Here is a 71,861-nt window from a genome sequence, read left to right on the forward strand (position 1 = left end):
TCCCCTGTCCTTTAGCACCCGGCTTTCAACAGCCAAGCTGGCAAAGCCAGCGACCGTACAGTCGAAGGAGAGATTGGCCCTGGAGACAATAACTCCTCCCTGTGAGGAATTCTCCATGGCGTGTCCGCAGCTAGCCTGACCAGGTCGGCGTACCAAACTCGGCAAGGCCAGTCCGGAGCCACGAGAAAGACCAGAATACCTTCCGCCTCAATCCTGCAAAGAATTCTTGGCAGCAATTTGAGAGGAGGAAAAGCAGACCACAGCTAATACTGACCCTGGCCCATCCATGAGCACTCTCACACGACCATGCCGGCATCAGCCGCGCGCAGGTGAGCACACTAAACGCCTCGGCATTGTTCAAGTTGAACTTAGCGAAAGATCTTGCCCATGGTGCCACCATCGCACCCGCCAGAGGGTCCCAGGAGTGGGCCACAAACCTCAGCACTATCCTGTAATGCGACGCCAACAGGTCCACGTCTGGAGTGCCCCCAACGAAGGCATAACGGGTGAAACGCCTCCGGATGAAGGGACCATGCCCCTGCATCCAAGGCCTGTCGACTGCCTTGAGGCAATCTGTTATATTCTCCGTGTTGTGAGAGACACAGGACTCTGGTCTGGAACAACGGTTGTTTATTCAGGACTCACTGTACAGCATTACAGGACAGCTCTGCATATCAATACATCTCTACATGTGTCTAAAGATGGCCACTCTGCCCCTTGACCCTTGTCATCACTCCTGGGTGGAGCCAGCCTTAAAGTGACAGTACATGTGAAACCCTTCAGGTATAACACCTTCCATCCATACCTAAAAAAAAAAACAAAAAACAAAAAAAAAAAAACAACAAAACGAGAACAGGCATAAAACAGTAACTCATAATTGTCCAATACAGTCCTCCAACTCAGGAGATTTACATGGTTTCTTCCACGTCCGGATGTGAGAACAACTTCCAGGGAAGCTCCTGGGAGAAAATGGCAGCGGATCACTTTCGGCGGGCCCGTCGAAAGTCTCGTAACCGGTCTTGCATTTGAAACCGGTCAGGAGGGCGACAGTGTCGTTGAGGACGGGCACCCAGCGACTCGGGGCTGGAGGAAGCAGGGCTGGCCGGAATGGACACCGGCGGGGCCAAGAGGGGATTCCCTAGCTCAGAGGGTGAGCAGACCTCTGGACCAGGGCTGGAGGGCTCTGTTGGAGCTGAGTTCAAAAGTTCAGAGTCTCCCCAAGCATCAGTCTCAATGCCTCCTGATCCGGTAGGAGCAGATCCTTGAGACACTGGAGGTGCAGCCGATGTCAGGGATTCGGGCAGCTGAGAACGAGAACGCAATTGGTCCGCATGCCGTCTGCAAATGGAACCATCTTCCAGGCAGACCCTATACATTTTGGGTCCCAAAGTCTCTGCGACGATAGCAGGAAGCCAACGAGTGTTGGAAGCGCCATAAGATCGGGCCCATACCTTTTGCTGGGCTGTAAACCGGGGAATCTCGTCGTGTTCGACCCTCTTGTCTTGGGACTGCCGTACATGTTCCTGGACCGTTTGAGGGCGGAGCATATCCAAAACAGTCCATGGCTGCCGACCCAAAAGAAGTTCAGCTGGAGTTTTCCCAGTGGTTGCATGTGGTGTGGTTCTGTAAGCAGAAAGGAAGGAGTCCAGCTGCTGGGGTGACAGGGACTGTTGTTTACTTGTAGCCACAGTAGCTTTGAAATAGCGTTTGAAGGTCTGTACAAACCTTTCTGCTTGACCATTTGTAGCCGGGTGGTAAGGTGCGGTCAACTTGTGTTTGATGTTGTGGGCAGTCAGGAAACCCTGAAACTCCTGGCTTGTGAATTGTGCACCGTTGTCTGTGACAATTTCTCTGGGGTATCCAAACGTAGCAGCGAGATGTAACAGTATGGAAATCGTCGCCTTAGTCGTTGGCTGAGTAACAGGAACGACCTCAGGCCACTTTGAATGGGCATCAATAATGATCAAAAAGGTGTGTCCTCTGATCGGGCCTGCAAAGTCCAAGTGTAGGCGAAACCAGGGAACCGTGGGCCAAGTCCAGGGCTGGACGCACCCTCGAGGAGGGTCTCTCGCAGTTTGTGCACATCCAGCACACGCATTCACATATGTCGTGATATCGGAGTCGAGGTTTGGCCACCACACATAGCCTCGGGCCTTTTGTTTCATACGTGTGCCCCCGGGATGACCAGTATGTAGCAATTCCAGAATGTGTCTCCGGAGGGTCTGTGGAACGATCACTCGGTCTCCCCATAAAACACAGTTGCCAGACACAGTTAATTCCAGACGCCTACGGAAGTAAGGCTCGTAATCCTGTGTGACAGTTGCAGGCCAACCGTACCGTACCCAGGAGAGTATTGTCTTAAGGAAGGTATCCTTGGCTGTATGGGCTGCTACTTCCCCGGAAGACAGAAAGGACAGGCTAGTGTAACGACAACTCTTGACAGGTGGAGAAGAGTCTGTTAATGTCCTTGTCAGACGGGACATGGCGTCTGCATTAGCGTTGGCATCATGGCTGCGATACTGGATTTTGTAGCTATATGCTCCCAAGAATAGGGCATAGCGTTGAAGACGGGCTGCAGTCGTCTGGGAGATGCCTTTGTCAGGGCTAAAGATCTGAAGGAGTGGTTTATGATCAGTCAGTATGGTGAATTCCCTACCATACAGGTAAAGATGAAACTTCTTAATTGCCCATATGAGCGCCAGAGCCTCTTTGTCAATGTGAGAGTAATTGCTTTCTGCTTTTGTCAAGGACCTGGAGGCGAATGCCACAGGTTTCTCTGACCCATCTGGTAAAACGTGAGATAGTACAGCCCCTAGACCATAGGGTGAGGCATCACAAGCCAAGGTGAGAGGCCTTTGGAGGTCATAGTGCACGAGCATGCGTGACGCCAACAGCTTTCGCTTAGAAACTTCAAAAGCACGTTGGCATGCAGCCGACCAGTTCCATCTGGAGTGTTTCTCCAAAAGCTTGTTTAATGGAAACAAAGTGTGTGCTAGATCCGGCAGGAATTTGTGGTAATAGTTCAGCAAGCCCAGGTATGATCGCAGCTGCTGGACGTTGGTCGGGGCTGGAGCTTTTACTAAAGCATCAACTTTGGCTTCCGTGGTGTGTATACCCTCTGCATCCACAAGGTGGCCACAAAACTCCAATTTAGGTACCATGAATTGGCATTTCGCTAAGTTCACTTTTAGACCCTGCTCTTGGAGTCTGGCCAACACAAGCTCCACGTTACGCTTGTGTTCCTGGTCCGTCAGGCCCGTGATGAGCATGTCATCTAACAGGCACTGTGTGAAAGGAATGTCCGCCAAAATCTCATCCATTTTGCGTTGCCAAATGGCTGGGGCGGAGGCTACCCCAAACACCATCCGATTGTATTCATACAGTCCCTTGTGAGTGTTGGTTAGAAACTTGCGGGAATCGCTGTTTCAGGGACTTCACCCATCCCTCTTCATCCCCTGATGGGATGGTCACGGTGTTGCAGGGGTTAATGGCGATGTCTGGCATGCCAAAGTGAGCAATCCAGTCTCTCCCAAAAAGAGGGGGTCCCCCATGTTCTAGGATATATAATGGCATTCTCTTTGTCTGACCCTTGTAGGATACCTGTACTTTCACGTACCCCAGTGGGTGGAGTATCTGCTTTGAGTATGTCTGCAGTTTGATTGGTGTTGGACGGACAGTTGTTCGGATCAGAAGTTTTCTCCATTGTTTCTGGGTGATAACTGAAACTGCTGCTCCTGTGTCTACATCCATCTTGAGTTTCTTTCCTTCCACGGTTACCTCTACAGTCATTGCTGAGGGTGCTGAATGCATATGATGTATGTCCAATCTGTGGAGCACTTCCTCATCCTCTGATTCAGATGACGATGTATATCTTCCCACCATATATGCCTTTGTCCTGGTGTTCAGAGGTTGTTTATTTCGCACCTTCTTACTACGGCAGACTCGTTTCAGATGGCCTGCCTTACCACAATTATGACAGAGCTGATCCTTAAACCGGCAGACTTTGTGATCATGGTCTGTATTCCCACAACGGTAGCAAGCTGACTCCCGGCTTGATGAGAGTCTATATTTACCGTTAGCTGCAGTTTGCTTGACTGCTGTTCTGAAAACTTCCTCTTTAACCTCTCCCCTTCTGCTCTGGGGGTTCAAAGCTTCTGTATCTTTCACAGCCATTTCCATCACTGAAGCTATCTCAATTGCCTTTGTAAGGGTAAGGTCTTTCTCTGTTAACAGTCTCTTTTGGCTAGACTCACTATTCAGTCCCATGACAAACTTATCCCTCAGTGCAGTTGGTAAGTACTCCCCAAAAGAACAGGTTGAGGCTAGTCTGCGAAGGGCGAGCACATAAGCCTTAATATCTTCACCTGGCTGCTGCTGCCGCTGATAGAACCTGAATCTTTCTGCAATCTCTAGTGGTTTAGGCTGGAAGTGAGTCCCTAACAGTGTCAGGAGCTCTGCCAAAGTCTTAGTTGCTGGTTTTTCAGGGAAAAGGAGATCCCTAAGAGTGTCATATGTCCTAGCACCAACCACTGTCAGAAAAACTGCTACTTGCCTGTCGCCTGGGATGGCATTTGCACAGAAATATTGTTCTAATCTTTCAATCCAAGAAATCCACGTTGTCTGTTCGCCATCAAATTCACTTAATGTCCCGATCAATGACATTTTCCTGCTGGGCTCTGTGGGTGTTTGTATTCCTGACAATCCAGAGTTTTTTTTTCTTCCTTTCCTTTCTCACACGGATAGTAACCTTGAAAATCCCATCCTCGTCGCCACTGTTATATTCTCCGTGTTGTGAGAGACACAGGACTCTGGTCTGGAACAACGGTTGTTTATTCAGGACTCACTGTACAGCATTACAGGACAGCTCTGCATATCAATACATCTCTACATGTGTCTAAAGATGGCCACTCTGCCCCTTGACCCTTGTCATCACTCCTGGGTGGAGCCAGCCTTAAAGTGACAGTACATGTGAAACCCTTCAGGTATAACACAATCTGCCTGCAAAAGATTCCACACCTGGAAAGGGAACAGTGGAAAGAGCTGGAACAAGGCACTCTGCCCAATGAATGGCAACTTCCAAGGCCGCAAGGACACCCTTGGTGAATGACAGAAGCCACGGGCGTGGCGTAGTCCATTGAACGTGCACCAGAAAGCTGCAGGTGCCCGATCCAATGAACTAAGCAAGCCGGATCACTCCCAGCCCCAGGACATTGATCGGTAACCTGGATCCCCCAGGAACCTGCCGAGGACTCCTCCCCACCTGGACAGGCTTGCATCTGCGGTGAAAACTGTCCAGTAAAAAGGGGAAGGAAGGATTCCAGATCAAGACTCCCTGGTCAGCTGGCTCAGCCAGATCCAAAATTCCAGAGTTTGGATTCTAGCCCCATTTGAGAAGGATTACCTTCTGGTGGATCCCCGAGAGGGATTGAGCAAAAGAGACCGTCTCGAAAGACGGCACCATCAGTCCCAGAACTCGCATGCAGGTCCGAAAGGGTTGACCATGCGCGGGACAGTAACAGTTGAACCGCAGTCTGAAGTTCCAAGAACTATTTCCCCGGAGGGAGCAAACACCCTGACTGAGGACCAGTCCAAAGTCAGGCCCAGATAGTCCAGTCTCATGGAAGAAACCAGGGATGACTTCTAAAGGTTCAGAACCCACCTGAACTCCTCCAGAGTTCTCATTGTGACTTCCTAGTTCATTTGTCAGCACCGTAGGGGACTCCACATGGAGAAGCAGATCGGCCAGGAACCCCGGACCGATACGCACGGCTGCCACAAAAGCGCCAGGACCAGAGCCAACACCTCTGAGAAGACCCAAGTAGCAGAAGCAAGACCAAAGGGCAACGCCACAAACCAATAGAGATCCTTCCCCACGGCAAAAAAACTGAGAACTTGTTGGTGTCCTGAACACAACGGGATGTGAAGGTAGGCATCTTGATGTCTATGGAGGCTAGGAATCCCCGAGGTAGGGAAGCCACCATCGTGCTAACTGATACCCCCTTGAATTTTTGATCCGCACGAAACCAAAAGGGCTAGAAGGTCCATCTTGAGGAACCAGAGCCTGAACTGCCCCAGAGCGCTGCAAGCGAACCGGGGACAGCCGTACAATAGAAGAGAACTCACCGGAAAAAAAACGGATCGAAACCCGATCTTGCAACTGGACCGCATGACCTCCTGAACCCAGCTGCCTGGGATCCGGGCCAGCCGTAGGTCCGAGAACCAGCAAGAACTACACCCCACCCCATAGATGGGTGAGGACGCACCTTCAGGCCAAGTAGGCCTTGTCCACAGGCCTGGAAAAAAAAAAAAAAAAAAAAACTTATTTGCCAGACCAGGGTTGTTTGGAACCACCAGAGGAAGTCTGGAAGGACTTCGCCACATCAACTGTCCCTAAGGGACGAAGAAACTGTTGTGAGCAGAAAATGAGGGACACCGTCTGTGACGAAGGCCCCTACCCTTGTTAGTCTGTGGAAGAAAGCACTCTTCCCCCTGTGAGAACCTTGTATAATGTCATCCAGGGCAGTGCCAAACAGGTGATCCCCCAGATCAACACCATCAACCAAGCGCCGCACCCCCCCCTGCCCCCCATGCGGCCTGCACACTAGGCCCCAGCCTCAGGTAGGCCCAAACAGTCCCCCATGTGGGAGGGTCACAAAAGAACAGAGGGAAACCCAGGAGGGAGAGGGGCCGCGTCCACCCTAAAATCCGCCAGGGGGGGTGTATATTTACTCACCATACCGGGAACACAGGCGGGCGCCATCTCCTGACAGGGCCCCACACCACCGGAGTAGGGGGGGTGTCGGCCAAAGAGAAAGCTGCAACATAAGCCTACATCCTGTCGTGTGCGTCCTGGCGAGACATTTAACATGTGGGGCCAGTCCCCGCCCAGTAGGACTATGTCGCGGCCGACCCAGCGCAGAGCTAAGGCCTGCACGCGCTCGGTGGCCAGACTGGGGTGACCACTGGACATAGAGATTCCAGCCTGTCACCCAGCCCGGAAGATCTCACAGGAAAAACGTTTGAGAAAAAAAAAGGTTAGCTAAAAAAAAAAAAAAAAAAAAAAAAAAAAATCTACATAAAAATTACTTCTATGCCAGGCCCAAAGATCCCAGCAAGGAACTAGGTCCTTACTCCTGACTAGGCAGATTAAAACGGACATCCTATGCAGGAAGAGAGAGGGTGTACCCTCCGGGACTGCCCATAGGTGTAGCCAGAACTTTTTTCTGCCTAGTGTCCTAATCCTGTAGGGGGCAGTATTACCCTACTGAGATGAATCCGAACTGCGTCTGTCAATGAACGATAAAGAAAAATCCCATTTTCTCATTCATTTATTGACAGGCACAGTTTCTGGTATTAACCATTGGGACATCCCAAAGCAGTGTTCAATGAGGGGTGGGAAACAGCAAAAAAATACCCAAAGCTTAAAACTTTAGCAAACCCGGCAAATGGGACTGAACCAAACTGAAGCACACCTTAAAAGAAAAAAAAAAAAAAAATACACCCTCAAACAGGATCAAGTCCTCTAAAAAGCAGCCTGCAAATCCTTGCGGCCAAGGGAAGCATCCGCAGATGCCAACACATCCAATTTATATAACCTTGTAAAAGTGTGCCCTGGCGATCAGGTGGCCGCCTTGCAAACCTGTGTCACTGACACCTGACAGAAGGCCCAGGAGGCACCAAGCGCCCTAGTCGAGTGCACCTTGACAGGGAAAGGAGGAACCTGTCCCCTGATGGAATAGGCCTGAATCACCGTCTGAGCCATCTAAAAATGGTCGCAGAGGAAGCAGACAACCCTTTAGGAGGTTTACATCGGTATAACTTTGCGCTTATGGTATTGTCCAAAAATATATATATAAAGAAAGTGACACTGCTTTTAGATAGCTGCTTGCTGCAAATTAAAGTGCTAGTGCCTTTAAATCATAGTAAACCAAATATTGCAAGAGATAGCTAGATTAGATAGATAGATATCACTGTGTAACCTTGTGCAAAATGTGCAAACTTGTGCAAAATCTCGCAATATCACACAATAAATATATATTCAAACTTCATAAGTGTAAAATCATAAGTCCATAAAGTGTCCATCAGGTGCAAAATAAGGTGCTTCTGTAGACAACCACTAGGGGATCATCCCCATTTATGTACACAGTGAAGCACAGAAGCACCTTATTTTGCACCTGATGGACACTTTATGGACTTATGATTTTACACTTATGAAGTTTGAATATATATTTATTGTGTGATATTGCGAGATTTTGCACCATATATAGTTTGCACAAGGTTACACAGTGATATCTATGTTTTATCTATATATATATACAGTGCTTTGCGAAAGTATTCGGCCCCCTTAAACTTTGCAACCTTTTTGCCACATTTCAGGCTTCAAAACATAAGGATATAAAACTGTAATTTTTTGTGAAGAATCAACAACAAGTGGGACACAATCATGAAGTGGAACGAAATTTATTGGATATTTCAAACGTTGTTAACAAATAAAAAACAAAAATTGGGCATGCAAAATTATTCAGCCCCTTTACTTTCAGTGCAGCAAACTCTCTCCAGAAGTTCAGTGAGGATCTCTGAATGATCCAATGTTGACCTAAATGACTAATGATGATAAATAGAATCCACCTGTGTGTAATCAAGTCTCCGTATAAATGCACCTGCACTGTGATAGTCTCAGAGGTCCGTTTAAAGCGCAGAGAGCATCATGAAGAACAAGGAACACACCAGGCAGGTCCGAGATACTGTTGTGGAGAAGTTTAAAGCCGGATTTGGATACAAAAAGATTTCCCAAGCTTTAAACATCCCAAGGAGCACTGTGCAAGCGATAATATTGAAATGGAAGGAGTATCAGACCACTGCAAATCTACGAAGACCTGGCCGTCCCTCTAAACTTTCAGCTCATACAAGGAGAAGACTGATCAGAGATGCAGCCAAGAGGCCCATGATCACTCTGGATGAACTGCAGAGATCTACAGCTGAGGTGGGAGAGACTGTCCATAGGACAACAATCAGTCGTATACTGCACAAATCTGGCCTTTATGGAAGAGTGGCAAGAAGAAAGCCATTTCTTAAAGATATCCATAAAAAGTGTCGTTTAAAGTTTTCCACAAGCCACCTGGGAGACACACCAAACATGTGGAAGAAGGGGCTCTGGTCAGATGAAACCGAAATCAAACTTTTTGGCAACAATGCAAAACATTATGTTTGGCGTAAAAGCAACACAGCTCATCACCCTGAACACACCATCCCCACTGTCCATCATGGTGGTGGCAGCATCATGGTTTGGGCCTGCTTTTCTTCAGCAGGGACAGGGAAGATGGTTAAAATTGATGGGAAGATGGATGGAGCCAAATACAGGACCATTCTGGAAGAAAACCTGATGGAGTCTGCAAAAGACCTGAGACTGGGATGGAGATTTGTCTTCCCACAAGACAATGATCCAAAACATAAAGCAAAATCTACAATGGAATGGTTCACAAATAAACATATCCAAGTGTTAGAATGGCCAAGTCAAAGTCCAGACCTGAATCCAATCGAGAATCTGTGGAAAGAACTGAAAACTGCTGTTCACAAACGCTCTCCATCCAACCTCACTGAGCTCGAGCTGTTTTGCAAGGAGGAATGGGCAAACATTTCAGTCTCTCAATGTGCAAAACTGATAGAGACATACCCCAAGCGACTTACAGCTGTAATCACAGCAAAAGGTGGCGCTACAAAGTATTAACTTAAGGGGGCTGAATAATTTTGCACGCCCAATTTTTCAGTTTTTTATTTGTTAAAAAAAGTTTGAAATATGCAATAAATTTCGTTCCACTTCATGATTTTGTCCCACTTGTTGATTCTTCACAAAAAATTACAGTTTTATATCTTTATGTTTGAAGCCTGAAATGTGGCAAAAGGTCGCAAAGTTCAAGGGGGCCGAATACTTTCGCAAGGCACTGTGTATATATATATATATATATATGTCTATTTATTCAATTTATTAGCAGCGCTGCAATATTTGGTTTACTATAACCCTTTAGGAGGGCATCCGTGAGCACAAATAGACAAAGTCTGACTTCCTGAAAGACTATCTGCCAGGTTCACCCTAATTGCTCAGACCACAGCCAAGGCATGCAAGGCAATTTCCGTAGGATGTTTAGGACTGGGACACAGGGAAAACACCACAATGTCTATATTCAAATGAAAATAAGAGACCACCTTAGGAAGGAATGACAGGACGTCATCTGGGTGCAACTATCGGGTTTATGAGTGAAGATGGGCACGGTCATTGTTTTTAGCAATATGTCCGGGATCTCCTTTCTACTGGTAAATGTGGTTTACATTCAGCTGGACATACATACCAGAATCATCTTCATTACCACTGATGCTCGTTACCCCTGCAGGGGTTTGTTGATTTGGTGAGTGCGGTCCTGGGAGAGAGGGGGAGCGCGTGTGTTTTCACAATCACAAATCACCATTGAAGATTGAATACCATTTGCGATTTTGATCATTTATTTTTATATGGACATTTATCGTACTTATTTTTGCACCTTGTCACTTTGAGGTTTGATACTTGTATATATATCTCTCGCTGTTTAAAACACTGTCAGCATTGCTTTCTGATTCATTACTTTTTACACCATTTGTTGCACTTCACTTCTTTAATTTTGGATTGGCGAGATATATTTTCCACTAATCCCCCATTGGCTTTCACTCTCTTGGATTCAGACAGCACCAATTACCTCCTTTTTTCCTGCCACATCGGACAGACCACTTCTCCACCCAGAGTGGGGGTGCTGTCGGCCAAGGGGGTACGCTGTGACTCAAGCCAAACCAGGTCATTCCAGTGAGGAGTTTCATTCGCGGGCCAGCCCCCGTCCAGTGGAGCTATGTTGTGGCAAAGCCTAGTGCGGAGCTGCGACCTGCACACGCTTGCCTGGCCAGACTTGGAGACCATAAGGATCTAGACTATCCAGTCTGATGCCCAGTGCGGCTGTTGATCATAATTCTCTCAGGAACATAAGGAAAAAAAAATTAGACAAAAAGTTCCCTTTTTACATAAAAAAACATGCTAGGACCGAAAGGGTGCAGCATAACCCAATGGTAAAGAAGAATATGGAGCTGCGTCTGTCAATGAACGATAGAAAAAGGGGGGGGGGGGGTTGTTCTGACCTTACATTTTAGCACTTCAAGAAATTAGATAGGCAGTCAAAGTGAAAGCTGCGTAAACTACAGTATATACACACCATAACTTTTGCGCAAATTATATATATATATATATATATATATATATATATATATATATATATATATATATATATATATATATATATATATATATATATATATATATATATATATATATATACACACAGTGGGTACGGAAAGTATTCAGACCCCCTTAAATTTTTCACTCTTTGTTATATTGCAGCCATTTGCTAAAATCATTTAGGTTCATTCTTCTTCCTCATGAATGTACACAGCACCCCATACTGACAGAAAAACACAGAATTGTTGACATTGTTGCAGATTTATTAATAAAGAAAAATTGAAATATCACATGGTCCTAAGTATTTAGACCCTTTGCTCAGTATTTAGTAGAAGCCCCCTTTTGATCTAATACAGCCAGGAGTCTTTTTGGGAAAGATGCAACAAGTCTTTCACACCTGGATTTGGGGATCCTCTGCCATTCCTCCTTGCAGGTCCTCTCCAGTTCTGTCAGGTTGGATGGTAAACGTTGGTGGACAGCCATTTTAAGGGTCTCTCCAGAGATGCTCAATTGGGTTTAAGTCAGGGCTCTGGCTGGGCCATTCAAGAACAGTCACGGAGTTGTTGTGAAGCCACTCCTTCGTTATTTTAGCTGTGTGCTTAGGGTCATTGTCTTGTTGGAAGGTAAACCTTCGGCCCAGTCTGAGATCCAGAGCACTCTGGAGAAGGTTTTTGTCCAGGATATCCCTGTACTTGGCCGCATTCATCTTTCCCTCGATTGCAACCAGTCGTCCTGTCCCTGCAGCTGAAAAACACCCCCACAGCATGATGCTGCCACCACCATGCTTCACTGTTGGGACTGTATTGGACAGGTGATGAGCAGTGCCTGGTTTTCTCCACACATACCGCTTAGAATTAAGGCCAAAAAGTTCTATTTTGGTCTCATCAGACCAGAGAATCTTATTTCTCACCATCTTGGAGTCCTTCAGGTGTTTTTTTAGCAAACTCCATGCGGGCTTTCATGTGTCTTACACTGAGGAGAGGCTTCCGTCGGGCCACTCTGCCATAAAGCCCCGACTGGTGGAGGGCTGCAGTGATGGTTGACTTTCTACAACTTTCTCCCATCTCCTGACTGCATCTCTGGAGCTCAGCCACAGTGATCTTTGGGTTCTTCTTTACCTCTCTCACCAGGGCTCTTCTCCCCCGATAGCTCAGTTTGGCCGGACGGCCAGCTCTAGGAAGGGTTCTGGTCGTCCCAAACGTCTTCCATTTGAGGATTATGGAGGCCGCTGTGCTCTTAGGAACCTTAAGTGCAGCAGAAATCTTTTTGTAACCTTGGCCAGATCTGTGCCTTGCCACAATTCTGTCTCTGAGCTCTTCAGGCAGTTCCTTTGACCTCATGATTCTCATTTGCTCTGACATGCATTGTGATCTGGAAGGTCTTATATAGACAGGTGTGTGGCTTTCCTAATCAAGTCCAATCAGTATAATCAAACACAGCTGGACTCAAATGAAGGTGTAGAACCATCTCAAGGATGATCAGAAGAAATGGAAAGCACCTGAGTTAAATATATGAGTGTCCCAGCAAAGGGTCTGAATACTTAGGACCATGTGATATTTCAGTTTTTCTTTTTTAATAAATCTGCAACAATGTCAACAATTCTGTGTTTTTCTGTCAGTATGGGGTGCTATGTGTACATTCATGAGGAAGAAGAATGAACTTAAATGATTTTAGCAAATGGCTGCAATATAACAAAGAGTGAAAAATTTAAGGGGGTCTGAATACTTTCCGTACCCACTGTATATTATATATATATATATATATTTTTTTTTTTTATCAGACATGTAGCTTAAAGAAATTTTGGCCTAAATGTATGAAAAAAAAAAATTGGGTTTTCTGGATATTTTTTATAAGAAAGTAGAAAATGTAAGTATGTCTTCAAAAATGTTTGGCCTTTCCCCCTTTTTAAGCAAAAAATAAATAAATTGCAGGAAGGCAAAGGAAAGCTCTATTTGTGGGCAAAAAAAAAAAGACTCAATTTTGTTTGGATGCAGCATTGCATTACCAATTAGCTTTTGAAGTCACGCAGTGCCAAATTGCAAAAAAATGGCCTAGTCATTTAGGGGGTAAAACCTTCTGGTTCAGAAGTTGTTAAACAAAAGGGCAAAACTTTTCTCATTTTTGTTTTGGACAGAGTGGAGATGGATTTGAACACCTGTTCAAGGAGATTCACACTATTTGTCCTATTTACCATTATCAAAGTAAAAGAAAAGCTCAAATTTTGGGTTGTCCCCAGAACAGTAAGAGGGGAAACCTTCCAACGGGGACACTAGTTCTGGTGACGTGGGGGGGCACAAAGGGATTCCCTTAATTTGCAGGGGTTTCCTCTTACTTCCTATTTTAGGTATGGGACAGGACTAAAGTAAATCTCTCCAATGGGACACAGATGGCAAAAAACACCCAACAGGGGTTATATAACCCTCCCTAACTATCCAAAAATGGGGGGGGGCCTATAGTTCTACTTTAAACCTGTAAATGGACCTACTGTTTTACTAGAAATAGAGGGCATCAATGGCTTGCATTATTTGAGAAAAGATGATACAGTAACCATCAATTAGAATCCAATTTTCGATGATCTGGCTTTGAATAAACTGAAATCTGATTGTGATTAGCTGCTGCTCTTGGAACTACTGTAGTGAATAAATCCTCTTGTTTTGTCTCCCGGTACAATGAGGTTGATTTACTAAAGTAATTTTTTTTAAAAACATAGCCCAATAAAACTGTATTCACTTCTGTAGCAAATCATCCCCAATTTGTGGATAGTTCAATACAGGAAGATCAACATATCAAGCAAGTGGTGGTGACTTCACAAATTTGGTTCATTATTCAGCACTGAAATGTCATGAAGCATAAGACAGAGGTCCACTAAGGATTCCTTATATAAAATTCTGCATCAAACACTCAGATTAGAAACACACAGATCCATAGCTCCACTCAAGACTAGCCTCTCCTGCACATGGACAACCTAGGTGCCAGCCATCACAGTCTCTCTGCATTTCTCATTGGCTATTTTGCAGTTCCCTATCCTTGTGAGCAAGCCAGGAGTAGTGAAATGTTTCAAGGAAGGCTGGTTTTGGGTTGGAGACATCACTGTGTGAATTCAATGCGCCGGTATTAAAAATACTGCAAGAAAAGCTAATTGGAGCGAGGCTGATTTCCTCTCCCCCTATAAAAACTCAGAATGTAAAAGCATTGGTTCACAGCTGATTAAAATATAATTTAATGTTTTTAAAAATTGGTAACGTGGCTTACAGAACAATCACCTTTGTTCATGTCATTGGAGTAGAAAAATTAAAACAAATAAAACCATGAAGCTTCCATACCAGAGTCACCCAGGCAGCTCCTGGCAGTGGAGATCCTGTGTCATTGCACAGGGTATATGGAACTGCCTGGATGACATCACATAGTGATCAGTTCATAGGACTATGAAAACGTTCAGCATTTCCAGGTGTACATATAGTCGCTCAGTTCCAGCTGGCGTAATGAGGTCTTTCCAAGGATTGATGACTGACTGAACTGTTCTAAGGTAAGAGGGTGCAGTCCACAGTTTACAAGCTCAGAACTGTCTTTCTCCTAGGGGTGGAATAAAAAAAGAAAAAAAAAAAAAAAAAAATTATATACCATACATAAAAAAAAAAAAAAAACTCGGTGTCCTGAAGTGATCTCGGTGGCAGCTTTCACATATAAATAGTATACCCAAAACTCATATCAACATATATAAATGAATGTGCAGAGCCGATGCAATCAGTGAAATAAACTTAAAAGTCCATATAGCATTATCTGCAATAGTTCAATGAATACAAGTGTATATTGGAAAACCAAATCCAAAAATAGTCTACCAAAGTCCAGTGCAAAAAAAAAAAAAAGAAAAAAAAAAAAAAAGTGCATACAAGCAGAAAGCCTCCCCACATGAAGAAACAAATTTTAAGGAAGAGTATTCAGAGGTGAGCCAGCATCTCCCCATCAGATCAACACTCACCAGAGAGAAGATGGATGCCCTTACAGCAGCAAGCACAAGTGTCTTTAAGAAAAATGTGCACTGCATGAATCTCCCTCTCACTTCTGCCCGGTTTCTCCCCACAGGCCGCTGTGCTGTCTGGTGTCTCCCCTCAGCTATAGCAGATCCCTTCTGTCTGTAGCGGGGGGGGGATAGCAGATAGTAAGGAGCTTAGAGGAGACACCAGACAGCGCAGCCCGTGGGGAGAAACCGGGGGAAAAAGGGAGAGGAAGATTCAGTGCTGAGGTGACACTGACAGCATTTCTCTGGCTCCTGGTGAGCTTCATTCACTCCAGCTTACATCCATCGAGGAGATTGTATGAAGGGAATATCGGGTGAGAATAGCTTACCCGCAGCAGATATTTAAGAATTTTTTTTTTTTTTTTTTTTTTACACTGGACTTTCATAGTTAATTTTTGGATTGTTTTTCCAATACACACTTGTATTCATTGAACTATTGCATATTACGCTATATTGGCGCTGCACATTCCTTTATGCACATAAACCTGATAGAACAAAAATTCTATATATATATATATATATATATATATATATATATATATATATATATATATATATATATATATATATATATATATAAAAAACACAGTATCTCACAGAGTACACCCCTCACATTTTTGTAAATATATTATATCTTTTCATGTGACAACACTGCACAAATGACACTTTGCTACAATGTAAAGTAGTGAGTGTACAGCTTGTATAAGTGTAAATTTGCTGTCTCCTCAAAATAACACAGCCATTAATGTCTAAACCACTGGCAACAAAAGTGAGTACACCTCTAAGTGGAAAAGTCCAATTTGGGCCCAAAATGTGAATATTTAGTGTGGCCACCATTTTCCAGCACTGCCTTAACCCTCTTGGGCATGGAGTTCGTCAGAGCTTCACAGTTTGCCACTGGAGTCCTCTTTCACTCCTCCATGACGATATCAGAGTTGGTGGATGTTCGCAACCTTACGCTCCCTCCCCCTTCCATTTGAGGATGCCCCACAGATGCTCAAAGGTGTTTAGGTCTGGAGACATGCTTGGCCAGTCCATCACCTTTACCCTCAGCTTTAGCAAGGCAGTGGTTGTCTTGGAGTTGTGTTTGGGGTCATTATGTTGGAATACTGACCTGCAGCTCAGTCTCTGAAGGGAGGGGGATCATGTTCTGCTTCAGTATGTCACAGTACATGTTGGCATTCATGTTTCCCTCAACAAACTGTAGCTCCCCAGTGCAGGCAGCATTTATGCAGCCTCAGACCATGACACTCCCACCACCATGCTTGACTGTAGACAAGACACTTGTCTTTGTACTCCTTACCTGGTTGCCGCCCCACACGCTTGACACCATCTATAACCAAATAAGGTAACATTGGTCTCTTCAGACCACAGGACATGGTTCCAGTAATCCATGTCCTTCGTCTGCTCGTCTTCAGCAGTTTGCAGGCTTTCTTGTGCATCATCTTTAGAAGAGGCTTCCTTTTGGGACGACAGCCATGCAGACCAATTTGATGCAGTGTGCAGCGTATGGTCTGAGCACTGACAGGCTGACCTCCACCCCTTCAACCTCTGCAGCAATGCTGGCAGCACTCATAAGTCTATTTCCCAAGTCATCCTCCAGGACGGTCACATGAGAGATAGGCTCCTCCTCCTACAGGAAACACAAGCACAGATATGTTTAAAATGGCCGTCCACCGGCTGTCCCTCAGCTCTTGTGTTTCCTGTCCTACAGGCATGAGCTGAAGATGACATTCATCCCCCGTTTGTTATTTTTCTTCCCTGTCCAAGGCAGGCGTCCCTGGGCACCCCCTTCCTACACCTGGATACTGCTGGTGAGGCCACCAGCTCCAGGTTTTTTTGGGGTAAGGAAGGTGGGATTTCCTGGGGTGAGACCTGTACTTCAGGACTCCCCCTCAGCTTGATCCCCGGTTACCCTATCTTGCACCAGGGGGTGTTTTTGATGGCAGCAGGGGGAGGGCTTGTACCTCATCAAGCAATAATTTCCACTTACCTCTGCTGAGGCCAGACTAGGTAAGTGAAGAGCCTAAGAGGAGCGGTTTCTACTTTTCAGCCAGCCGGAGGTCCTGGTGAGGCTGCCCGCCACCCCTCCAGTTAAGGCTCGCACACCGGGCCCCAGAGGACTGGGGACTTCCGTGTGCAGCACTCCAACCAGCCTCGCCATTGGAGCGGCGGAAGCGACGCTCTCAAAATGGCGCCGTGACCGGAATTAGGGCGGCGGCCATCTTGAGTTGGGGAAGGTGCGGGAGATAGCAGCTAGCGTTGCTCCCTGTCTATCCCCACCAATACACGGAACCAGTTGGGCCATGGCGCCTCCCGCCCACCCTCAGTGGGCTTCCGATCTTGGCGGCACAGGCCTGGAACAGACAGCAGCTCCGGTTCGCCACCCCTGCGACCACCACCGGCTGTCCCCTGGGCTGACTTCCCATCATGGGACAGAAAAGCGCTGGTTCCCTTGCTCAACAATGGCGTGCTACCTCCCCTCTAGATGGTCCCTGTGGCGGAGGACCTAGCCACCTACCAGAGGCTGTTGGAGCAGGCCAGCCTGGTACGGTAAGTTGGAGATGAGGGGGGGGGGGGGTTTCCTAAGAGGGAAAAATGGGGAGGCACTGACCCTTGCTTTCCTGCCATTTTTTTTACACATCAATAATGGCGTTATTTTTAGATGGGCATGGCTAGCGGTGTGAGTAAAGCCAGGTTCCTCGGGCTCTTGGGACAGCTACACTATTGAGCCACACTGGAAGTGTAGAGCAGCATCCTGATGCAGGGAGATTGCATAGGTCCGTTTGTCTTTTCCCCCATCCTCATGTATTTACACCCCTACCTGAGTGATCAAGCACCAGCTAGGTCACAAGGTAGGTAGAAAAGTAGATCTTTCTTTCGCTGGGAATACCAGGTGCGGTAGGCTTAAGCACCATATCCGCTAGCAGCTATATTTCCCTTTTCTCCTGACCACAGGGGAGACACTGGGAGGGCATGTACTAGCGGGAGCTGGACCATCGTTTAAGGGCACCTGTCCTCGGGACAGGCTCACCCTTAGGATCTTTTCCACCCAGAGCAGTTTCTTCAGTGGAAAGCCCCACGTTGGGCATGTGGCAGTGCGAAATTTAGAAACACTATTCACCTATGACCACATCTGCTCACGAGCTGAGCAGGATCAGGCAGGGTTAGTACCTGGATGGGAATCCACCCGGGAACACCAGTTGCTGTAGGTAGAAGTGGGGGCACATGTATGTAATATACATGTGCGTGTATGTTTACATGTACATACTGTCGACTTCCAACCCCACCCCCCCACCCCTCTTCCGGGGTGGACCTGAGGGGCATAGTGGGTGTAGTGGTTTGCTATGCACCTCGCAACCATGAGTTCAAACCTAGACAAAGATAAGCTAATTAAATAGCGGTACATAAGGTGACTTTGCAAGAGCTTCACAGGGTCATCATGTTATCATGTACTAGATGCAAGAAGTCTCCCCGGGGCCTTCGGGCTCCAGACTCGACATGGGCTAGTGGTGCAAAATCTCCTTTGAGAGAAACCTGCTTGGTCCAGTACTCAACCACAGTGCTGGCAAGAACAATGGTCAAGGCCAGGGGCTTTAGTCCAAAAAAAAAAAAAAAAAAAAAATAGAGAAGCCGAAAGGGCTTTGGAGGCACCAGGGGAGAAACTCACTTGAAAAGGAGATAAGATTAACAAACTACCATGAGGTTTCTCTATTTTAACAGGGGATATCGTAGTTTATGCCACATCACCCTGAACGCTCCTTATCTCATCGGATCTCGGGGGTAGACCTCCTCTTCCCCAATCCTGGAACTTTCAGGAACATATCCCAGCGGAGGCCAGTTCTCCAGAAGGGCAGGGCAGACTGACATTTTCTCCAGCTATGGACAGAATTGAACTTATGGCAAATTCGCCATCCAACCTCTGTCTCACCCCTTCTCGAACCTCCTTGTCTAAGGAAAGCCATGCAGGTAGCAGTCGTGACTTTACTGGTTGGTAGGGGGATCAAAGAGCGCCTTCTTTCTCAGCGTATTGGGGGCTTTTACTCCCTGGTTCCTCCAAGAGCAAAAACCCTTGGGCAAACTCTGCCCAAGCAGGAACCTAAAAAGCCTCAATTACTGGATTCAGTACAGAAAATGTAGACGTAGTACATCTTGCCAGTGAGACGCCTGTTTCCTGAGACAGCTTTACTGCCTACCCTAGGCCTGAAGTAGGCCTATTTTCCTGCTCTGGTTCGTCCCAGCCATTTGGCAGACCCCAGATTTACTATACGCGCAGAAAGGCAGAGCTGCCGATTCCTATATCAGCCTCTCCCCTTTTGGGATTTATGCAGCCCCACACAGTTTTCACCAAAATTGTGGTAGAAATGAGCCAGGAGCTTAGAATGAAAGGGGGATTTTCTTAATGGAATGATGACCTCATCTGTAGTCGGACGGACCCCTTAAATATTGCTTACCTTCTTAGACGGGAAAAGCAACATACGAAATGTCGACAGTACCCCATAACAGTGGGGGGGGGGGGGGGTTGAGGCTACACCATCGACACAGCGGCCCTAAAGATACTTTAGCCAGGGTACGGGCTACAAGATGGCACATTTGTGATCCCACCTGATCGCATGTCGGCCTCAGTTTCAACAGTCCAAGGGGCCCAACTCCACAGGCAAACCCGTCAGAGGGAAAAAATATCCGCTCCAGAGGTAGCCCGCAATCCACCTGATCAGCAGAAGCTACCACTGATACACTTCAGTAAGAGAACTCGCAGCGACAGGGGAAACCCATCTTGCTCTGCATATCCAAGTAATATCAGAGGTAACAGACATAGCTGGCAGGCTAAGCGCTCTTCCATAAAGTCTCCCTTGACTACACTAGCTGTCAAAGCATAGGTTCGAACCCCTGCGCTGGCTCTTACCAGTGAAAGGGCCACAGCTCGCAGAATAAGTTTCCAAAGGCTAGTGAAACCATAAGGAAACTTACTGGAAAAAGTGATGCTTAAACCCCACACTGACACCCTGGGACCTCAGTCAAGTCACTTTATGACGAAGTCACGATGAGGGTGTACACCAACCATCAAGGGGTGGTCCACGATCATAATATCTCAGGAGTAGCCCACGACTTATGGTCAGGGGCAGAGATGCGCCAGGTCCATGTCAGCAGTCCACAAAAAGGAAGGCCATTGGACTGGCGGACCTTCTAAATCGCTGACCCGGCGGAATGGAATCTGAACCTCGGAGTCTTCAAGGCACTCCCTCGGAGTGGGGGTCTTCTCGAAGTTTGAGAAACTGAAAAACGACTGATTGAGAACGGCGGACTCAAAAAGGGGGCAGATTACTTCTTCTACAGATAAGAGGATTCTCTAGGGATAGAACCCCTCAGGCTCCGGGGGCAATTCAGCTTCGCCCCATAGGCGTGCGCATAGGGTGTGCCGGGTGTGCCTGGGCACACCCTAATCACCTAGGGCACATTAGCATTATCGCTCCGTTTGCCAGTGAGGAGATGGGAAAGATCTCCCTCGGACCTGCTCTGCCATAAGAGAAGTGCCACACACTTCTATTTCACTTTGCCAGCAGGGAGAGTAAGGTACCGGGGCCATATACATGTAGGCAAACACATGCATGTGTATTTAAACTTTGGGGTGCACACCCTAATGCAATAGGCTGCGCACACCCATGCTTCGCCCACACATTTCCACCAACCCAGGCATGTCTACACACCTGGGGAAAAAATAGCAGAAGACGACCCCTGGTTCCTTCCGGAACAGCCTTCTAGTTCATTCTGAACCGGGGCAACCTTCTGAATTCTATCAGGATCCCATCACTCCCACATCTGCACTTTGAAACTAGCAGCATGGATCCGAAAAAGCGGGTACCATCAAGCTAGAGTCTCTCTGCAGGATAGCTTTTACCCTACTGTAAAGTAGGAAGCTCACCAGGAAAATTTACAACAAATTATGCAAAAGTAAATACTTAATAATGCAGCCCAAAAATAGAAATCCGGGAAGCCTAGGCATTTTAGATTTCCTCCTGGATGGCGCAGAAGCAGGGGCTCGTTGGGTGTACCCTCAAGCTCCAGGTTGTCGCTTTATCAGTATTTACCGACAGGCTGGCATATGATAATCAGTAGTTAAACAGTTTCTTCAAACCTATCAAAGTCCGGTCCCGATATATCGGTACGCAAAACAGACCATTTGCTGGCTACAAAGGTCGCATTGACTCTCACCGGTCTGTTAGTAGTGCTCCCGTCCGAAAAATCCCTCAAACCAGGAGGTAGGATTTGCTGCCATACTAGGAGTCTGGAAGGACGCCCCGCATTATCTGGAGGCTACTAAACCATTCGGTAGTGCATCCAACATGTTTGTTTTTTACCACTCACATAGGCAAAGCAGCCTTGTAGAACTCTGTAGCCACGTGGATCCAATTGGCCATAGGAGCGGCCTTATCGGCCCTATGTCACACCTTTCATTCATAGGTCAAGGCACTTCTTACTGCTTGGACAGTAAAGACTGGGGTTTCCATCTGTCAAATCGGCAGAACAGCCTCCTGGTCCAGGGACTCTACGGTTGTAGGTTACCACAGGGTTGTTCTGGTCTCCAACCAAGGTCTAAAGATTCGGTTGAAAGGTCCTGCAAGCGGTAGTCCCACCCTAGGTATACATCGTTGGGGTCTCATGTGACCGTCCTGGAGGATGACTTGGGAAAGTCTGAGTTATTACCTGATAACTTCCTTTCAAGGAATCCTCCAGGACGATGGACCCCCACCCTATTGGATAACTGTATTATAGATTATTGGAGGCTAAAAGCCTACGCTGTCCAGTTCATCTTTATATAACTGAGGGGCAGCCGGTGGGCAGCCATTTTAAACATATCTGTGCTTGTGTTTTCTGTAGGAGGAGGAGCCTATCTCTCATGTGACCGTCCTGGAGGATTCCTGGAAAGGAAGTTATCAGGTAATAACTCAGACTTTCTCAAAGACAACCTCTGAATAGGACGCTGAGCACGTGCCCTCAACTTCTTTGGTCGACCATGGCGAGGCCTGTTCCGAGTGGAACCTGTCCTGTTAAACCGCTGTATGGGTCTTGGCCACCGTGCTGCAGCTCAGTTTTGGGTCTTGGCAATCATCTTATAGCCTAGGCCAGTAATGGCGAACCTTACACCAAATTTAACACACCTGCTCCCCGTTCACACCTGAGACCTTGTAACACTGAGTCACAGGACACCGGGGAAGAAAAAAAATGGCTAATTGGGCCCAATTTGAACATTTTCACTCAGGGGTGTACTCACTTTTGTTGCCAGCGGTTTAGACGTTAATGGCTGTGTTGAGTTATTTTGAGGGGACAGCAAATTTACACTGTCATGGAAGCTGTACACTCACTACTTAACATTGTAGCAAATTTCTTCAGTGTTACACAAAAAGATACAAAATATTTACAAAAATGTGAGGGGTGTACTCACTTTTGTGAGATACGAATATAAAATTATATATTATATATATATATATATATATATATATATATATATATATATATATATATATATATATATATATATATATATATATATATATATATATATATATATATATACACACACATACACACACACACACACACACACACACACACACACACACACACACACACACACACACACACACACACACACATACACACATACACACATACACACATACACACATACACACATACACACATACACACATACACACATACACACATACACACATACACACATACACACATACACACATACACACCTTGAGCAAATCCTGTGCAATGTGGACAGTAAACTCCGGTACTGGGGAAGAGATTCATAAGTACCCGGCTGTCTTTAGCATCAATTGTATAAATTACTGACAAATGCCTAATCTGCATACTTGTTCCTGGTCAATGCTGGAGGCATTGGATCGGAACAACCAAACAATTAGCATTTTAAAAATGAAAGATCAGCTATGACACTTCCCATATTACAATACACGTATTCTTCACCAAACAAACCTACTGCGAATTGTACCGTAGAAAAGGCACCTCCGGGTGTTGTACGATTATCTACAGATCCCCTAAAAATGAAGTGTTTTGATATACAACCAGTTTTTATACTTAACCTTTTCTTACTGGCCTCCTGAGCCTTACTAGTGTTTAATGAGGTTGCCCATTACAGTGATGAGGCAGAGGCTGGTCACTGTGCATCGCGCCATGTGGTTTTCAGAGCTCCTGGGATGCACTACCAAAAATTAAGACCAATGTGCAGTGTTCAGAGGAGCTCTCTACACAGTAAGCATCAGTTTTTATAAACTTGCTGCTACTAATCACAAAAAAAAGGAAACCTTTCAAGACACATTGGCTGTCAAGTTCGAAAGTTGTGGTCCAAGCTCCAAAGGCTGCGATTATTTTACTTGGCTTATTTAGTCAGTCACTTATCCAGAAAAGTATGCAGCAAGTAAAATCAAGACACCTGATCCATTTTCCTGACTTACTAGAGACAGACGCAAGGATACAATATAACAATATACAGTAACTCTAGACCCCTGCAGTGCAATTGCAGCTCCCATATTCGTATTCCAAAAAATTCCCTTTAATCCCCTCCCGGAAGCTGTATTTTAGAGATAATCATTGCTGGCCTCTTTCTGAAAGTGAAAGTTGCATGTGTGTCTTCTAATGCTTTCAAATGAGAGCCAGAACATGCATGCTGTGAACACCTCAGTTCTATACTTTTTTGTGTTTGCAACCCACAAACTTGGGTCTTGAAACTAGGGATCTCACATTCTCAAAAGAAGAGGTGGTAAGTTGCAGCCTGCACAAGAAGTGTTTGTCTTGGCCCTGTTGCAATGTTGGATACACGAGAGACAGGGCAGTTCTCTTACTAGTCCTTTACTGTTCATTGTCTCTTGTAGCATACTGCCTTTAAAACACCTTAAATAACTGACAAAATGCAGTTGTTAGCAAGCTCTGTAGCTGCAAGCATCGTGACGTACTTCACCCTGAAAAGGTTACAGCGGCTAAGACCTTGCTGGGGGGTAGGGGGGGGAGTGAGCTACAAGAGAGTGACTTTAGTGAATTAAAATGGTTCTCCCACCCATTCTGTAGGCCAGCTGGAGATCCCAGACCACACACATAAAATGGTTAGGTTAATTCCAACCCAACAGTAGGTAGCAGATTACTCAAGGCTAAGGACTGTCTTCATGACAGCAATAAGTGTTGCATTGCTGCATGTCAGGAGAAAAAAGTGTGGAGTGTGCATGCTATAAAGTACTGTATTTTTCTCCCGCTCTAGAAGGTTAACAGGGAGATGTGGGAGAGAGTGGAAAGCAGTTCATATGCCTACCTTACCCTCAGAATTCAAGCTGTAACTTTACCCTAAATAAGCAAAGAAATGATTATTGAAAAAACGAGGCGAGCCATATTTACAAGAGGAGTGATGGGCATGTTGCAGTACGAAACCCCCCTCAACACACACACACACCTGCGTTTAACACTATAGGGACTGTACCTCTACCCAGCACTCACCTTGCAGTACTGGTCATGGATGGATGTGTTTAACACTGTGGTTGGCTCATGTGTATACAGTGAAGTTGAGAAGCTCCCCTTCTGTGCTGCTCTGAGTAAAAGCGTTAGTGAATGTACAGCATGTGGCATGACAGGGCCGCTAATCTCAAGGCTGAACTGATCTTTGTAGCCGGACTGAACCCGAGTTTTCACATTTACACTGCGGGCCTAAAGAATGCAGAAATAACGGTTAAATGAAAATTTGTAGCTCACACAGATTAATCCTTGCCACAACATTATAAACATGATGTGCTTTATCTTACACAAGCCAAATAGAAAAAGTAAATATCATGTTTTTTTATTCTCGTGCTCTAGGAGCTTAACTTTGACCTGCTGCAGGCAGAAGATAGCATTCCCTCAGTCTCCTCTCTCCTGTGATGTCCATTAATGAACCCCAAGGCTCGGTTCACTCTAGTCCGACTTCCAAAGTTGCACTGAAAGTCGTGTGACTTTGGAATTGGATACAACTTTGAAGTGAATTTTCACACTATGAGGCATTAAAGTCATATCAAAGTCGGACCAAGGTAGTGCAGGAGTCAGACAGACTTGTGTAGTATTAGTTAAGAAAGCTCTCATTAGGGAAATATTGAATTTCACAGGTAATCTGACTTGGGGTTTAACAAGATGGCTCCTATGACGCATTAGGCTTCGTTTCCACTATTGCGACTTGCTGTGCGACTTGACACATGTCAAGTCGCACAGCAAGTCAAAAGCCATTCATTTCAATTCGGCCCGTTTCCACTGCCGCGACTTGAGTTGTGGCGACTTCAAAAGTAGTTTGTGCACTACTTTTGGGCCGACTTCAGTGAGACTTCCCTCTATAATGAGGGACAAGTCGCACTGAAAGCTGCAAACAACTTTCACTACGAAGTCGCGCTAGAAGTAGCACGAGTTCGTAGCTGCGGTAGTGGAAACGGAGCCTTAGTGTAAACCAAGAACAAACAAAGATGGCTCTGTCCTTCTGGGGGAAAAAAAAAAAAAAAAAAGATGGTATCGTCATGGGGAATATGGTGATCTTTAAGAGGAAATGAATCCTGGAAAGTGTTTCACTGACATCACTTAAGTCCTTTGCAAGTGAGCCAAAGACATACCTATTTAATGGTTACTTTGTGCTATCTGCTCTACATTGGGAGGGGGGAGTTGCTACTTCTGCCTCTATGAATAATTCCTTTCTGAATTTCCACAGCCTGTCTGCTCTCCTTGTTGTCACCAAGTAATTCCCCCTACATGGTACCTTTAGAGTCTGCATAGTGGCTCCCCGGAAAGTGACAGGCGACAACAGCGTTGGTGGGAGTCCAGCTTGAGAGCCAGCAGCAGCTACTATGCTCTTGCAGTTGATCAGGAAGTTGAGTAACGTGAAAGTGTTTGCGCCTTTCACCAGCACAACAGATTCTGGTCTATGGTCCAGTTTTACTTCATTCTTTTCCTTACGGCTGTGGTTTGATGCAGGTCAAGGAACATAGGAATATGTGCCAAATTTAAAACCACAAAAAGGCACACTCAGCCAAAACATTAGATTAAGAAGAATTTAGGTCAGCTAGTAATGTTTGGCACAGAGCATCAATATAAATATTATAACTACAAATAGTGTGGGTACCTGCATTGGACTTGGCATCAGTCTCTGGCATTGCATGTGCCAACAAGGAGCATGCGCTGACAGAGGAGTAACAAAGTTAAGCCCATCTTTTTGCTTGTTCTTTGTCTGTTCTGTAAGGTCTAGGGCAGGCCCAGGACCTCCTGGACTCAAAGGAAATGGGTTGTACCGACTAGGAGTGCGATAGACAGATGAATTGTATGCAACAAATGTAAAAAAATAAAAATAAAATTCTGGAACAATTTTATAGATAACATGCATAACTAAAGACAGAAAAAATGTAAAGCCTATTAAAAGCTAAAATAAAAGGGATGTGGGGGACCTTATACACTTATTATGGAGATGCCCGAAATTGCATCGGTATTGGACCTCAGTGACCTCCACTATAAACAGGGTTCTGGGCTTGGCGATTCCTTTGGATCCCAAGCACTGCCTCTTGGGTATACTGGATCACATTATAGATGACTGCTACTTACGGGAGGCAGCGGCGCGAGCTCTGTTTCAAGCCCGACTACTTATTCTGAGACGCTGGATTGATAAGGAACCTCCTACATATAGACTCTGGCTGGAGCAACTGGGCAACACTCTTCGCATGGAGAAATACATTTACTTGCATAGGGGTGCCCCTGCCAAATTCCAGAAAGTCTGGTTGAGCTGTCCGGGGATGGCTCCCACGGATCTGATCCTAGATCGCCTGTTACTTTAATTGCTGGGGGTGGGGTAGACCACTGGAGGTTAGATTGGGGGGAATTATTTTGATCTGGGTTATGGGACTGTTGCCTTGCGTTATGTTTTTGGTTCAGGCTGTTCTTTGATTCATGCTGTATACTGGCTATGTTGCTGAGATCTGTCTACGATTCTGTGTCTTTATTTGTAGATGTGCTTATGATCCAATCTGCTTGTTGCAATCTTTGTCTCTATGTGCGATTTCTCAATAAACTTTTTATCTTGATTTAAAAAAAAAAAAAAAAAAAAAAAAAAGCTAAAATACCTTTTGTTGCAGTATTCACCTTAAGTAACCACTGCAGTAACTTGAGTGTCTATACCAAAGTTTTTTGAGCTAGTACACTGGGTTACGGTGACCACACTAACTAGCAAGCTGGTAAACAAATCTTGTTTATCTGAGCTGCTTACCATTATTCTCCAAATATTCACACCTTGAATCCAGAGATTTCTCCTGCAGTATTTTTTTCTGGCACTAGATGTCCTTAATCTGATGGCTAGCATCATTCAACCCTTTGCCTTTAGATCCTGGGCCAGCCCTCACTGAACAGTGAAAGGAGAAGCACAGGGATGGGCTTAAAGCGTAACTCCACTTTTGCTGACAAAAAAAAATGGATTTTTGTAAGAACTTACCGTAAAATCCTTTTCTCTTAAGCTCATTGACAGACGTAGTCTTCTTGATTCTCAAGAGCTGGGTTATGTTGTCTCCGCAGGAGTAGGACTAGGCAGAATGACAAAACGTTCTGGCTCCACCCTAGGGGGCAGTCCCTGAGGGTATATCCTCCCTCTCTCTGCTACAGGGAATCAGTTCTGTTTAAAGCAGTACAGAGAATTTAACCCAACCCAACTCAATGATAGAGGGGCGGGTACTACGTCTGTCAATGAGCTTAAGAGAAAAGGATTTTACGGTAAGTTCTTACAAAAATCCATTTTTCTCTATCGCTCATTGACAGACGTAGTCTTCTTGATTCTCAAGAGCTGGGACATCCAGAAGCAGTGCCACAAATGAGGGGTGGGATTGACAAAATCAAATCCAATCTAGTAGGCCCAACCGGTGCCAAACTAGAAGTTTTAAAGGCTCATTATAAACAAAGAATGAGACTAAAGAAAAATTTTCCAACGGAAAAAACCCTCGAGGTAGACCACTGGTCTCCTCAAATTGCGGCCTGCAAAACCTTGCGGCCAAATGAGGCATCAGACGATGCCATTACATCAACTTTATAATGTTTAGAGAAGGTATGCACCGACGACCAGGTAGCCGCCTTGCACACCTGGACCACTGACGCCTGATGGCGAAAGGCCCATGACGCACTAAGTGCCCGAGTGGAGTGCGCCTTAACAGGGAACGGGGGCTCCCGACCCTTAATAGAATAAGCCTGTACTACCGTCTGTCTGATCCATCTGGAAATGGTCGCGGCAGATGCAGGCAACCCCTTTTTGGGTCCATCTGGGATCACAAAAGGTGAATCCGTCTTGCGAAACGAGTCTGTCGTTTTCAAGTATACCCTGATCGCCCGGACCACATCCAAGGAGTGCAAAGCAAATTCCCGAGGATGACTGGGCTTAGGACACAGGGAAGGTAATACAATTACTTCATTCAGATGAAATTCTGAAACTACTTTTGGTAGGAAGGATGGATTCGGACGAAGAACCACCTTATCTCTATGAACCACCAGATATGGTGAACGACAAGATAATGCGGCCAGTTCTGACACCCTGTGTGCAGAAGTAATAGCCACCAAGAAGGCCACCTTCTGGGACAACGTGGGTAGAGGAATCTCCCTAATATCTTCAAAGGGAGGTTTCTGAAGAACCGACAACACTAAATTAAGATCCCAGGGTGGTAACGGCGCGTGCACTGGCGGAGCCAGATGTCGCACCCCCTGGATGAAATTCCGCACCAAGGAATGAGTAGCCAAAGGCTTCTGAAAGAAGATGGCTAATGCTGAGACCTGACCCTTGATAGTACTCAAGGCCAGTTTCTGCTCAACCCCTTGTTGCAGAAAAGCCAATATTCGACTAATCGAATAAGACCGAGGACGGAACCCCAAAGGTTCACACCATGCAATGTAGGACTTCCATGTGCGATGATAAATCTTTCTGGAAGTCGCTTTCCTTGCTTCAACTAGAGTAGGAATAACTGAAGCTGACAAACCTTTGTCTTTCAGCACCTGGGTCTCAATAGCCAGGCCGTTAAAGCCAGCGATCGTAAAGCAGGATGGAAGATCGGTCCCTGAGACAGTAGATCCTCTCTGAGAGGAAGTCTCCACGGGACGTCCGCCACCAGTCTGACCATGTCGGCGTACCAAGCTCGACGAGGCCAGTCCGGAGCTACCAGGATTACTGGGATTCCTTCCTCCTCTACCCTGCGAAGAAGTCTTGGCAGTAACGCGAGAGGAGGGAAGGCATATATTAGCTGGTATTGCCCCCACGGGGCGATCAGTGCGTCTGCGGTTTCTGCTAGAGGATCGCGGGAGCGAGCCACGAATCTCTGAACTTTCCTGTTGAATCGTGATGCCAACAGATCCACATCCGGGGTGCCCCACCGTAGGCACAACTGGTGGAAAACGTCTGGATGGAGGGACCATTCCCCCTGATCCAGGGTCTGACGGCTGAGATAATCTGCCTGCCAATTCTCCACCCCCGGAATGAACACCGCAGAGATTGCTGGAACAAATCGTTCCGCCCAGCGAAGAATGCAAGCCACTTCTTTGGCCGCTCGGACACTCTTGGTGCCCCCCTGGTGATTGACATAAGCCACGGCCGTGGCATTGTCCGACTGGATCCGAACCGGGCTGCCCTGGAGCTGCTCGGTCCAGTGAATCAGACAAAGTCTGATCGCTCTCAGTTCCAATACATTTATCGGTAATCTGGATTCTTCCGGGGACCAAAGTCCCTGGGCAGATAATTGACCGAGAATTCCTCCCCATCCGGATAGACTGGCATCCGTGGTCACTATCGTCCAATATATTGGCAGAAATGACTTTCCCTGGCTGAGCATTGGAGACCGAAGCCACCAAACCAGAGACTCTCTGGTCTGTTTGTTCAATCGTATCTGATTGTCCAGGGATTCCGGATTCCGATTCCATCTGAGGAGAATCTCTTGCTGAAGAATTCGGGTATGGGACTGGGCAAATGGGACTGCTTCGAATGAAGCCACCATCAACCCCAGAACCCTCATGCAAGTCCGAAGGGAAGACCAGCTGTTGGACAGTAACAACTGGACTGCTGATTGAATCTTTCGAAGTTTCCCTACCGGAAGAAACACTCTTGTCCTGACTGTGTCTAGAATTAGACCCAGCTATTCGAGCCTCTGGGTGGGAACCAGAAAAGACTTTTGCTGGTTCACCAGCCACCCGAATTCCTGTAAAGAAATCATAGTAATTTCTATGTTTTGTAGCAAGGTCTGAGGAGACTCTGCATGAAGCAGAAGATCGTCTAGGTAACCTAGAATCGATATACCTCTTTGGCGCAGAAGTGCCAACATTGGGGCCAACACTTTTGTGAAGACCCGCGGAGCCGTGGCGAGACCGAAAGGTAACGCCACAAACTGATAGTGGTTCTCCTCTACGGAAAAGCGTAGAAAACGCTGATGTCCTGCGAAAATGGGAATGTGAAGACAGGCGTCCTTGATGTCTATGGACGCTAGGACATCCCCTGGATGCAGGAAGGCTGCTACCGTGCGAATGGACTCCATTCTGAATCTTCTTATGTTGACGAAAGAATTGAGTGCTCCTAAGTCCAGAATTGGACGCACTTTGCCCTCTTTCCTGGGTATTGTAAACAGGTTTGAATAAAACCCTTGAAACCGTTCTGTCCAAGGAACATGGACTACCACTCCTTGTTGTAGTAGATCTGTGACTGCTCTCCGCAGATCTTCTAGACGATCCGGAGATAGTCGGATATTGGAAGGGAAGAATCGCGCCGGTGGGAGAGATCGAAACTCGATCTTGTACCCTGACTTTATGACTTCGCAAACCCATTTGTCCGGGATTCTGGAAAGCCATGGATCCGGGAACCGGCGAAGACGTCCCCCCACCCCAGTTATGGGTGGGGGCGCACCTTCAGGCTTTGGATGGTTTATCTTCAGGTCTGGAGGGGGCGGGCTTTTGCTTGCCCGACCAACGACCCCTGACGCCTCCTGTAGGAACCTTGGAGGACTTAGTTTTTTCACCCGCTGGACGAAAAAACCTCTTGTGAGCAGAAAAAGAAGGCCCTCGTCTTTGACGAGTTCCTCTACCTTTAAAATTTTGCGGTAAAAAGGTGCTTTTTCCACCGGTGAGATCCTTAATGATCTCATCTAAGTTGGCTCCAAATAGAAGTTCTCCTGAAAAGGGGATATTAGCCAATGCTTTTTTGGAACCTTGGTCGGCTATCCAACCTTTTAGCCACAGTGTACGCCTGAGAACCACTGCTGAGACTGATGCTCGCGCCATTAATGGAGTGGCGTCTAACGCCGCATCACATACAAACTGTAACCCCTGTATCATTTGTTCCAACAAATCTGATACCGCCTGAGGGACTTCTTCTAAGTCCCGGCGTAACCACTTGGTCCATACAGTTACAGCCTGCGAAACCAGACCAATAGCAAATATTGGCCTGAAAGCTGATCCAATCAAGGAAAACATGGTGCGAGATATAGCTTCTATCTTGCGATCCACTGGATCTTTAAAAGACGGAGCGTCTTCTAAAGGAATAACCGTGGCTTTATTCAATCTAGCAATTGGTGAATCCACCACAGGTGGTTCTGTCCATTTCTTAATAAGGGTTTCCTCAAACGGATAACGCCTGTCAATGCGTTTGGATTGCCAAAACATTTGGGCAATGGAAAAACCTTTGCCACTTTGATGCGCTTTTTAGTCCCAAAAGGGATCTCAGTTTCAGCTATTTCTGATGGAATACCCTGTAACCTTAAAGTCTCTTGAACAGATACAATGAGTGCGTTTACCAACGCTTCCTCTCGGGCTATGGCAGATGCCGAAACATCCTCCTCACTGTCTGAAGAGACAGGACCCGAGACACCAATACCAGATGAAGTACCTGCAACTGCAGAAATAGGCTCAGTCTGAATCGAGGTTTCAGATAATAAGGGGTTAGGCGGGGGTCGCTTTCTTGCGCCCTGTCCCTGACAAGCCACTTCCACCCGGGACACAAAAGTTTCCATAATGGCTGACAAAGATTCAATTGTCAATGGGGTGCTGGAGGATCCCGCAGACCCCTCGAGGGGATCCGGAGGAGATACATGAGTGACAGGGTCCATGTTAATACAGGACACTTTTGCCAGCAATAAACAAAAAAACTTTTTTTTTTTTTTTTTTTTTTTTGTGTGTCTCCCCCTAGCGCAATAGCGCCCCTCAGAGTACCTGCTTCTCGATCCCAGAGAGAGAGAGAGGGACCCCCAAGGCTCACCAACCGATGCAGTGCAGTTTCCAACAAACTGCAGCCAGCGTCTGTCTTACACAGACTGGAAGGAGCCGTTTGCTTTTTCCCGGGCAGAAGGCGTGGCTCCGCCCCCTGTGTACGCCTTCCGGCGTTCCCAGCCCTCCACGAGGAAGCTGAGCTCACAAAACATGGCCGCCCCCATAGAAGAGACATAAGACTCCAAAAACATGGCGGCCGGCGTGACCTGAGGACATACATGCATTCGGTCTACGGCAAAATGGCGGCGGACCGCCGATATCGTCTTCCCAGCACATCCACCTGCACTCTGCTGAGAGGCGACATATGGATCTACAGAGATACACTGCACATAAGGTAGGATTATACCTCCTATGTTTGCTGTAATGTTACAGTCTGCTGGGTAGAGTGTTAGCTCTTGAACCAAGTCCACTTCCCACAAACACATGCTGTATTACAAGGGGGACTTGTAAGTGTCAGATATATACTGACCATATATGGAGGGGCCCATAATATATACTGCCTCATAAATGAGGAAAAAAAGGGAACGTTTTACTCACCATACCGAACCGACAGGCACCCTCTCTTCATAATACCCTCTCCACCGAGGTGGGGGTTTGTGGACGCCTCGACTCTCTGGTCCTGGCGTCCAAGCGAGCTTTTAACTCGCAAAGTCAGTCCCTTTACTGGGACTCCGTCGCGGCCGACTCAGCGCACTGGTCTGCACGCGCTTTTAGGCAGAAACCGGGGTGACCACTGGATCTCACATCCAGCCCGTCGCCCGGCCCCGCATACTTACTTGAATATGTCGCGGCCGACCAAGCGCAATGCCTGGTCTGCACGCGCTCGTAGGCCGGCTGGGGTGACCACAAGTGTCGCCCAGTCCGGCATTTTTGCTTGAAGATCTCACAGGAAAAAAACACTGGAGAAAACTACCTAAAAAAATGTTTTTTTCTTAAAGAAAAAAAGTGACTAGACAGAAAAAAACTGATTCCCTGTAGCAGAGAGAGGGAGGATATACCCTCAGGGACTGCCCCCTAGGGTGGAGCCAGAACGTTTTGTCATTCTGCCTAGTCCTACTCCTGCGGAGACAACATAACCCAGCTCTTGAGAATCAAGAAGACTACGTCTGTCAATGAGCGATAGAGAAAACAACATTCCCCTCTAGGTGATCCATGTACATTGCAGGGATTATAAAAACCTTTGTTGCAGATTCCTACCTTTAGTGATTTTGAAGAAATCCCTGTTTGTTCCTCTTTGCTGAGTGGGTCTAATGGGAGTGGTTTCATATATATCAGTTAGCTGTGCAGCTGCAGAGCACGAATGAGGAAATCTGCTGGGCCTGCGTCCTTTTAGACACGTTCCTATTGGAAGTATCTCACCAAAAATGAAGTTTTTGTTGCAGGGGATGCATAAAATTGGACTTGTATCTTAGGCAGACTTGTGGGAAAATTGGTGAGCCAATCACACAAGCAGGAGATGAGGTTATTGGGATGTGTTCCGTATACATTCTGTGTACAGAACTCCAGGTAGCCATATTGCATCGCATTTTTAGAAAAATTACAGTGGCTACAGATTGAAAAGGGAAGGCAATTGTATACGCTATATTGTTTTTTATTTTCTCTCCTTTATACCACACGAAAGAGGAGTTAGCTTTTAACTTTGTGTTACTCTCTTCCTATCAGCATACTCCTTGTTAGCACATGAGCAGTCTGGCTTTTTGCAGCGCTTCTCTCTCTTACTTCAGCTCTGCTGTACAAAGGCTGCAAGAGTGATGTCAAGTCAGATTCATGTACTTACATTAGTTATTTTTAAATGCAAGCAAAATTTTCATGATTATAAAGCTGCACTAATTTGGGTTATTGATCTGCATAGAGTTATTTATCTGTAAAGAGTTCAGGTTTATGGAACAACTGCTGTATGGTATACAGTATGTGCATTTAGCCACTTGCCTGAGGTTCAGTTTATATAAGAAAAATGTACATCTACAATAGGATATGACAAGAAAGGATACAGTTTGATTGATATGGCATCTGGCTTTTTAATCTGGTCTTCTACTCCCATTTCTTCCAACCATGAGAAGCTTTCATCTTCATCATCACTGTCTAGAGGAATTCTGAAAACATTAAAACATAACAAAATTAGTTAAAAAAAAAAAAAAGTGATAGTCTGGATTATCTGGAATACGCATTTCCATATGCATATTTCCTAATACAAGGATTGCTCACCGTGCCTAGATTCTAAATCAATCACTGTATTGCTTCATGACAATTAGAAAACCACTTTAAGGCAACATTGCAACACAGAAGATATTTGTAACCCTCTCAAATAACGTGGTTGTAAACCACATGAAATATGAACAAATCATATCCCTCTATGGTATGTCCATTATGAGTGCAGGGTGTAATTTCTGTCTGCTGCATTATTTCTCTGCTATCATGAATCATTTTGACAAGTTTTCCTGACATCAAGAGGAAAAAAAGGAAACAAGGGAGGGAGCTCCAGCACACCTATGATCTACAGCCCCAGCTCTGTTCCTCTGTGCTAAGGGGGGAAAAGTCCCTTCCCTCCAATCTGCTCTCAGAGCTCTTCTTACTGAGCTCTGCAGTGTGTAATTTCAGTTCTCTGAAAGCTCAGACAAGCTTCATAAATTCTGGACTTTGAACAGATGTAGAGAGAATACGGCAGGTAAAACAGGGACAACGTATGTAGGAAATGTATGTTTAATCTTTGTGTATCACCCAAGGCTAGTCAATTCACTAGGTATATTGTAGGGGTTAACAACAATTTTAAATGTCCCATGTACAAATAAATAGTTTGAGTTACTATTTGTGACAGACCCATCCGGCACAGAGACTGAGGGTGGCCTCTTGCCTACGGGTCCTGTCTTTTAATGGAACACTACTCTTTTGGAGGGGTGTGTCTGAGGGACCCTTGGAGTGGTCTCTCTTTGTATGCAAGTCCATATCTCCCCAAAACACAGACTCTGGGAAGTGGAGGTTCCATATACATATTTTGGGCGTCTGCCTCAAACCAGCAAGGATTGTAGATATTAATGTAGTCAGCTCAAACCACTGGGGTCTCCTGCCATATTGTGTTTATTGTAAGTAGGTCGCTCCCATAGTGTGCCTCCCATTGTTAATTGGGTCAACCATTGTTTGTCTGTTTGCTCAGCTCTGTGTATACTTATAATAATGTGTAATGTAATTTGCTGCCGGATGGTGTGGTCACCTCCTGACTAATCAAGGCTAGTAGTTTTATTAGCTTACTGTTTATAGTTTATGCCGGCTGTTCTTTAGTTACCGTATATACTCTAGTATAAGCAGAGATTTTCAGCATGTTTTTTCATGCTGAAAATGCCCCCCTCGGCTTATACTCGAGTCACTGTCTTTTTAAAAATGGCGCCGCCGTGTCCCCGCGCATGTGCCGCATGCCCGGGAATAGCCGAACGTGTTCGGGCTTTCCCGAGCAACGGCGGCGCATTCGCGGTGACGTATTAGCGCGATTTTTAAAACTAAGGCGCCTCACCGAAAGGTCAGTGAGACTCATCCGCAGCCCCTGCATTTCTTCATGCAGTGCTGCGGGCATGGTACAGGACATTGTCCTGTACCATGCCCGCAGCACTGCATCTCCTGTGCCATGCCCTTACCATGACCTGCGCCATCTCCTGTACCATGCCCGCAGCCCCTGTTTTGTGTCTCGTGGTGGTCCAGTTGGGTCCAGTAGCTGCTGCATTTCCCACCCTAGGCTTATACTCGAGTCAATAAGTTTTCCCACTTTTTTGTGGTAAAATTAGGGGCCTCGGCTTATATTCGGGTCGACTTCTACTCGAGTATATACGGTACATTAATTTGATTCCTGTATACAGTTTCCTTTGCATATGATGTGATCAAGCTCACCTGATCTGCTGTACTATAAAATTATGTGAGTTTTCAATAAATGGTCCCAGTTTGTACCTGAGCTAGTGCTGCCTAGTATCTTGGGTAATAGTTTGCTGCTATATTAGCCGATTCCAGACTGGAGGAAGCTATATCTTGACAGAAGCACCCAAGCAGGGTGCTGGGTGGTTCTGTACAGAAATAGTGTGAAAATCTAGTTATGCGCTGGACCACTTAACCTACATACAAAATCTAATTTTCAGACCATGTTATGCTTCTTTTGTAGGGTTTTTGTTTTTTCATATAAAAAACATAAATCATGAAGATTGAGGTTCACCCACGCATTTATACCTATACTTTCCTCTTCTAGCCACAGTCCAAAAGTTCAGGAATTTTGCGGGACATGTCTGGCTAGTTTGGGTTTGTATAGATTCCTCGTGGAAGGCAAAAACAAACTTAATACTGGCCAGTTTAAAGAAAACCTGTCAGAAAAATAGGAGCTGCCAAAGTAGACGTCTGCAAATGCTAGTTTTGGTTGTTGTACTGTTCATATGAATTCCAATGTTTTCTGAATCACTGACTGGAACACTAAAATTCTGACTTTCAATTGATAAATGCTATTAGCCAGTTACTCAAATGTATAAAAGCTAAACACAGCCAGTTAACATTTTTAGAATGAGGCCATCAATGACAGTCCCCATAGCTTTCTTTAAAGGAAACATGAAAAACATGCAATACAGCTAGACAAGAATTTTGCTTTAGAAAACATTACCCCCGTGTTCTAATTTTTTTTTTTTTTTACTTTATTCCTGCCAAGCTGTATGGCTGCACAGTCATTACTGGGTGGACAAATGATAGGAATACCTTTATTGGTGTGGTTACAGAATAGCGTTGTTTGGCTGCACGGAAATATTCTTTAAGTGAACTTGAGCCAGACAGAGGCAAAACAATTTCATGGTTGAGGTGAAAGGCATAAACTACTCTAAGCAAGAAGAAAGTCCTGAGCTTAAACTCCACCTTGTCCTTATGCAAAAGCAGAAAGAGTTCCTTTTAGAATAAAACCACCAGTTCAGACACAAACAGATGATGGCTACAAGGAAAAAAACTACCTTGAGGCAAAGTTCACATATATGCAGTTGGGGTTCACAGCATGGGGTCCAGTGCGTCCCTGTTAACCAGTTCAGGTCCAAATTTTTGCCTGAATTTGCACCTAAACTGGACCCAAAGACACACAGGACCCTTCTGCAATCTGGACCACAGTCGCCCCGAACCGGGTAAACCTGCATCCATTTTGCATATATGTGAACCCAGCCTGAGGGTGAGAGTAGGAGTAGTAGAGAGGAATGTCTCCAATGGATGCTACCCACCTGGGAAACAGGTCCTTGGAACATGTCTAGGAAGTATGAATGTCAACTGTATACGCCTGGAATGTAAATGGCTGACAAGGCTGGAACATAAAGTAACCCCAAGAACATCATCCGAACTGCCTTCTGTCACGGCAAGACTACTGGATCCTCCATGATGACTGGTGAGGTTGTGGCATTATCTGACTGAATTGGGATCAGACGAATAGTTGGAAAAGCAAGTTCAAAGGGAAAGTTTCTGCAGCAGCTGGTTTGTAGTGTGGTTCCAGATAGATCAGCACTTTGCAGTGTTGCATTTTTTTTAAACAAACATTGTATTATCATACTGACATCTCAGAACGTTCAATTGGCCGCTGCGTGGTGCGAGACAACTTTACTTTTGTACATTTTTGCAGTGGTGTAAACCAAGCAGGTAAGGAGTCCAGCCTTGTGGTGGGACAGTGCTGGAATAGCCACCCAATGCAGCCCCACTGCATATGTTATAAATGTACCCTTAGGAGTGTTTAAGTGACCAAAGGCTGGAGACAGCACTAGAAGCAGTCTGATTCACATTGCATCGCTAAGAGCTGAAACGGTCTCTTCATTTGGGATAGAGCAGTGGAGTTCGACTTCTCAGGGGTAAGCTGATCAGTGAGGCTGTGGGCACAATTTATAATATATACTGTATGTACAAACACACAACAGACTGAAAGACACAGGAGAAGGCGTGGGAGCATGTATGGTCTCTGCGATCACTCAGCAAGTAACTGGGTGTTTGGGGCCATAATGTATTTCTGACTGTTAATGGCAGAGGATGCAGCCACACCACATGGAGCTGAAGATGCCTCAAAGGACAGAATAGAGAGAACGAACTCCAAGAGAAAAGAGGTCAACATAACTACAAACCGCCCCACAGCCATTAGTAGAAAGTGAGCTGGGGCACCCAGTTCAGCACTGTCCCACACATCTGGTCTTGAATTAAAACATCTTGTGACCAGTATAGCAACACATGGACTCAAGAAAAAAAGGGAATGCCTCAAGTAGTCTCAAAATCCAGGCCGCTGGTAGCGGATGAGGGTTGAATGGCCAGAAGGAGACCAGCAGAAGGAACAGATGGATGATCCAAGTGACTTTCAAGCAGGAGTAGCAGTGGGGAGATGCTTCCTCCCTTCCATAGTAAAAACCAGCATTAACATCGAATATAGACACCCAGACTCCCATGCAAATGAGGTAAAGTCCCAGTGCTCAATTCTATCAGCCCATTCACCAGGAAAGTCTTCAGAGAAAAGGCAATGCAAGCAGTTTTGGAACTGGTAAGTGCACTGCAGATAACATTTACCAGAAAAGAATTTGCAAAGCGCTCCACACAGACCTAAGTCCCCAAAAGCTACTTCCAGGCTACGCCTGCATTAAGTCCAGTGGCATCCAGTCAGTACTCCAAAAGCCAAGCTATAGGCAATTGCTGCATTTAAAGCAACAAAGCTCCAGAAAAAAAACACACACACACACACACACACACACACACACACACTGGCAAAAACTAGATTTATGCTTAACACAGATTATTCTGGTCTGACCTACAGACTTATTAAATTACACTGCCATCTTAGAGGACCACAGAACCACACACCTGTTATTGAACAGAGGAGAGGGTTGGAGCCTTGTAGTTCTATTCTGTTTCCTTTGTCCTGACACAGTAGGGCGAGTATGATCACAATCATGAGATAGGGGGAAAAAAAAAAAAGACCAGCTGTCACAGCATCCAAAGACTTAAAATGCAATGTATTGCATTTTTATTGTTGGATTTAAATAGGTTTAACATTTGACTATAGAGCACCTTTGTGGTATATGTGGTATATGCCAGATATTACAATAAGCATTCAAAATAGGGAAGCAGGGTACTCCTATTCAAATATGTCAAATGAGACTCTTATGAATGATCCTAACTCCCAACAGTCATGAGAAAAGAAGTTTCATGCAGTGCCCCACTTTACCTATGGAAATATCTCCAGCACATATAAATACTTTTTTTTTTTTTAAATTGAATATGGGCATAAAACATTGTAGAGGAGTCCCTGCACTTACTCCTCTCCTTCACTTGGGTTTCCAATTTCCTTGTCATCGGACTGAGACATTTCAGTACTCTTCTGCTTTCTGTTCGGGTCACTCTCCACCAGTGGGAGAGAAAATTCAATTCCTAAAACAAAATTTCACAGATTAAAAAACACAAATAAATAAAAAATGTATATATTTATAAGTGGAGTTGCAGATCCAACAGGAATATGCAAAATCAGGAAAAAACTCCCATGTGCATTTTATTTTATTCCGTGGTGTTATGGCAAATAGGTTCTTCACTTTGCAAGAGAAGTTGCACTATGCATAACAACTTTACCCAGAGCTTAGGTGCAGGGCTCAACAAATCCCAGGCGCCAGGTCGCCAAAGCAACTAGAAATTGCGTACTGGTGCCTGGGCTTTTGTCAGTAACAGGCGTCTTAGCTGCCATTACATTGCTGGCTGCGGGGCAGATCTGGTCCTGGGAGGTGGTGGTGGCACGAACCTCGTAGGCCCTCTGGACACAAGCATAAGACTGGCACAGTGGCCACTGACACTGGAAGAAGCGAGTGGCCAGCACGCTGCAAGTTCAATCACGCCGGAGAATCCCCGGCAGTCTGTTATCCCCGCTGCCTCCCTCCTCTGAGGTTATGCTTGAGCGGGCTCGGCTGAAGGAGGCGCCGGCCCAGGTTACGGATGTGGCACCAGAGGGCTCTGCTCTAGTTGTGTAGTATGGCGAAGGTCGGCCACAGAAGGTGGAGGGAAAGGAAGGAGAGCAGGCGCAGGGAGCAGAGCCACTGTCCATGCCACAATATTAAAGGGAAAAAAAAAAAAAAAAAAAAAAAAAAATCGGAGCCAGAGAGGTGGAGAGCTCATTGCTACAACTGCCATCCTTCTACAAATGTGTGCTCCGTTGTGTCTGCTGCAGAGAGGAGAAGCACATGAGTTCCGATGTCTGGGGAGGATTAGGATGTTGGGAAAAGCTCCATCTGCAATGTCAATGCAGCTGCTGCTATGAAGGAAAATGGGAGAAGGAGCTCATCTACCAGGTAAGATCTGATGGGGGGGGGGAAGAAGTGCCACTACCTTGCTCATACCATCTGGGGGAGGTGAGGAAATGACTGACAGGTGCTGGCACCTTTTCTGCCTAAAAGTTCTGTGCCAAGAGGGGCAGCTCCACCTGAGCCTTCCCCTGGCCATGCCTGAACACCCAAGATCCCCTCTGTTCCTTCTCTCTGCCATTACATGTCTTGTATTATGGGGGTTCAGGGCTGGGTATGCTGCAGTGGGATTATACTGTATGACAACGACCCTGAGGAGCTAATAAAATTGTATGTCTGATAAGTGTTCCCGGGGGTAGAGCCCAGCATGCTCTTCATTGCAGGGGGTACAAACGCCGTGGATCCAAGATGGCACCCGAGTTATACACTGCATTGGAAACTGGGGCACCAGTCATACAGTCAACAGTGTATAACCAATAATAAAATACTGTAGGCAAGCCTAGTACACAATAGCAGGTTACTTTTTGTTCAATCCAGCTCGCTGAACGAAACAAACAGTGATTCCCCCCCCCCCCCTCGTGCCAGAACACACCGGTAAACACAGTTAACCATGGGATGAAAGCACTGATCGGATGCCAATTGGCAGACCTTTTTCAGTCACACTCATTTGACAGAAGCCTGCGGTTTGGCCAGCTTCTGGCTACATAAGAGAAGGGGTTTGTCATATAAAGCTTGTTAGAAAAAAAAAAAAAACTGGCTCCTAAATTCAAAGCAAATTGATCAAGCCCTGGCTTAGTAAATGTACTGGAACCTAATTTTACAAATACCTAAAATACATGCAAGAAAAAAAAAAAAAAAAAAACGGAATTTTTGTAAAATCTTACCTGTAAAATTCCTTTCTCTGAGTCCTCCGACAGTCGCCGCCTCTTCATATTCGTCACATATGGGGGTATTAGACTTTGCTCCGAAGGAGTAGCTAGGCAACAGAATATGTTAACAATAAAGCTTTAACATATCCCACCCTCAAGGGGTGGTCCCCTCAGTCAATACCCTCCTACTTCCTGCAACCATATCTCAGTTTTAGTGGAATAGCAGTAGAGTATACATTCAAACCCCAAAAGAGGGGCGGGGGCGGCGACTGTCGGAGGACTCAGAGAAAGGAATTTTACAGGTAAGATTTTACAAAAATTCCGTTTTCTCTTACGTCCTCCGACAGTCGCCGCCTCTTCATATTCGTCACATATGGGGACGTCCCAAAGCAGTGCAAACATGAGGGGTGGGAAACGCATCCGCGCCGAAAGGCAACGCAGTCTCCACATCAAAGAAAGGAACCTTACCAAAGGAAGGAAACCAGCTGGGCAACAGCAAAAATAAGTGCTCAACAGGAGCAACAACCCAGGAAAAGACAAAAAACCAGGGGATACAAAACTTATCCCAACAGCCAGGAGTCCCCAACAAGGGACCCTAGGGAACAGCCGCACTAAGAACCTTGCGGCCAAAGGAAGCATCCGCCGATGCCTGAACATCTACTTTGTAGAATTTTGTGAAAGTGTGTACGGTCGACCAAGTCGCCGCCTTACACACCTGGGCTACAGAAGCCCCATGACGACAGGCCCAAGACGTACTCAGAGATCTAGTAGAGTGCGCCTTCACAGGCACAGGGGGAACCTTCCCCTGCAAGGCATAGGCCTGTTCAATGGTCTGCCTGATCCATTTGGCAATGGTAGAGGCGGAAGCCGCCATGCCCTTCCGAGGACCCTCTGGAAGAACAAACAAGGAGTCCGTCTTTCGAAAAGACTCAGTCGATTTAAGGTAAACCCTAATCGCCCGAACAACATCCAGAGAATGCAATCTCACCTCCTTTGGATGTTTAGGCTTCGTGCACAACGAAGGCAAAACAATATCCTCGTTAAGATGGAATTCCGAAACTCGTTTCGGCAGAAAAGAAGGATTAGGTCGCAAGACCACCTTATCCAAATGAACAACCAGGTACGGAGACTTGCAGGACAAAGCCGCCAGTTCCGACACTCTGCGAGCCGAAGTGATCGCCACCAAAAAGGCGACCTTTTTGGACAACATAGACAACGAGATCTCCCTGATCTGTTCAAAAGGAGCACGTTGTAACACAGACAGGACTAGATTCAAGTCCCAAGGGGGCAAAGGATCCCTCCTAGGAGGAACCAGATGCCGCACACCCTGAATAAAAGTGCCAACCAAGGAGTTGGAAGCCACGGGACGTTGAAACAGAACGGCCAGCGCAGACACCTGACCCTTTATCGTAGCCAGCGCCAAACGCTGACCGACACCCGTCTGAAGGAAAGACAGCACACGGGAAACCGAGTACGTGCGGGGTGAAAACCCCCTGGACTCACACCAGGCAAAATAGGCCTTCCAAGTACGGTAATAAACCTTTCCCGAGGAAGACTTCCTCGCGTTGATCAAGGTATGAACAACCTCTGGAGAGAGACCCTTCTCCTTCAGGACCTCGGTCTCAACAGCCAGGCCGTCAAAGCCAGCGACTGTAAAGCAGGATGGTAAATCGGTCCTTGAGACAGTAGATCGTCCCGAAGAGGCAGACGCCAGGGGGCGTCGACCGCCAGATTCACGAGGTCTGCGTACCAGGACCGGCGAGGCCAGTCCGGTGCCACAAGAATCACCGTGCTGCGTTCCGAGTGTAACCTGCGAAGGAACCGGGACAGCAACTGAATCGGTGGAAACGCGTACATCAGCCTGTACTGATGCCACGGGGCCACTAACGCGTCCGACGCGTCTGCCCGAGGGTCGCGCGTCCTTGCCACGAACCTCTTCACCTTGTAGTTGAGGCGAGACGCGAACAGGTCCACATCTGGAAGACCCCACTTCGCGCACAACATCTGGAAGACAGCCGGGTGGAGAGACCATTCCCCCTGATCCAGGGTCTGGCGACTCAGATAGTCCGCCTGCCAGTTCTCCACTCCCGGAATGTGAACCGCCGTTATCGCCGGGACATGAGTCTCGGCCCAAGACAGAATGTCGGCCACTTCTCGAGCCGCTCGGGCACTCCTGGTGCCCCCTTGGTGGTTGATGCAGGCCACCGCCGTGGCATTGTCCGTCTGCACCCAAACCGGGCAGCCCTGCAGCCGGTCCGTCCAGCGATGAAGACAGAGCCTTATCGCACGCAATTCCAGAATGTTGATCGGGAGGGAAGACTCCCCCTCCGACCAGGTCCCCTGGGCGGACAGAACGCCCAGAACACCACCCCAGCCCGACAGGCTGGCATCCGTGGTGATTATCGTCCACGAGATCGGACGAAACGACTTGCCCCCGGACACCAACGGGGACTGGAGCCACCACAGAAGGTTTTCCCTGGTGCGATGACTCAACGAGATCTGAAGATCCAGAGATCGAGGTCGCCCGTCCCACTTGGACAAGATCTCCGCCTGGAGACCCCGCGTGTGAAACTGCGCGAAAGGAATCGCCTCGAAAGCCGAGACCATCAATCCCAGACATCTCATACACGTCCGCAGAGACGAGTTCGGAACGTCCCTGAGGGACCTGACTTCCTCCTGAAGAGTCCTGAGTTTGTCTTCCGGCAGGAAGACCTTCGCCTGCACCGAGTCCAGTATCATTCCCAGATAGGGAAGACGAACCGACGGACTCAGTGTCGACTTTGGAACATTTATCGTCCAACCGAACTCCTGCAGAGTTTGCATCGTGACAGACAGGTCCTTCTCCAGACCCTGACTGGTCGCAGACCGAATCAGAATGTCGTCCAGATACCCCAGGACGGAAATGCCCTGGGCTCTCAATAATGCCAGAACCGGTGCAAGCACCTTGGTGAAGACCCGCGGAGCCGAGGCGAGCCCAAAGGGCAACGCCACGAACTGGTAGTGATCCTCCGCAATGGCAAATCGAAGGTATCTCTGATGACCCTCGAATATGGGGATGTGAAGATACGCATCCTTCAAATCGATGGAGGCCATGAATTCCCCCGGAACCAGGGCAGCCACCACCGAGCGCAGGGATTCCATGCGGAACTTGCGAACCCGCACAGAGCGGTTCAGAGCTTTCAAGTCCAGAATTGGACGAACCTTGCCCTCCTTTCTGGGCACGGTGAACAGATTGGAATAAAACCCCCGAAATCTGTCCCGATGAGGCACCGGAACCACCACTCCCTGAGCCCTCAGGTCCCGCACCGCCAGGTGCAGATCCCGCAGGCGCTCTGGAGACAGTTGTAGATTTGAGGGAAAAAATCTGCTCTCTGGCCGAGAGAGAAACTCGATCTTGTAACCAGATCGAACGATTTCCAGAACCCATCTGTCCCGCACACGGGCCAACCAGGGCTGAAGAAAACCGAGCAAGCGTCCCCCCACCCCAAAACTGGGTGAGGGCGCCCCTTCAGGCCGAACTGTTATGGGCCGCAGGTCCGGATTGGCCGGACTTCTGTTTCCCAGACCAGGGTTTCTTCTGAGAGCCCTGGCCCTTGAACGGTTTGCCCTTGTAGTGCGGCCGAAAGGCACGAAAGGACCCCTGAGGGGGCCGAAAATGAGCATATTTCTTCCCAGAAGCCCCCTTAGCCTTGGGGAAATGGGGCAAGAGAGTGCTCTTACCCCCGGTAATCCCCTTAATCAACACATCCAGGGACTCCCCAAAAAGGCGAGACCCATCATAAGGCAGATTGGCTAAGGTTTTACGTGAAGATTGGTCCACCGACCAACATTTCAACCAAACCAGGCGGCGAGACAACACCGCCACGCTGTGCACACGCGCGGCCAACGGAATCAGGTCCAGGTCCGCATCACACAGATACATGACACCCTGGTGGATCTGATCCACCATATCCAGGGTCGCCGCCGAGGCCGAATCGGCCACTAGGACGCGCCTAAGCATCTGCGTCCAACTTGCGATCGCCTGGGCCGCCATGAGAGAAGCAAACAGAGCCTTAAGCATAGAACCCGTAACAGAATAAGTATGACGGGCAAGAGACTCCAGTCTCCTATCCGTGGCATCACGGAAAACAGGGGATCCCTCTGCAGGGATCGCAGTGGCTTTGTTCAAAACCGCAATAGCATGATCCACTGGCGGAGGCACACACCACCGTTCATCAGTGGCAGGCGAGAAAGGATAACGCAGCTTAAATTTACTTGGTACCGCAAAAGGCTTGCGCAAATCGCGCCATTGGTCCTTAACAGCGCGCTGAAAATCAGCATTGCAGGGAAAAACCTGCGGCGTCCTGCGTTTTCTCTGCGTCCCATAAGCCGCCAAGGCAGCTGGGGGACACACCTCGTCCTGCAAACGTAGCGTCTGCTTAATGGAAGCAATCAACTCATCCATGATTGCAAGCTCTTCAGGCGAGCCAGGGGGAGAATTATCAACCCCCTCAACTTCAGCCTCTACCTCAGACCCCACTAGATCAAGAGAGGAGCGGGACCCCGATAGGGGGGTCCCCGCCAGAACAGCCCCATCACCTTCACCCTCAGAATCAGAGGACAGAGCAACTCTGGGCCGTTTAGTAGATTGAGCAGCCACCAGCATTTGCACCTGTGCAGCAAGGCCAGCCACAATAGTGGCCAAATCCCCCCCTGGGGGGGAAACAGCGGTCCCCTGGCTTTCCACCAATACTGTGGGAAACTTGCCCTCCTGAGAATCCATTGCCCCTGTATGCCAGACAACCAAGGGTTAACTGCCCCCTTACAGCAAGCGCGGCAAGCGCAGCCCACCGCACCACACTCAGGCACAATGAGACCCCCACAGGGAATATACAGACTGAATACAGGCAATGGAACACAGGAATAGAAGGATAAAACCTGAGGAGACTCCGCTGCTGCTGCTGCCTCGATCGGTGCTTCCAGGAGAGAGGAAGTGATGCTGCCAGGGCGCTCTATGTAAGCCTATGGAGGCTACAAGAAAATGGCCGCCGTGCATGTAAACCATGCGGCCGGAGCGGGCGCCGGTAAAATGGCGCCGTAATCGCCGCTCCACAGTGCATAAAATCACACACAATATTATCCCATAATATGGATACATGTTAGATCGCCGCAGCGATCGCTGTATATGCCCCAACATGCCATTAAAAACATGCCCCACAGCACACAGCTCCTCACACTGCCCAGCCTGACATACTCAGTGTCATACAGCTCCCCCCCCCCTTGCAGCCCACAGCATGCAGCCGAGATATAGGGAGACAAGCAGTGTGATTAAAGGCAGGTTACACAGTCCCAGACTGAGACCCCCCCCAGACAGACAGGTCCCCACATAGATACACTTACCTCACATGGCGTGGGGAACCCGCACAGGCGAACAAGCCGCTGCACATGAGGCAGGGAGAGTCGCAATTCAAGACGCACACAATGGCGGTTCAGAAACCGCACAGCGTCCGGTGAGGTAGCCACCTCACCAATCATCCCTGCACCGAACAGGGATGGGTCGTTCACCGTGCCAGGAGCGTTACCTGGCTGAACGCTCGATGGCAGACTGGGAAGCCACTGACCCACGACCTGCGACCAGGGGGATCAGCCCGAGACCCAGTCCGCATGATCCTCTTCGTCCGAAGAACTAACTAATGCTGACAAAAATAACAGCTAAGTAAAGGTAGAGAGAAAACTCAAACAAAATATCAAAAAGAAGAAAGAGTCTGGGACAAAAAGTCCCAGCACAGAGAGAGCCAGCCACTCCTGACAAGCTAGACATTAAAACTGAGATATGGTTGCAGGAAGTAGGAGGGTATTGACTGAGGGGACCACCCCTTGAGGGTGGGATATGTTAAAGCTTTATTGTTAACATATTCTGTTGCCTAGCTACTCCTTCGGAGCAAAGTCTAATACCCCCATATGTGACGAATATGAAGAGGCGGCGACTGTCGGAGGACGTAAGAGAAAAAATGTTTTGCTTGCACATGACTGGGTGATGGAAATCAGCAGAGCTTCACCATTTTCTGGGGAAGAATCCTTTTGCAAAGTGCACTTCCAATTTTCTTTAGTAAATCAACCCCAGTGACTTCGGCTGACCACATCTGCACTTTTCTTGAACAATTTTCAAAAGACAATATATGGGTCAGACCTAAACACTTTAAATTTGTATGCAAATCGGGTAGGCACTTGCACTACATAGTTGAAGGTAAATAATAATGAAACTGAATTAGAAAATGGTAAAATGTATGGCTAGCTTTGAGAAATGCGGATGCCAGGGGATTGATCTAACAAATGGGATGCCAACAGTGTTTATAAAAATCTATCCTCCTAACAGCATGTTCCTAATTAACGCAAGTGCACACCTGTCTAGATCCCAGTCCTGCTTCTTCCTCTCCATGAGCTCTGCTGTACAAGGGACTGCAAGAGGTTGATACCAAACCAAATTAAATTCTGAAACTTTCACTACTTAAATTGAACGATGTATTGAGTAAAAACTGCATTTGTGTCTTTTGCGACTACCTTGAGTTCAACTTTAATTAAAATTTACCTTCATTCTTCATTGCTTCTCTTAAGCCTCGTGTGGTTGGAGACATGACCGCTGTAATGACATCACTTCCTGCAATACCGGCAGCCCTGAACAGTACTGTGAACTGATACGTACACACATAGAAGTATGGGCACAGCTTTGCCTTAACCAAATTGTACAAAGATGTAAAGCTAAGAGACCTAAAGAGGTTAAAAGAAGAAAAAAAAAAAGTTTACCTTTAGTGAAAAGTAGTCTTACCCTACACTTAGAAACTTGTGCCTGCATACCCAAATATCCTGCACGTTTTTCTCGCTCATCCATAAAAAAATAAAACAAAAAGCAATTCTTACAAACACTTAATAGTTTTTACAAAGTAGGAAATATGTAACTTGCAAGCTATAAAAGGAAGGGATATAATGCAAAAGTAAAACTCTTTATAGTGTGATGTCTATGCAAGAATACATTTCCCCGTCTCATTAACACCATGCTTACACAACATGTTTTCCATGCCACTTCTCCTCAGTCCAGATCAAAATGGAGGCTCTGGGAACATAAAATAATATTCTAGCATAGGGAATGAGCAAGTAATGCAAATCTTGCCTTCCATTGCACTTCAGTCCTTTGTAAAATGAATGGGAAAAATAAAGGAATAAGAAACTAGTAAGAGCAGCTATCACTAGAAGTTTAATACTCAAAGATAAAGGTCTTAAGTGTACCATTCGCTCATTAACACCTGCTGCAGAGATTCATCTTGAGACCAAGGACTGTTCTTCCCAGTCATTTTGCGATCTGCCCCTATTCTAGGGAAGAGAGGTAGCCAGGGTAAGGAGGGATGAAGCCAGTACACCATAGCTTGCTGAAAAGCACATCGGAGTTCAGTGCACTGCTTTGGCTCCTAAAGAAGAAAACAGAACAAAAGCATGGTTACAGGTACAAAATAAAAACAAAACAAAAGCATGGTTACAGGTACATGTCAAATCTAGTTCACCCTGTGGGTTTATAACTAATCGTGTAAAGTTTTACCGAGTCATGTAGGTGTTTTAGGTGCCAAGTAGCTGTTGTCCAAATACACTGCTCAAAAAATTAAAGGAACGTTTTTAATCCGAGTACAGCATCAAGTCAATTAAATTCCTGGGATATTGATCTTGTCAGGTAAGTAGCAATGAGGGTTTTTTTTAATCAGTTTCAGCTGCTTTGGTGTGAACGTAACATGGACACTAGATGGGCAACAATGAAACAACCTCCAAAACAATATTTTTCCCTACTCATCTTTTCTGACTGTTTGTCACTAGCTTTGCATTTGGCTAGGTTAGTGTCACTACTGGTAGCATAAGGTGATACCTGGACCCTATAGAGGTTGCACAGGCAGTCCAACTCCTCTCCAGGATGGCACATCAATATGTGCCATTGCCAGATTTGCTGCCTCTCCCACCACAGTCTCAAGAGCAAGGAGGAGATTATAGGAGACAGGCAGTTACTCTAGGAGCGCTGGACAGAGCCATAGAAGGTCCTTAACCTATCAGCAGGACTGGTATCTGCTCCTTTGTGCAAGGAGGAACAGGGTGAGCACTGCCAGAGCCCTACAAAATGACCTCCAGCGAGCCACTGGTGTAATGGCTCTGAACAAACAATCAGAAACATACTTTAGGATGGTGGCCTGAGGGCCCAATGTCCTTTAGTGGGCCCTGTGCTCATTGCCAGACACTGAAGCTCGAGTGGCATTTGCCATTGAACACCAGAATTGGCAGGTCTGCCACTGGTGCCTTGTGCTTTTCACTGGGGAGAGCCGGTTCACCCTGAGCACGTGACAGACGTGAAAGGGTCTGGAGAAGCCATGGAGAACTTATGCTGCCTGTAATATCGTTCAGCATGACCGGTTTGGTGGTGGGTCAGTGATGGTCTGGGGAGGCATATCCATGGAGAGACTCACAGACCTCTACAGGCTAGACAATGACACCCTGACTGCCATTAGGCATCGGGATGAAATCCTTGGATGCATTGTCAGACCCTATGCTGGTGCAGTGGGTCCTGGGTTCCTCCTGGTGCACGACAATATGCAGCCAGTTCCTAGAGGATGATTGATACCATTGAATGGCCCCCATGCGCGCCTGACCTAAATCCAAAAGAACACCTCTGGGACATTATGTTTTGGTCCATCTGACGCTACTAGGTTGCACCTCAGTCTGTTCAGGAGCTCAGTGATGATCTGGGAGTAAATACCCCAGGACACCATCTGTTGTCCCAAAAGAAGCATGCCCCGACGTTGTCGGACATGCACACAAGCATGTGGGGGCCAAACTACCATTTTGATTTTCTGCAATGAAATTTCAGCAAAATGGACTAGCCTGCTGCATCATTTTTTCGCTTTGATTTTCGGGGTGTCTGAATTCAACCCCCTGTAAATAATTTTCATTTCCATCAAATGATGTGGCATCCTCTCATTCCAAACACAATACCCAGTCAATATTAGTATTGATATCCAGCATGATATTTTTTTCTATTGAGAGGTGATGTGTTCCTTTAATTTTTATGAGCAGTGTACTAAAATTTAAGGGGAATCATAGTATGCTTGTGCATGTGAAAGATCTATTTAAGTAAACCATGTGCAGGTATTAAATTCATTGCATCTACATATACTCTGTAATTATCTGTATACCAAGGGGCACCTTTCATTAAAAAAAAAAAAAAAAGCATATTAAACAGGTCTGAACTATAAAAAATAGCTACCTTTGACAAATTATCACAGATTAGGCAATTCTAGATCTATTTGACAATATTCATCAAGACAAAAGTAATTTATACAATCAAGGAACATCTAATAAACCAATTGGATATGGAACACATGGGTTGGAATATGTGGTCATTGGAAAGAGTATTGAGCAGTATTAAAGGACTAAAATCTACCGTCAAAATTAAGTAAGCAATATCAAATGCAGATTTCTATCCTGAGTTTTCCTTATAAGTAACAGGCATAAAAAAGGTAGCTGTAACGTCAATATGCATAGTCTGATCCATTTATACTCTCCAGAGGCACACTTCGGGGTTTATTTACCAAGGTTACTTTCACACTGATCTGCTGCAAAAGCGCGATAAAACGCACATGCATTTTTTTTTTTACGCCATTTTACTGCATTTGTGGTTTTAAAGGACATGCGACTCAAAAACCACACCCAAACAAACATTACGGGTGCATTTTTACCACATTTTCCATTGCTTTTAATAGGGAGGTGCATTTTTGGTGCCTTTTTTTTTTTTTTTTTAACTCACCAAACATGCTCCAAAAAGGATTTTTTACACCGCAAAGGGAAGCCCACCACTCCAGTGTGAGCACATATGTAGGATTTAAAGGGAAGCATTTTTCTTGAGCTTTTCAGATCCTTTAACGCAAAAGTGCTTCAAAAAACTCCTCAGTGAAAGCAACCTGGTGTGTGCAAACTCTGGTGCAACTCCACATAGAAACCAATCAACTTCCAGGTTCTATTGCCAAAGCTTTATTGAACAAGCTGAAGCTAGAAGCTGACTGGCTACAAAACACAGCTGCACCAGATTTGGAGTGCTCCAGTTTTAGTAAATCTACCCCTTATGGCCCGTACACACGATCTGAAAATTGGATGACAGATCGTCAGGTTTTTTTTGCATGCTAGTCACATATCGAAAATGGAAAGGATACTAAAGTTATGTAAATTCTCGTACGACAGAATAAAAAAAATCAGAAGTGATGTAATGTGTTGTAGGGTATTGTGTTTTCGGACTACAACTGTACTGATTAAATGAAAATGACACGATCTGGTATCGTACAAGAAATATTTTCAAGCTTGTCCAATCGGATAACATCGTATGAACTGTCGCGATCGGCTCTTGAAAGCTCTGTACCAACGATCCGATTATCGTACAATCACTTCAAAGGCGGTATTTTTCTTTCAATTTTTGGATCATGTGTATGGGCCATTAGGTGTGAATTTTTTATCTAATGCTGGCTATAATTGGATCTTTTTTTGAACAGCCTATAAGCTGATCCAAAAGGAAAAAAAGAAAAAGGATTTCATCATCCGCACAAGCAGCGATGAGGATAGAGGAATCCTCTACTGTAGTAATGACAGCGCGTACTCCTCCAATGCCAGCATACACTGACCAGGCTGCAGGTGCTGATCGAATGAAAGTTTTCCAACATTCCCGTTTGTTCCAGAAAAGTCAATCATTAGATCGGCTTCTGTTGAGCCGGATCAGGCATATATGGATTGAAATTTGGATGATCCCCGCTGAATCAGCGGAATTTCGATCCTTCTACGGTCAGCCTAAGATTGCTCAGCCAGGGGGAGTCCGGTTTAAGTCAGTGACATCCTACAGAGAAAATAAATTTTCCAAATGCACAGTTATCAAATGGATCAGTCTATGGGCATCTTCTCTCAATAGGGACAGTCATCCAGCTAGCAGCAACTCATTCTGCCACATAATAGTTGGCAAAGCTTACCCCCCCCCCCCCCCCCAACAGTGTCTTGAAAGCTTAGAGGTATATTAGGAGCTTTTTGTGGTTCAAAGGTAATTAGCCATTACAAACTAAGAAAGCAGAGTGCCACAAACCGGGTGTGAAATCAAATGTATCCAAGTTCAACAATCCAAGTACTGGAGCCCTATTCTATGGTGTTTGTGGGGTTCTAGGCTAAGAGCTACTGAAGAGAATTCCCTCCACTTTTAGGTAATCCCTGAAAACCCTTCTTTTCAGAAGAAGCCTATCCTGCCTCCACCCAACTGTACATTTTCTCCATCAGCGCACCCCCCACAGTTTTTAACCTTATGTATCAGTTGACCCTCCCCTTTAGATTGTAAGCTCTGAGCAGGACCCCTAATTCCTCCTGTATCGTAACTGTACTGTCTGCCCTCATATTGTAAAGTGCTGCACAAACTGTTGGCGCTATATAAATCCTGAATAATAATAATAATGTTTGAGGAGATAAGATGGCCACAGCTGCTGGAAAGACATGAGAGAGGAGAAAAAAATAATTACTGCGATTGTTTGAGGCAGGCTGACTGGTGTGGCCCGACAATGTAGAACTAGGCCCTGAGCTTCTTCCTGAGCTTTTAAGTGATCGGTCCAGGAAAACGGGTGGGAAGAGGTAAATAAAAGACGTGTCTTGAGACTCCAGTCTGCTGGATACGTCACCGACCCCTTTGCTGGTTCCGTGGTTGTAAGTGGCTTTTCTGGAGACTGATACAGGCGAGAGGGGTGGGGAGAAAAAAAAAAGTATTACTACAGATGTAACTGATTTTGGAATACTACTCTAAAGCTGTAGCAACATCCTTGAATGTAAAGGCAGACCAAGACAAACCATGGAAGATTTACAATGCAAGTTTAGAATTACACTAAAAAAACATCAACCTTGGGAGTAATTAGGTAAAATTTGGTACGTCCTACATTATCTGCTTCTAATGCACACCCATTTAAAAGACCAACAGCACTAGATCAGAATATTATTAAAAGGTAAAGTTCACCTTTAGGAGCATGTTACACCCACATTGAGGGTATAACATGTTCCTATACACCCCCCTCCCGCCGCCAGTACTCCCCGCACTGACAGCAGGAGGGGGTGCTTCTCCCCCACATTCAATGTCACAATATGAAAACAGAGCGGTGGAAAATTAATAAATGAACTAGTAACATTGGCCGCTACAGCTTGTAGTTCTCAATGAATTGCGAGGATGCTGCTGAGTGCTATCAGAGTTAATATATTCTGCAGTTCAGTAACTGTCTGCCTGCACTGGAGGTATGGGCAGGCAACTGGCTGAGAGTCTGCAGGATCCTGGCATTGCAGCCACGATCTGATGATCATAGGTGCACTGCTTAAGACCGCAGTGTTAAAATGTAGGAAAAAAAAAAAAATGCATGCATATTTTTTATTTCCCTGCAAATTAGGTGCATTTTTTTTAGGTGAATTTATACTTTGAAAGCTTAGATTTTAATATTACACATAAAATGCCCTCAGGTCTAAAGCCCAGTACACATGGGTTGAAATTAAGCTGGTTCAGCAGGAAGCAGCCAACTTTCAGTCCTTGTGTACTGCTGTCTGTTCTAATGAAGCGGAGTTTGGGGTGGGGAAACCCATCAGAATACAATGTCTGAGGGGCAGAGATCCCAGCGACAACATCGCTTGTGTTGAAGCAGGGACCAAACTGTGTGTACACCCAGCTTAAGGGCATCTAAAGCCACAACTTTTTCTGTTTTACAGTGGGAAGGGTCAGAAAGCCTGTGAGGTTTATATTTTGGTGTCGCTGCTACAGAAATCCAGTTTCTGTGTGTCCTGGGAATCACTGTCACCAAGACTAAAAATAAGGGTGACATCTACATTTCAAATGTTCACCAGAACAGGAATAAAAGGTAAATCTTCCAATAGGGACACTTGTTTAGGTGCCAGCCAGCTGTCTAAGGGGGTAGATCCATTCACAGGACAGGAAAAAAATAAAATTTCTGTAAAAAAACAAGCATAGGAAAAATAAAATAAACTACTGATAGGGGTCTTATGTTTGCAATAGTATAGTATTAGTATTTAGAAGGAGCCTTTCAAAAAGTACAATTGTCATGGAGGATCTTCAGAAATGTGTGATATTTACCTCACTCTTTGTGGTAGTAACTGGTTCAGGTTTAAGGCTGTCTCCCCAAAGTACATCTTCTACCGAATGAAACTGAAATCAAAACACCAATTAGTTTCTGTAAAGAAATCAATTGCAAAAAAGATTTTGTCCATAAGAGGATGTCAAAGAAAAGAACCTTTCAAATACTTAAAATAAAACCTGACGCTAGGGAAGTACTATGGTTGCTACTGCTAAAATATGCTTCTTCCAAAACTGCTGTGTACCCGGCTATCACATTGATCTTCTGGATGCAATATTTACTGACCTGGAACAGACTGGTCCCCTCCCCTCCAGCTCCCACACACGCTATCGGTCTTGTGCATGGACTGTTCCTGATGTCACACGCATAGACCGGTTCTCAATGGGCAGTAGGAACAGTTCCACCTCTGGACATGGGAGAGTACTGTATTCTGGAGGATGGAAGAATCGGGTAAGTACAGCATTTTGGCGCTCTGCTTGACAAAACAAGCAGTTACCCCTTCAAGTGCTGATACAGCCCCACTGCATGGGAATTTTTTTTTTTTTCCATGGAGTTCTGCTTTGATTGATAAGTTCACTTTTATGGGCCATACACACTAAAATTTTCTGAAGACTTTTTCCTTTAGATTTACCAAAACCATACAATATGAGGTCAAACCTAAACACTTTACATTTGTATGCAATCTGGCAGGCCCTTGCACAACATAGAAAAGGTAAATCTGAAGGAAAAAGTCTTCAGAAAATCTTATAGTGTGTATGGCCCTTTAGTAACAGGTTAAACCCATATACAGGGTGTAACATGTTACTAAAGCACTTGTCTGCACCTGACCCATCCCCCATTGTGACAGTAGGCAGGGGATCCTCTCCCCACACCCACTGTCACGAATCAAAACAGCGCGGGGCTCCGCACACACAGCTGCATCATTCTTTTACAGAGTTCCATGAACGAACTACAAGTTTAATCTTCCACCATGGCAGAGGGCTTGTAATTCTCAATGAACTGCGAGGGCACTGGTGAGCGATTTCCTACCTCAGCGATCTTCCTGGACCTCAGCAACCATCATACGGGAGGTATGAGCAGACAGCTGTACTAACAGTCTGCAGGAGCCTGACATTCTACCCATATTCTGCTGATCACGGGTGCAATGCTTTACAGAAAAAAAAAAAAAATCAATGCTTATCTTTCTACCTGCAAAAAAACGTGCATGTTAAATATTTTTCTTAAAGTGAACATTTCCCTTTGACTGCTTGGCGCTGGCCGCATGCAAATGTGTCCTTTTGGCGCCTGGGCCTTAGCGCCGAGAGGCCGCATATTTGTGTTAATTGCAGTCAATAACACTGTACAGAGAGCGCGCTCCCGGAACAGTGATCGGCATCTAACAGAAAGCTCCCAAACAAGAGTTTTCATATCACGTGACCACCGTGACAGCCATTCACGGCGGTCACATGATCTTAAGCCACGCCCCGCCTCCCAGCATCCTAAACCTCTTAAAGAGCTGGGAAGCTCCGGTGTGAAGAGGTTAAGTGCCCATCTGTGGCGAGTTGGGTGAGGTTCGATCTAAGCAAAAAGTATTGGCAGACTTTGTGGTAAAGTGTACTTGAAGTGGTAGTAAAGTCCACTCTGTGATATTTACCTACAGGTAAGCATATAAAAAAGGCTTACCTGTATGTAAAATGAATGTCTCCTAAATGGCCACTGTTTAGGAGATATTCACACTAGAGCTGCAGCTGGTGACTTCACCGGTGCATGTGCTCCGAAGGCCTGGCACACCATGCCGGACCTTCAAAGGATGATGTTGGAAAGAGGGCTGATGTCATTGCGGCTCCGGCCACTCACACAGCCAGAGCCCGTGAACCAGGAAGGAAGATGTCAGCGCGCTGCTGGGGGGGGGGGGGGGGGGGGGTTTCGTTCTAAGGTAATGATTTCATTATGTTATAGTATGCAATGCATACGGGGACATTATGCAATAGTACAGAGGAAAGTTTTAGTATTACAGCGGTTTACAGCCACTTTAACCTTTAAAGTGGAGTTCCATCTAAAAGTGGAAGCTCTGCTTATCTGCTTCCTCCCCTTTCCAGTGCCACATTTGGCACATATCGGGGGGGGGGGGGGGGGGAGCCTTTACCTGTCAAAAACAGGTACCTGCTCCCACTTCCATGTAAGGTCACCGCGGTGATCTACGTAATTTCCGCCCCTCCTCCTTCCCCCTGCTGCCTTCTGGGAGACACAGGTCCCAGAACAAAGCAGGACCATTCAGAAATGGCAGCATGACTCACGCATGCGCAGTAGGAAACAGGCTGTGAACTTCCTGTTTCCCTTAGTAAGGATGTCAGCGCCAGCACCCGGAGCCAATGGACAGTTCGGCTAGGAGTGCTGACATTGTGGAATACCGGGACAGGCAAGTGTCCTCATTAAAAGTCAGCGGCTACAGTATTTGTACTGTGACTTATGGCATGCAATAAAATGCAAATTATTTAAAAATCAAACAATGTGATTTTCTGGATTTGTTTTGGATTCTGTCTCTCACAGTTGAAGAGTACCTATGATAAATTACAGACCTCTACATGCTTTGTAAGTAGGAAAACCTGCAGAATCGGCAGTGTATCAAATACTTGTTCTCCCCACTGTACATATACTGTGGCAGAGCGGCCCTTTAGTGCAAAAATTACATACCTGTACGTGATTTTTTTTATCTTGGGTCTGGGGCGTGCCGCCGACAACCTGCTTCTGCTGTGATTGGACATAGCGAGAGCCAATCAGCGGGTGCGGTGGACCCAATGTCCGCCGACACCTCGCAATTGTTGCGGCTAACAGAACGTTGGTCTGCCTATGTAAACAAGGCAGACCAGTGTTCTGTCAGAGGGGAAGATCTTGTGTTTCTGCTAAGCAGGAACGCGGATCTCTGTCTTCCCCCAGTAAAAGTGTCCCCCACACAGCACTCCCAGGTTACACATTTAACCCTTTGATCGGCCCGATGTTATCCCCTTCCCTGCCAGTGTCATTTGTATTGTGACAGTGAATTTTTTTTTTTTTAGCACTGATCACTGTAGCCCAAAAAATGTCACTGTCAGATTTGTACGCCTCAATGTCTCGGTCCCACTAAAAAACACTGATCGCCACCATTACTAGTTGAGACGCTATAGCTTTCGCGCAAAGCAAATGATATACGCTTATGGGGACTTTTTTGTCACTTATGTAGCAGAGTACATATTGGTCTAAATTGATAAAGAAATTTGATTTTTTACATTTTTTACTGGGTGTGGTTTGTAGCAGAAAGTAAACTTTTTTTTTTTTTAATTGTCGGTCTTCTTTGTTTATAGTGCAAAAAAATAAAGACCACAGAGGAGATTAAATACCACCAAAAGAAAGCTCCATTTGTGAGGGGGAGGAAGTTACTAGGGTACAGCTTTTCATGAATGCGCAATTGTCAGTTAAAGCAACGCAGTCCCGTATTGCAAAAAATGGCCTGGTCAGGAAGGGGGGGGGGGGGGGGTTGAACCTTCCGGAGCTCAAGTGGTTAAAGAGGAAAGTAAACCCTCCACTGTAACTTGTACCTATAGGTAAGCCTATGATAAGGCTTACCTATAGGTACTGTAAATATCTCCTAAACATGCACCGTTTAGGAGATATTTACCTTACATGCAGCCAGTGACATCACTGGCGCATGCGCTCTGAAGGAACGGCCGCTGGCACCATTCCTTCAGAGTCCCGTGACCGTCGGCTCCCGCGTGCGCGGGAATGACATCACCGCGGCTTCGAAAAGCAGGAAAGTGTAGCCGCTCAGGTGTATGTCTAAGGCCTGGTGCAGGTCGGAGCCGTAATCCGGAAGCATGCAAAGTATGAGAAGATTGACCACGGTTATGAGTAAGCGACTGGTAATGTCGTGAAACGCGTCAACCTTTGTCTGCTTGTACACTGTCACTTGATTTTATTGGAACAATAAAGGAAACATCTTTGATTTCAAGAAATATTTCTACCAGAGTGCGGTCAATCCTCTCATACATCACCGCGGCTTCGGCCAATCAGATGGCCAGATGCCGCGATCCCGGAAGACGACTGAACATGTCGCCTGTCAGGTAAGCGGCGGCACGGCGGGGGCTCGTTCTAAGGTCAGGAGCTCATTATGTGTTTCTCTTCAGCGTGAAAAAAAAAAAAAAAAAAAAAACACGGGTTTACAACTCTTTCAAGACCAAATTCTCCATCTCACCGCCTCCAAGCTTGAGGGTCAACGAGGTAAAGAGTCATCCGACAAGAACCCCTTTCAGCATCATTACACTGTAAGGCTCAGTTCAGTTCACCCGACTCTGAAGCCGCCCCGTGCAGTGCAACTTCAGTGTGCTTGCAAACTACTTCTCTAATAGAAGTCAATGCAAGTCGCCCCCTAAGTAGTGCAGGAAGCTTTTTCAAAGTCGGAGTGACTTGAGTTGCTCCTGATAAGAGCGGTTCCATTGCACTGAATGAGCGCCACTTGTCAGGCGGCTAAGTCATCTGACAAGCTGCCCCAGTGTGAACTGGGACTAAGTGTGCATGGTGGTAACACCTCCCATCCCCCAGGGAGTGCCCCCCCCAGTATGTCTACCAGTATCAGGCAGATTCATAACCCACCAAGTATCACTAGAGAAAAATGTGTGTCAGAGTGGAGACTGATTACACCTCATGTCAGAGTTTGACTGCTGTCTGTGCCCATTAGAGAGATTCATCATTATTATACAGGATTTATATAGCGCCAACAGTTTGCGCAGTGCTTTACAATGAGGGCAGTAGAGTTACAATACAATTCAGGAGAATCAGAGGGCCGTGCTCATTAGAGCTTACAATCTAGATCACAAAAACTGAAAAAAAAAATCCCAAATTCTGGGTTGTCTCCGGAACAGGGATGGAGGAGAGATCTTTCAATGGGGACACTAGTACTGGTGACAACCAGGGATTTCCTCTCACTTCCTGTTTGGCTATAGGGACAGGAAGCAAAGGGAAATCACTCCAATGGGGACACAGACAGCAAAAAAAAAAAAAAATCTGACAAAGGTTATAATACCCTTCTTTTACTCTATCCAAAATGGAAACAATGTGTTCTTTAGTGATCTTGTAAAGCTTTGATCCATCGGATAGAATGTAATGTCAGTCCAGGTCACATTGTGAGTATAAAGGGGAATGATGAGCTGTGTATTCTATCATCATCCTCCCCTCCCCCCTGTACATCTACACACAGCAGCTGCTGATCAGAGCGGGGCCAGGTACACAGCAGTCACGTGATCCCCAACCATCTGCTCCGACATCAACAATAGTGACGTGGCGCCAGCCATTGGCTGACTTTTACCGGGAAATTATAAAAGAACCGATTAACCCTTAATGTCCCCGGGCTGACCTGGAACTGGCTCCGGGTTCTCCTTCTCCACGGCCGGCACACTGAATTCACATTCCGCCAGGCAGGCCGCTCTCCTCTTCGCCTCCACCGTGTTCTCTAAACTGGCGAACGGGTTCCTCCTCTTCACCGCCGTCCCCCCGCTCCGCTGTGTCCCGAGGGAGAACGGCCGGACCCCGGGCACCCGCCTGGCCACCTCCCCCGGGGAGAACAGCGCCGTCCGCGTGCCCGCCTCACTGCGGCTCCTCCGCCGGCTCAGCCGCATTATATCCGCCGGTTTCTTGAAGCTGGGGGAATAACCAGGGAGCAAATTAGACATGGCGGACACTGACCGGGAACTCTGCACCGACTGCCCGGAGTCTGAACTTCCGAATGTGGCGCGCTTTCCTCAACCCCGCCTACCGACCCGCCCCTTCTCCATTCACAATCACTCACTGCTAGAGGCCGCCCACCGACAGATAGCTGTCACAGTACCAGAAATCACCTCTAGAGGCCGCACGCGTTCCACTCACCCCCAGTCAGATGTCACAGTACCAGCAGTCACCTATAGAGGCCGCACAAATACGCTGTGACAGCAGTGTCAGATGTGGCCAAATGATTCTCAATTCCCGTCCATACGATAAGTCACCAATAGAGGCCGCTGTAACAGTCACGTCTAGACCTAGAAGCCGCCCATGTTCCGTCCATGATGTCCAACGTTTCAGCTGACGGGAAATTACGGTCATGCCCTCATTTCCAGCTGATGGGTAATTACGGTAGTGCCCTCATTTTCAGCTATCAGCTGAAAATTAGGTCACTCACTACCGTAATTACCTCTCAGCTGAAAATGAGGGCACTACCGTAATTACCTATCAGCTGAAAATGAGGGCACTACCGTAATCACCTATCAGCTGAAAAAAGGGGCTCTACTGTAATTACCCATTGGCAGAAAATAAGGGCACTACCGTAATTGCCTGTCAACTGAAAATAAGGGCACTACCGTAATTACCCCTCAGCTGAAAATGAGGGCACTACCGTAATTACCCATCAGCTGAAAAAAAGGGCATTACCGTAATTACCCATCAACAGAAAATAAGGGTACTACCGTAATTACCCCTCAGCTGAAAAAGAGGGCACTACCATAAATACCCCTCAGCTGAAAATAAGGGCACTACCGTAATTGCCCGTCAGTTGAAAATGAGGGCACTACCGTAATTACCCGTCAACTGAAAATAAGGGCACTTCCGTAATTACCCTTTAGCTGAAAAAGAGGGCACTACCATAATTACCCATCGGCAGAAAATAAGGGCACTACCGTAATTACCCAACAGCTGAAAAAGAGGGCACTACCGTAATTACCCAACAGCTGAAAAAGAGGGCACTACCGTAATTACCCAACAGCTGAAAAAGAGGGCACTACCGTAATTACCCATCAGCTGAAAATGAGGGCACTACCGTAATTACCCCTCAGCTGAAAATGAGGGCACTACCGTAATTACCCATCAACAGAAAATAAGGGTACTACCGTAATTACCCCTCAGCTGAAAAAGAGGGCACTACCGTAATTACCCCTCAGCTGAAAAAGAGGGCACTACCATAATTACCCATCAGCTGAAAATAAGGGCACTACCGTAATTGCCCGTCAGTTGAAAATGAGGGCACTACCGTAATTACCCGTCAACTGAAAATAAGGGCACTTCCGTAATTACCCTTTAGCTGAAAAAAAGGGCACTACCATAATTACCCCTCAGCTAAAAATAAGGGCACTACCGTAATTACCCCTCAGCTGAAAATGAGGGCACTACTGTAATTACCCGTTAACTGAAAATAAGGGCACTACCGTAATTACCCTTCAGCTCAAAATGAGGGCACTACCATAATTACCCATCAGCTGAAAATCAGGGCACTACCGTAATTACCCCTCAGCAGAAAAAGAGGGCACTACCATAATTACACCTCAGCTAAAAATAAGGGCACTACCTTAACTACCCCTCAGCTGAAAATGAGGGCACTACTGTAATTACCTGTCAGCTGAAAATAAGGGCACTGCCGTAATTACCCGTCGGCTGAAAATGAGGGCACTACCGTAATTACCCATCATTTTAAAATCAGGGCACTACCGTAATTACCCCTCAACTGAAAATGAGGGCACTACTGTAATTACCTGTCAGCTGAAAATGAGGGCACTACCGCAATTACCTATCAGCTGAAACAGAGGGCACTTCTGTAATTACCTATCAGCTGAAAAAAGGGGCTCTACTGTAATTACCCATTGGCAGAAAATAAGGGCACTACCGTAATTGCCTGTCAACTGAAAATAAGGGCACTACCGTAATTACCCCTCAGCTGAAAATGAGGGCACTACCATAATTACCCATCAGCTGAAAAAAAGGGCATTACCGTAATTACCCATCAACAGAAAATAAGGGTACTACCGTAATTACCCCTCAGCTGAAAAAGAGGGCACTACCATAAATACCCCTCAGCTGAAAATAAGGGCACTACCGTAATTGCCCGTCAGTTGAAAATGAGGGCACTACCGTAATTACCCGTCAACTGAAAATAAGGGCACTTCCGTAATTACCCTTTAGCTGAAAAAGAGGGCACTACCATAATTACCCATCGGCAGAAAATAAGGGCACTACCGTAATTACCCAACAGCTGAAAAAGAGGGCACTACCGTAATTACCCAACAGCTGAAAAAGAGGGCACTACCGTAATTACCCAACAGCTGAAAAAGAGGGCACTACCGTAATTACCCATCAGCTGAAAATGAGGGCACTACCGTAATTACCCCTCAGCTGAAAATGAGGGCACTACCGTAATTACCCATCAACAGAAAATAAGGGTACTACCGTAATTACCCCTCAGCTGAAAAAGAGGGCACTACCGTAATTACCCCTCAGCTGAAAAAGAGGGCACTACCATAATTACCCATCAGCTGAAAATAAGGGCACTACCGTAATTGCCCGTCAGTTGAAAATGAGGGCACTACCGTAATTACCCGTCAACTGAAAATAAGGGCACTTCCGTAATTACCCTTTAGCTGAAAAAAAGGGCACTACCATAATTACCCCTCAGCTAAAAATAAGGGCACTACCGTAATTACCCCTCAGCTGAAAATGAGGGCACTACTGTAATTACCCGTTAACTGAAAATAAGGGCACTACCGTAATTACCCTTCAGCTCAAAATGAGGGCACTACCATAATTACCCATCAGCTGAAAATCAGGGCACTACCGTAATTACCCCTCAGCAGAAAAAGAGGGCACTACCATAATTACCCCTCAGCTAAAAATAAGGGCACTACCTTAACTACCCCTCAGCTGAAAATGAGGGCACTACTGTAATTACCTGTCAGCTGAAAATAAGGGCACTGCCGTAATTACCCGTCGGCTGAAAATGAGGGCACTACCGTAATTACCCATCATTTTAAAATCAGGGCACTACCGTAATTACCCCTCAACTGAAAATGAGGGCACTACTGTAATTACCTGTCAGCTGAAAATGAGGGCACTACCGCAATTACCTATCAGCTGAAACAGAGGGCACTTCTGTAATTACCTATCAGCTGAAAATCAGGGCACTACCATAATTACCCATTTAGCTGAAAATCAGGGCACTACCGTAATTACCCCTCAGCTGAAAATGAGGGCATTACTGTAATGTAATTACCTATCAGCTGAAAATGAGGGCACTACCGCAATTACCTATCAGCTGAAAAAGAGGGCACTTCTGTAATTACCTATCAGCTTAAAATGAGGGCACTACCGCAATTACCTATCAGCTGAAAAAGTGGGCACTTCTGTAATTACCTATCAGCTGAAAAATGAGGGCACTACCGTAAATTACCCATATAGCTGAAAAACAGGGTACTACCGTAATTACCCCTCAGCTGAAAATGAGGGCACTACCGTAAATACCCGTCAGCTGAAAATCTGGGCACTGCTGTAATTACTCGTCAGCTGAAACTAAGGGCACTGCCGTGGTACTGCCCTCCATGTCAGCTGACGAGTTATTACAATAGTGCTATCTGTTTCAGCTGACGGGTAATTATGGTTGTGCTCTCCGTTTCAGCTGAAAAATACTTTTGGTAGTGCCATCCATTTCAGCTTACGGGTAAATACGGTAGTGCCTCAGAGTCATCTGCCTGAAGCTTGCTGTATATGTTATGTGAGGGCATGTCCTATTGTATACATTGATTGATTGTATAGTTCATGCAGGCACTCAATATTACATATTAGTGGTAAATCTAAAGCTGTTTATATAGAAACGCTGTAAGCAGGTGCAATTAGCTGGCTGGCCACAAGATGGCTCTGGTCTCATTATAGTAAGGGAAAGGGAAAAGTTAGGCTTCATGTACAGTAGCCTACGCTGGCAGCTCCTAAATTTGAGCTTAGGAGCTTTTGGCATTTTTTTGCCAAAGCCCCTAAATTCAACTCCATTAAAGCCTATGTGTCAATGTACACATGGGCTTTTAGCAGAGTTTAGGAGCTGCCACTTTTAGGTAAGCTTCAACCTCCCTCTCCTGAACGCCAAAGTATCGCATTCAGAATAGGAACGTTTTGACCGCCGGCCGCAGTAAAATGGAAATCGTGCCAAAAATGTGTTGCACTTTTGCTATGTTTTGGCTTTTCCCCGCAGTAAATGTAGGTCAGAGTACAGGAAGCCTTAGAAGCCAGTGATAGCTCCCTTTTAGCAAAGTTCCTCCTTAGTGATGTAGTAAATATTGTGACGGACTGCCTGGCACCCCGATTGGGTGCTTCTGCCAAACACTGCCTCCCCTTCAAACCCTTCCAGCAGACCACAAGCTAATACCAGCCCTTTATCCCAAGCATTGTACACAGACAAGTTGTTGAGGTAAAAACCAATTAAATGACTTTATTAAAACTCAGACACATACTTTATACGCCAAGGATTACATTCCCCTCTGTAGGATATTAGCATGACAATTCAAACTTCAAACAGCAATCCAGTTAACAGCTAACAACTAACAGTGATCTTAATTAAACTGTAAGCTAATTAACAACTAGTCACCTAGACAAGCCTGGGTGACTCAGGTCAGTGCCACCCAGACAGTTCTGCACCAGTTCCTCAATAAGAAGACCCAGGGCTATCCAAATCTCATTAACCAGCATTCACTGGTGAAATCTGTGATCTAGACCAGCCTTTTTCAACCAGTGCCTTAAGGTTTCTTCGGGGGTACCTTGGCAAAGTGCCTAAAAATTGCCCAAAAATCAAATACAAGCCAGCAAGTGGATCAAGCCTGCCTTTTAGCTACACAAAGCCACAGGTTTTCATTGCGCAACATTACGACCTTCTAGCTGCCGGCATCCTAACAACAAATGACATCAGTTGATAAGGAGGATGTCGGTCATCTGCACAGCCTCCTTGCTTGATTCTCCCCTGCCCCTCTCTGTCAGCGTTAGGGTCACATTTTCTGAGTGATGGAGAAAAACTGAGGAAGAAGAGAAACATTGGAATACTAGTAGGTACCAGTATGCAAAAGTGTCTCTGATTTGGAAGAATAAATCACCTCTAACGTTGAATGTCCTATGTGTGTGGATGTTGATGCATTATGTAAAACAATTAGAATAGCTTTTTACATTTTAGAATGCGGTGCCTTCAGGATGTCCATATTTTTAAGGGTGCCTCAAGATTGTCTATAATTTTAAAAGACGCCTTGAGATTTTCCATAATTTTAAAGGGTGCCTCGAGATTGTCCATGTGTTTTGGGTTTGGTGCCTCAAACCAAGGTTGTTGGGACTTTAAGGGCAAGAGTAAACAAAGTAAAGTATCATAGAATAAAAATTGAACAGTTTATTTTCAAAAAAGTTTTACAAGGTAATATACAAGTTTGTCGTGGATGGGTTTAAGGTCCATCGGTGAGAGAAGTGAAGAAGTTCCTGATGCGACTTAGAAACCTGGGGAAAACATTTCACACATGGACCAGACAAAAGAAAGATGTATGTAACATAAAGCACATGTCATAATTCTACTTTAAATTATGCATATGTGCAAAAAACGTACAATTCATTGTTGTTTCTAGACATGGTGACTTATCCTTGAAAAAGGCTAATACCTATACAGCCGAAATGCGTAGGGTAATCTCCTGGACATTTTCCTTTGAACAAAGTTCCAAGCCTGAAATACACGCATGGGACAACAGAGAAAAATGTTCATCAAAAGTCACCATTTTTCACTTTGTCACCTACCTTTCTAACTTCTTCACTTCTCTCACCGATGGACCTTAAACCCATCCACGACAAACTTGTCTATTACCTTGTAAAACTTTTTTGAAAATAAACTGTTCAATTTTTATTCTATGATACTTTACGTTGTTTACTCTTGCCCTTAAAGTCCCAACAACCTTGGTTTGAGGCACCATACCCAAAACACAACGATTTCACAGGGACGGTGGCAAAACCTTACTATAGGGCATCCTAGAGATCAAAACCCCTTTTCGAGATTGTCCATAACTTTAAAGGGTGCCTCAAGATAAGCCATCATTTTAAAGGGTTCCAAGTGGAGGAACTCCAACCCAGTCTGCAGGAGGACCACCATATTTTCTTTGACTATTAACCTGTACAAGACTAATATTACACATTTCCCTCCACTCCAGAAAGGAAGCTTTATTGTCTTTATTCAGAGAATTATTCTAATGGGCCATACACACTATAAAATTTTCTAAAGACTTTTTCCTTTAGATTTACCAAAACCAGATAATATGAGGTCAAACCTAAACACTTTCAATTTGTATGCAATCTGACAGGCCCTTGCACTACATAGAAAAGGTAAATCTGAAGGAAAAAGTCTTCAGAAAATCTTATAGTGTGCATGGCCATTAAGCCTCGCTCTCAACGTTCATCATGTTATTGTCCATGATTAGAGAAAGGTCTGCTCTCTCTATGGGATCAGAGGCTGAACTGAGCTCTTTTCAATGCTCTGCCCAGGAGAAGTAGACAAGATACCTGGTCTCCCCCATGGGCCATAATCAGTGGGTAGAGCGCTAACCCCTAGTTCCCTCCAAAAGCCTCTGTCTCGGTTGAGTCTGTCACAAATGTAGTCATTGTCCATTTAAAGCCAGGATAGGGGGAGCCTTAGGCAGTTGGGGCATGGGAGTCAAACACCCCACCAGCATGCAAGTGTAGTGAGCTAATTCAGAGGTCAGGGGAAAGCAGTCTACACTCAGAGCCAGCCATTGTTGTCCTGTCTCACTAAACATGGCCTAACTGGACTGGGAGTGGGATACAAAAGGGCTTTTAGGCCAGGCTAAATGTTCTTTGTGTGAATGGTAATCCACCTGAAGATTCTGGGGGAAGTGTACAGATGCTAGAGGAATAGTTGTAACAGTTCTGTCTCTGGAATGACATAAAGGGGAGTCGTGAGCCATAGTGCTGTATTCACTGTGCCCTGATCGTCTCTTCTTTCCTCACACGCTGTCTCTGTGTGAGGAAAGGAGAGCCGATAAGAGTCCACAACAGGCAAGCCACTGTTTACATTGTGGCAGCTGTGACTGAACACACCTGATAATATGGTAAAGGTCTGCTGTGATTGACCCTTTACCCTGATCTGTGTGTCTAAAGCACACAGTGGTCACAGAGTGCGCCTGATGCAAGGACATCCTCACATAACTGGAGGCCCGCGCTGTAGCCATCTATCGGCTATAGTGCAGGTGGAAAGTGGTTAAAGCGGATTTCCAGCCTCAAAAACCACTTTGGGCCATTCGATTGCTGATAATCAAAAAGAAATGGATAGTCTCGATTTTTTTTTGTTTACTTACCTTGTCATTGAAGAAAATATACTTACCTTTCTTCCACTTCCTCCCTCTGTGGCCACGCGCCGTCTCTTCCTGCTTGCATTGACTCTGGGGAGCTGAACGTCATCACTCCCAGGAATCAATACGCCTGCACCGGCCCCGCTAGTCAGTTCCGGTGCAGGCACTTCATTCCCTGCTAAACAGTTTCTGGGCATGCCCAGAAGCTGTGCAGGGATGAAGCGCCTGCCCCGGAAGTGACGGCGCCTGCCCCGGAAGTGACGAGCGGGGCCGGTGCAGGGCATTCTGGGACCGAAGAGGACATGGAAGAGGACACCGAAGAGGACGCTCTGGCTTCAGCTGCCTACACCTGCGATGGCAGCGCTGGACAAGACATTTTCAAGGTAAGTATTTCTTCTAAAAGGTAAGTGCAATCTGGGACAGTTCAGAGGCTATCCATTATGAAATGCACTAGCCCTGACTGTCTCGGGGGTATTTTTATCTAAAAAACGTTTCCAAGGCCGGAACTCCGCTTTAAAAGAGAAGTTCATCTGTTCACAAAAAATATAAGTTCATCTGTTCACAGAAAATATATAACCCTGCTGCCCAACATGTAGCCTGATGGCCTCATGTGGCCCTTTAGTGTCTGCAGAGGCTGCACAGAAGTGCCAATCTGTTTCTCTATTCCCCTATTATAGTATGGATTTTTAGCAGTCACATGTATTGTCTCCAGTCTACAACTATCTCCTGAAGCATTTCCTCAGTGTTTGATCATCTTTTGTATTATGTCTGCAGTCTCTGACCATCTCTTGTATTATGTCCATAGTCTCTGTTCATCTCTTGTACAGTATATTGTCCATATTCTCTGACCATCTCTTGTATCATGTCCACAGTCTCTGGACATCTCTTGTATTATGTCCATAGTCTGTGACCATCTCTTGTATCATGTCCCCAGTCTCTGGCCCTTTCCTGTATTATGCCCGCAGTCTCTTGCCATCTCTTGTATTAGGTCTACAGTCTCTGGCCATCTCTTGCATCATGTCTGCAGTCTATGACTATCTCTTTTATCATGTCCGCTGTCTCTGACCATCTCTTGAATTATGGCCATAATCTCTGGCCGTCTCTTGTATTATGTCTGCAGTCTCTGGCCATCTTTTGTATCATGCCTGGAGTCTATGACCATCTTTTGCATCATGTCCGCAGTCTCTTTGCCAGCTCTTGTTTCATGTCCACAGTCTCTGGCCATCTCTTGTATCATGCCATTAGTATTTGACTATAACCTGTTGTGTGTCTGCTGTCACTTTTTGGTGTTGTTGGGGGCCGCATTTGAGGCTTCTCATATCAAGAAAGATGACCACCACTGCTGTAGACCTCGCAGCACATAGCGGCTGTGATGCCCCAATTTGCCTGTGTAGAGGTCTGTACACCATACACCACAATACACAGCCTTGAAGTTTCCATCAAAATGATTGCAGTGGCCAGTGTACATTAGTCAGCGCAGACTGTGCTGACCAATGAGAGGCACATCTGAGGCTTCTTCTTCCGGTAAGCTGTCCATGAAGAATAAGAAGGAAGCAGAACCCACACAGAATGCAGGCTCATGGTGGCTGGGCTGGCAGACGATTTGGATAAACACGCACCCTAAATGACGTGTTTAAACGTGTACATTTCTTCAAATGACTTTGTGTGTACTTGTGTGTGCGTTTACACACTTAACATTTGATGTATGACCCTATATACAGCTATGTCCTAGTTTTTTGTATATCGATAAACGTGTCACACTTTTTCATTTGTATGGTGCCATTGATTCCTATAGTGCTGCATTAAAATGCATATAAAGCTATATGCTGTACATACAGTATCTCACAAAAGAGAGTATACCCCTTCAGTGACAACACTGAAGAAATTACACTTTGCTCCAATGTAAAGTAGTGAGTGTACAGCTTGTATAACAGTGTAAATTTGCTGTTAATAACTCAACACACAGTCATTAATGTCTAAACCGCTAGCAACAAAAGTGAGTACACCCCTAAGTAAAAATGTCCAAATAGGGCCCAAAGTGTCATTATTTTGTGTGGCCACCATTATTTATCAGCACAACCTTTACTCTCTTGAGCATGGAGTTCACCAGAGCTTCACAGGTTGCCACTGGAGTCCTCTTCCACTCTTCCATAATGACATCATGGAGCTGGTGGATGTTAGAGACCTTGTGCTCCTTCACCTTCCATTTGAAGATGCCCAACAGAAGCTCACTAGGGTTTAGGTCTGGAGACATGCTTGGTCAATCCATCATCTTTACCCTCAGCTTCTTTAGCAAGGCAGTGGTCATCTTGGAGGTGTGTTTGGGGTCCTTATCATGTTGGAATAGTGCCCTGTGGCCCAGTCTCCGAAGGGAGGGGATCATGCTCTGCTTCAGTATGTCACAGTATATGTTGGCATTCATGGTTCCCTCTGAACTGTAGCTCCCCAGTGCTGGCAGCACTCATGCAGCCCCACTGCCACCACCATGCTTAACTGTAGGCAAGACAAACTTGTCTTTGTACTCCTCACCTGGTTACCGCCACACACGATTGACACCATCTGAACAAATTAAGTTTATCTTGGTCTCATCAGACCACAGGACATGGTTCCAATAATCCATGTCCTTAGTCTGCTTTTCTTCAGCAAACTATTTGCAGGCTTTCTTGTGCATCATCTTTAGAAGAGGCTTCCTTCTGGGATGACAGCCATGCAGACCAATTGGATGAAGTGTGTGGAGTATGGTCTGAGCACTGACAAGTGGACCCCCCACCCCTTCAACCTCTGCAGCAATGCTGGCAACACTCATATGTCTATTTCCCAAAGACAAATCAAAAACAAAGTGAAAATATCAGCGCAAAACAATGGTGCAGCATTCCCCTACCGAGGAAGTCAATGCTTATGGGCTGACATAACGCGTATAGGGGCCGGAGCCTGCATGCCTGACATCATATCCTCTCAAGACTAGCATCCTGGATTGTTTGATACCGAATCTTTTATGCTGATTTTATCATTCACTCATGTAAGTGCAACTTTAATAAATACCTGGTTTTATTTATCATACGGAGAGCACTAGATTTGTTCCTTTATCTCTCTATGTATGTATTGGTCCTATTTTGGATCTGAGCAATCTTCCATATATCCATTGATGTTACCATCTCGTGCATACCCCATTAGAGGGAACAAGCTGTTTTAGACCCTTGGTGATGCAGGGGTCTAAATGTGAGGTGAGAGGCACATTTACTGGTGAAGGGTTGGTGAGCACAGTCACAGTGGTGTCAAGCACTGAAGATTTTTTCACTGATTTTTTGTGGACTCTTTATTTTTCACCTGGAAGCACATCTTACCACTTCGTATTTAAGTGTTATTATAGATTTGGCGCAACACTGTTTTGGTTTTTCTATATTTCCCAAAGACAACCTCTGGATATGATGCTGAGCACGTGCACTTATCTTCTTTGGTTGACCATGGTGAGGCCTGTTCTGAGTGGAGCCTATACTGTTAAACCACTGTATTGTCTTGGCCATGATGCTGCAGCTCAGTTTTAGGGTCTTGGCAATCTTCTTCTAGCCTAGGCCAGTGATGGTGAACCTTGGCACCCCAGATGTTTTGGAACTACATTTTCCATGATGCTCATGCACTGTGCAATGTAGTTGAGCAATGACCATCATGGGAAATGTAGTTCCAAAATATCTGGGGTGCCAAGGTTCACCATCACTGGTCTAGGCCATCTTTATGTAGAGCAACAATTCTTTATTTCAAATCCTCAGAGAGTTCTTTGCCATGAGGTGCCATGTTGAACTTCCAGTGACCAGTGTAAGAGAGTGAGAGCGATAACACCAAATTTAACACACCTGCTCCCCATTCACACCTGAGACCTTGTAACACTAACGGGTCACATGACACT

General features: G+C 45.9%; 1 protein-coding gene across 1 annotated transcript; it reads right to left on the reverse strand.

Annotated features, from left to right (window-relative positions):
* Positions 1-14,591: 14,591 nt before the first annotated feature.
* Positions 14,592-60,553, reverse strand: DONSON (DNA replication fork stabilization factor DONSON). The gene is made up of 10 exons (XM_082265655.1): positions 60,212-60,553; positions 54,839-54,910; positions 53,238-53,438; positions 48,949-49,127; positions 48,254-48,432; positions 39,848-39,959; positions 34,556-34,657; positions 26,062-26,260; positions 24,789-24,995; positions 14,592-14,827 (listed from the first exon to the last, which is right to left on the reverse strand). The coding sequence occupies exons 1-10, from the start codon at positions 60,518-60,520 to the stop codon at positions 14,690-14,692; spliced, it is 1,698 nt and encodes a 565-aa protein (XP_082121781.1). The 5' UTR covers positions 60,521-60,553; the 3' UTR covers positions 14,592-14,689.
* Between the last annotated feature and the right edge of the window lie 11,308 nt (positions 60,554-71,861).

The sequence above is a fragment of the Pelophylax lessonae genome, assembly GCF_965119305.1.
Source record: "Pelophylax lessonae genome assembly, chromosome: 8".
Taxonomy (NCBI): domain Eukaryota; kingdom Metazoa; phylum Chordata; class Amphibia; order Anura; family Ranidae; genus Pelophylax; species Pelophylax lessonae.

Bases quoted from the DNA above. Each gene is read 5' to 3' on its own strand.
- DONSON (XM_082265655.1), bottom strand. From the start codon at position 60,520: ATGTCTAATTTGCTCCCTGGTTATTCCCCCAGCTTCAAGAAACCGGCG. The intron at 39,960-48,253 runs GTAAATTTTAAT...ATTTTGTTTTAG, and splicing joins AGAAGCAATGAAGAATGAAG to GAATTGAATTTTCTCTCCCA. The intron at 26,261-34,555 runs GTATCCTTTCTT...ATCAAACCACAG, and splicing joins GATGCCATATCAATCAAACT to CCGTAAGGAAAAGAATGAAG.